A 72,089-nucleotide genomic window follows, 5' to 3' on the forward strand; every position below is an offset into this window, starting at 1 on the left:
TTCTTTATCTTTGTCACTCATTTAAAAATCTTTTGTCGCCAAGCTAGGAATTGCTCTACCTGCCAGAAAAATACTAGTGCAAATTCACCCTGCTAAATGTTTTGTTTTCTAGATTTCCAGATACTAAATTACATGTGTCACAGTAATTAATACTAAATTACATGTGCCAAATATGGGAATACTGTACATTATTGGATTGATTTAATTTCTGTAAATGTCTACATTCTAGCAATCTTTCAGTTATCTTGTTCCTTCAACTACCTGAGATTGTCCAGGAGGTAACAGAGAGAACATAGCTCATTGTTAAAAGTGATGAAAGGACTCATATGAACCATGTGCTTTAACATTTCTTCAGGTTTTCTCTCTAGACTTCAGCAATTGAAGAACATCATGTTAAAGACAGAAATAATTGCCATAAAAGGTGAGGATAAAGTATATGTATCTTGGCTTTAAAGATGTTTGAACTCCAGTGAGAACACAAAGACAGCTAAGCAAGCAACCTGAGGGCAAAGACTACAACCCCTGGACTTCTTTTTGTGCCCCTGGAATCCCTCCAGTGGTTAATACCAAAAGTCCACAGTACATATCATACAAGCTTGAGCTGGGAAGCGTACAAATACTGTAATGGAGCTACTAAAATAGATTTGACATACGGGTAGTCCTTGCTTACTGATTGCTACTTCAGCAACAGTTCAAAGTTACATCAGGACTGAAAAAAGAGATTTAGCCTTGAAGTTGTGGCCATTGCAGTTTCCCATGGTTGCATGATCACAATTTGGGTGCTTGGCAACTGGCATGCATTTATGATGGTTGCAGCATTCCACAGTCACGTGGTCACCATTTGTGACCTTCACAGCCAACTTTTGACAAGCAAAGTCAATGGAGAAGCAGGCAGGAAGTCGCAAGTCGCAGTCACATGATGTTGTGCTTAACGACTGCCAGTGATTTGTGTCATGATTGCAGCCAGAACTGAAATCGTAAGGTGGCGCATTCATGTGAGGTTTCACTTTATGACCATGCTGCTTAGTGATGGAGTTGCCAGTCCCAGTTGTGGTTGGTAAGTGAGGACTACCTGTAGTTTAAAAGCAAAGAATGTCTCCCAAATCTTCTAAAAACAGAAACTCCTTGCCTGCCCAAATGTTTTGCATGGTCATACTCACTCTGAAACATGCCATCCACTTCAACCCCTGCACCCCTCCAAATATTAAATATAACCTCCAGACATTTTATTTATTTATATATCAAATTTATACGCCTGCCCATCTCATAAAAGGTGACTCTGGATGGTGCACAACAAAGACATAAAATGATAAGTGTATCAAACTGTATTAAAAAGTTTAATAGAATAAGACATGTATGAATCCTGTAAGATTAAATAAATAAAAGGGAAGCATCTGTACTCAATTTTATACACCATCTATTGATATACATATATCATAATTAACACAGGAGAAACAAAACAAAGGAAGCTGTGTTTTTTGAGATCTCTTCATAAATAACATATACAAGATTCTTCAAAATTTGGGCCTTTGTCTAGAAACAATATAGGCGTAAAAAAAAAGCTAGAAAAAGGAAAAAGCAGGCTCAACTTGTTCTCTGATTTTTCCTGGCTTCTCATGTCCTGAAAGTGATAATTAAAACAGTTTGAATGTTCTTTTTTATAGATGTACACTTCTCACAAATCTTTCAGCAACTGGAGATATGCAGGTGATATGAAAGAATGCAGGGTGCTTCAAAAGGACCTAGTAAGAAAGTAGGGAGCTCCTGCAGAGATTTCCCCAGAATGGTTAGGCTTGTAGAATTGCCAGTGTTGTCCTTGAATTTTAGTAATAATAGTAATAATACTTTATTAAATTTATATGCCGCCTGACTCCCAGTGATTTTCTCAGCAGACTGATATATAGGAAAAAGCTAGTAAGCAAGTGAACCTCTGAGGCCAGGAAGGATCTATCAACTGTAAATGTATGACAGATTCCAAACTAGCAGTAAGAAGGCATCAATTCGAGGTTCAAGGACCACACGCTCCTCCTAAACTCTTGATGAAATCCCCAGAGATGCTCCCAAAGCTCTCTCCAAATTGTCGCTTTTGATGCATCAGAATGACAAACTATTGAATACATAGGAAGTAATCATACTAAAGTTATTTAATTATGGTGATATTATTGAAATTAAATTTACATTAAAAGCAATCAAGTTTCCCTACTCTTAGAATGCAGCCTCTGATGGACCACTCATAGGTAAGTTAAGCCTCCCCAAAGTTGTACATTCTTGCTATAAAGGGATGGGAGCAGAATCAGTTTAAAAGCAGAAATTTTGCTGGTGAAAAGAAGAAAACATATTTAGTGCTAGGTATGTTCTTGATATATCTTTTATAAACCTATTTTAAATCTCTTTCTCTCTCCCCCACCCCCTCACCCCAATGGGTGGGGTCTGTGTCTTCCTCAATCTCGGGTCCTCTACCAGAGGCCTGGGCATTTGAGGGTTCTGCGCAGTATCTGAACTGTTCCTAGCACTGCCCTCTTCTGGACAGAGAGCTCTGATGTTGTCCCTGGGATCTGTTGGAGCCACTCTCCCACTTTAGGAGTCACGGCCCCAAGTGCTCCTACCACCACCACTGGGACCACTTTGGCCTTGACTTTGCACTGGATAGCGGAGTGGTAAGAGTACCACCATTTGACGCAGGAGACGGGGTTTGAATCCCGGCTGGTACCTACCTTACCGGTAGGGATCCTTGGGCAAAGACCCCCTAACACTTCACCTGCCTACCTCAAATATGAGAGTGACACAAACTAAGAGAGTCATGCCGGTTTGGATGTTGGCCCGATTAACAAGGTCCGTGCCAGATGTTGAGGAACAGGACAATCTCTCTCTCTCTCTCTCTCTCTCTCTCTCTCTCTCTCTCTCCCCCTCACACTCTCTGTGTGTATATATTTGCAGATGAATCAAATCAAATTCTTTGGTCATTAAACTAAATCTGGCATATTTGGATAGTAGCAGGGAAGGTGCTGAGGTGGTAGTGATGGACAAATTTCACAGCACCATAGAGGAAGTGGCTTTTGTTGGATCAGCAAGTAGAAGAGACCTATGCCCAGCTGTGGCCTTGTCTGGGGGCAGAAGGGCTTGGCTACATAACTTATGACCTCATCACCATCTGATTAATGTGCTTTGACTGGGGCTGCCCTTAAAGAATATTCAAAAACTATATTGCTCCAAAATGTGATGGCCCAAATACTGATTTTGCAGACCCTGTATTGGTCACTGATTGGTTTCTGGATCCGATTTAAGGTGCTGTTTTTGATTTATAAAGAGCTTTATGGCTTCACACCCAGATACTTGCAAGACTACCAACTCCAGTCTGTATTGACACAAGTTAGAGCATTCCACAGCAAGATCTCCCAAGGAGAAACTGCTACACATTCCACATTTCTGGGAGGTTCAGAGACTGAAACAAGGAAGCACTGCTTTTCTGTAGTGGTGCTGATGCTACGGAACAGCCTCCCTGTTGAGATCAGACTAGGTCCTTCTTTGTTGGGTTTTCAAGACTGAGCTATTTCCGAGAGCCTTCCCTTGATTTGATGTTGCCATCTCTATCTTTATTTTTTGTAGGGTTTGTACTGCTATACTGTTGCATTGTTGTGTTTTTATTTTTTTACCATGAATGTTTTAAATTACAGGTAGTCCTTGGTTAACGATGGCAGTTGGGACTGGAATTGCCATTGCTAAGCAATGCAATCATAAAGCGTGATGTCATGGGACTGTGCTGCTTAGCAGTGGCAATTCTGGCAGTCCCAGTTGCCATTGTTAAGTGAGGACTGAGCAGGGTGTTAAACGAGGACCTCATGTAACTGTGACTTCTGACTTTCTGCTGGCTTCCCCATTGCCTTTGCTTATAGGAAGCCAGCAGGGCAGGTCACAAATTGTGATCATGTGACCATGGGATACGGCAACACCGGAACTCTGAGGACTGATCGTAATTACCAGTCATTCAGCACTGTCATAACTTGAACAGTTGTTGAATGAATGGTTGTTAAATGAGGACTACCTGTAAGCCACTATGGCAGCATAGAAATATGCTTAATAAGTAAATAACAAATAACAATATGCAAATTACACAATTTTTAAAGATTTTTTTTATCCTGCCTTTATTATTTTTTATAAATAACTCAAGGTGGCAAACATACCTAATATTCCTTCCTCCTCCTATTTTCCCCACAACAACAACCCTGTGGGGGTTGGGCTGAGAGAGAGTGGCTGGCCCAAAATCACCCAGCTGTTATGTTAAAGTGAATTAGAATATGGTTTGAATGCATACATATATGCATACTGTATCTGTAAAATGTTTCTCTTTGGGGATCAACAACATGCAGAAGAAAGAATAAGAAGTAGTGCACAGACGAAATTTGAGACAGGAGATATGGGAGAAGAAAAGAAAATCTAGCTAAATCGACTTTATTCCAACACAATTCGCTGTATTTCTCCATCCCTTTCTATCCTTGCAAATAATACTTGCTTCCATCACATTTATTCTTTACATTTTATTCTTTACAAGTCTCATCTCTCTATTCCTGGTAAATGATATAAAAATAATTGGAGCTTGCAGGAAATATAGCAATTACAGGAGCTGAATGTGTCCTTATGGATGTTTCTATAAGAGTAATATACAGTAAATGGATGTGCAACAAGAACAGTATAATGCAATCCAAATAATCGTGGAAGAAGGAAAGAAATTGCTGAGCTCTATTTTGCATTCTGAGCGGAATATGAAAAGCAAGCTTTATGTTTGCCTGAGATGTGCAAAATCATCCCTTGGTGATAAGTATGCCATTTACTCATATCTCTGTTCATTGATCATTGAAGGTAGGATTTTAAAAAATGCTTTTACAAAAACCATGTCCTTGGTTTTACCAGTATCCAGCTGTAAAAGTGAGATAGTACTCAAAATGAACCTTTTAACCTTATCAGTTGTTTGTTATAGGATCATTGTGTCATCTGTGTAAAGCGATGCTGCAATTGGAGGATGGCATTTTTTTTAGTTAAATACCCTACCAAGTATTGGGTCAATGTATAAATTGAATAGCATTGGGGTAAGAATGCAGTCTTGTTTCATACCTCTCCTACTAGGGATTGGTTTAGAAAGTTGGCCTGCTGGGTTGCATCGTAGCATAAAAGCTGTGTGTTCACATTTCTCAGAGATAAGGAAGCAAGGGGCAATTTTTCCCATTGGTTATCTCAGGGAATGTAGTCAAGGACTTGCTTAAAATCAGTGAAAACAAAACAGCATAAAGTACAGACTTTGGCTTATTTCGTATAGTCCTCTATCAAATAGCTCAGCTCAGTCTCTGATCTACTGTAGATCTCTCCACTCTAAAGCCTGTTCTTTGGTGACAGTATTTCCCATGACTAATCATTTTATCAGATTCTAGCATAAATGTCTTTTGTAGATCTTATTAAGAATAATGAACAGACTGATTTATTGATAACCAGCAGGCACATATTTCCTTCTTTTTTTAGAAATTGGAATGATTAATAAGAAATCCCAACATTTGGAAATTCAGGCCATACTACTGATTCATGTAAATAGTGAGGTCAAAGTGAGAGCTCACCATCTTTGTTTATTTTTAATAAATTCTTAGGATATTAAGTTTGCCCTGGTACCTTCCTGTCCAATCAGTCTGTAAACCTCAGAGACTGAGATATGGAGCAGGATCGAATTCTTCTGAAATCTCTTGGCAAGGACGTTTGACCTGGATTCCCCAGAAAATAGCTTGTGGAAGAACTCCAGCCATGCTCTAGTGCAGTGTTCCTCAACCTTAGCAACTTTAAGATATGTGGACTTCAACTCCCAGAATTCCCTAGCCAGCTCTAGTGGAATATGAGACTCCAAACAAATTAGCTTTGTATACTGAAGAGCAGATGCTAGTCTCCAGATGCACTAGAGATTGTCTGATTTTGCTACACCTAATAAATGGTTACGGATCTCCTTTTTGACTTGTTTGGGTTTTTTTTGCAAACAGCTGTTTGTACTGGGTATTTTTTGTTTTAATTTCTGGAACAGTCTGAGCAGAGGTTTGTATAAAATTAGACCTATAGGCATAATACATGTCAGCCAGGACTTTCTTTGCTTTGGTCCCAATCAAGGCTTTAACTGAAGTTAATTCAACAAGAACTGCTTCTTGATTCCCTATGATAGATGCTCTGAATTGCAAGAATTCATAGTTCTTGTCACATTAGCACTGACTTTCCCATCAAGCATGTTGATGGGAAGCCATGTTAATATCAGTAGAAGCTAGAGAATATCTGGCTTACTAGAAAGACAGCCAATGTTTTATTCTTGCTCTCCTTCATGTAACAAAGTTAAAGCCACATGTATGATTTCAGTGTCTTAAATAAAACTGAGACCAGCAAGTTGGGATCAAAATTAATCTACCTGGATGAAAACTGAAATCTTATTTTTAATTCTTAACCTGGCATACAGGCATAGACTTGGGATGCATAGACTTAATCAAGATCAATATAAATTCCTCCCCAAAACAAAACTACATTCTAGATGGGGATGTGGGGCAGGGGTGGGAGTCAACTCAGAATATAGACATATATTAATTTAATGTATCTGAACAGGGTAACAAATGTATAGGCAATATATGCAGTGATGGAAGAAAGTCTCAGGTTGTTCAGATGTGTACAGTCACAATCAAATAGTTTATTAGGTGCCATTGAGTCTTGTTGACTGCATGGACAAACATTCACCAGTTCCAGTAATCTCTGATCCATCCATCCATTTATTCAATGTCTTCCCATTCTATTTCTCTTAACCCCACCAATCATAATATTTTCTAGTCCATCATCTGCTCACATCACATCATCAAAGTATGTATATTTCTATTTGCAGAACATCTGCTCAAGGGAACATTTCAGCCTTTATTGGTCCAGGAGTAACTCATTGGGTCTTCCTGCATTCCATGTTAGTAACTATTGTTAGTAACTATTACCAAGTGTGCAATTTGACCACATCTATGCTTTTTCTCTTGTTTTGTCATATTGACCATTCACAGCTGCATAGTATCATAGGAAAGATCATTCCTTTATTATTCTGAACTTTATCATGATAGAAATATCTTTAACTTTCATGAGCTTATTTAAGTTTATCATGGTCTTCCTCCCTAGAATTAATCTCCTCTATACGCCTTCAGCACATTATCCATCTGAAGCTCCCCACCTCAGACCAAGACTACCACTTTATTTCTTCACTATCAACTGTAGGTTACTCAACCATTTTTCACATAACTGAGCATGCACTTACCGCCTTTGAAGGCTGTAGGAAGAATATTAAATATGAAAATGTCAAAAATAGCGGAAAACAACTGTCAGGGTCTTCAGTGCTATCCGTTGCTAGAGTAAACTGCTTAACTTTCAGGTGAGTATTACTCAAGTTTGGAATGAATACTGGCCAAGTCATTTCACATATTTTGTTTCTCAGTTCTCTAGACTGGTAGTCCTAGAGGGTTAGGATTATGTTAACAAGCCCCTTGAAAACTGAGATTTGCTGTTCAGAAAACACACCTTTTTGAATATTGTTTTTATATAGTTTATCTTTTCTCATACCTACAGATCTGTAAGATGTCCTAAGATCCTTTCTAACGTTGTGTGAGATGACTATTTGCATGATCTATTTTCTTACTACTACAAATGAATTGGCAGATCGTCTACAAAGCAGAAAAAGTACTACTATAAGAAAACTGAAGGGAAAACTTAAAGCGCTGTTCATAAAAATCAGTTTTATGATGTGACATAACATACTGGTGTAATCACAGCATGGTAGTTGTATCTGAAGAAATGACATATATAAACACTGCCTTTATTCTCTTTATTTAATGCAAGGTAATCTCTGGAAGTATACAATTGTTAAAGAAACAATTAGCTTTTCTAATTATTTCTTAGAAATTGTTTCTTAGAAATATTAATGTTAGTAGCTTTTCAACTACTGGGAATCATTTCAACTAAAAGTTCATCTGTATTTAAACGGTGTAGCCAACATTCCATTCCATGCCATATTCCCAACCATGCAACAGAAAGTGTGAGTGAAACTTTGCACACGCCTATCACTTTTAAAGCCAGCCCTCAGAGAGTTAAAGTATAACAATAAATATAACAAAATAACAGCAAGTTACATCAGTTAAAACAGGTTCAGTAAAAGAATAAACTAATAAATAATACCCATAAAACAAACATAAAATCCAGATCAGCCAATATGCCAAGTCCTAAAAGTACAAAATTAGGAACAGAATGCTTTCTTTTACAAATAGGTTTTTAGGTTTCTCTTAAAATCAGCCAGGGAGGGCAATGTTTATACTCTTGGTTGGAGGGAATTGCTACTGAGAAATGGTGTCACATAGTGAGAAGGCCCAGCTAATTATTTTTAGCTGGCCTCATTTCTAGGAAGAACTGGTAATATATTCACAAAGGATAAGTGGATGACAACATAGGGAAATGGATCCTTTAGGTAGGCAGGATTCAAGCTTTAGAGCAGTGTTTCGCAAGCTCAGCAACTTTAAGCTGTGTGGACTTCAATTTCCAGAATTCCCCAGCCAGCATGGCTGGCTGGGGAATTCTGGGAGTTGAAGTCCACACAGCTTAAAGTTGCTGAGCTTGAGAAACACTGCTATAGAGGGATTTGCATGTTAAAACATGCACTTTGAATTTAGCTCAGAAGGCACCAAGAAGCAGGTGCAGCTGAGCCAAGACTGGTGTCATGTGTCCTCAGTGGGGGCAACACCAGACAGAAGCCCAGGTATCTATGGCTAGAGTGTCCTTTAATTGCAATCATGGTGGATCTCTTCTTCAACATGTGTTCCAGAGTAGCCAAGGGACAAAAGCATCTGCAAGGAGGATCAAAGGAGGGTCAGTGATGAAAGCAGCATCATGCTGAAGTGATAAAAACTCCACCCCCTTTGTTCATGCCTTGAGACACTGGAAGCACCTACAAAAGGGGTGCAACTTGCACTGCAAGCTTGTGCCATCATTTTGACAAAAATTCTGTGGGAATCTTGTGGATGCCGCTGCTAAGTGTCATCCTAGCATTTTCAAACTGCAGAATGTTGTTATATTTTATGTGATTCTCCATGCCATTGGTTTTCATAAAAACAAGTTTTTCATTTTTTAAACAGACGGTTTAAAAAGTTCAGAAGGCCCAGAACTGGGCAAAAGTGCCCATTGTATAATTATATGACCCTGGTCAGGCAAGGACCAGCAAGGAAAGAGCTACATACTAAGTGCTAGATACCCTAACTTTGGTATGACTCCAGACTGTGAATATAATCGTCTCAATGCCCAATTGTAAGTAAGCCAAAATACATCCATTATATGTAACTAAAGGGATAAATATTTTCACTTCATTTTATCTCATCTCCATTTCCTTTCCATTACTGCATTTTCAAATTGGAATCCTATTTTTTTGTTTGTTTGTTAGCACAGTGTACCTGGAAGGAATACTACTGCTACTACTAATAATAATGGCAGAATTTTTTTGTACCTAGGGAGCCTTGTATACAGGAATTGCTCAACAATCCATTGTAGCATAAGTTTGCTGAGAGAACGTGGAATACACTGGAGAGAAACATGTAATTGAATCTTCACAAATAAGTAAGTGTGTGAAGAGAACATTTTTAGCTGGCTTAAGAAAAGGACAAACAAGAGGGAACTTGTTAGCAAACAAGGAGGAATGAAAACTTGTGAGTTATGCATATAGTTATGATGTGGATAAACAAGGAGTGAAAAGAAGTGTTTTGCTGTAACATTCTGGAGGACAGAAAAAAAAGAACAAACATATTTAAAATGCTATTGTAGCCCTTTATGACATTTGGTGTTTGCAGATGGTTAGCAAACAGTTGCTGAGATATTAATATACTTGTGGAGTTCTTTAGCTTGGATCAGGATAATTCCAGTTATTCTCTCCCTTCCTTTGTTCTTCTTCCTTCTTCTCTTCTTTGGTTTACATAATTTTAAGCCTGGTGTCCATTTCCAGAAGAACCAGGTCTCTCCCACACTTTGCACACTCTTACTAATGGCTCCAGGTGTGAACTTAAGTGGACCCTCCTCCCCATATAGGAATTGCCTGTTTACTTGGAAGTAAATTGTCAGCAAATGTCCAATTCAAAGATAAATGCTGTAATTTTGCTACTGTGGAAGGCAATTTGCCCTCTCTTTCAGCATGGAGCTTGGTTGCTTCTGTTCTGCAGACGCTCTTGGGTTATGCCCACACATGTTAAAGGTGCAGCCAGAGGCAAAATTCAGGGAAAACCAGCCACGGTTCTAGTTTGTCCTAGGCAAAGAGAAAAGGCTCTTTTGTACTCCTTAGAGTGGGTTTTCCATGTAGATGTATATTGATAGATAACTATGCCTGGCACAAACTAATTGCCCCTCTGAGGCTCAGATGTAAGGGGCTTTCCATTCTTGTGGGTGTACAGATTTCAGCCTGTCTGGAATATGCTCAGTACATTCTAATCCCCACCTGCCCATCCTTTATAAGGAACTGCTTCAAGGTGATCTGTATCTACTTTCTGACTTGGCCAATAAGCTGCTCCGATCATGTCTGATTCAGGGCAGTTTACAAAGCCTCCCAATAGGAATAAGATTAAAACAAAACAGGACAGCATAAAAATAGCACTGTAATAAAATAAACAATGCAATAAATAATATCCCAAGCACCAATATCACAATCTTCATACAGGAGAGACTAAGATAACTTTCTCAGCCACAAAAAATACCTGCTTAAACATTCAGGTCTTAATGGCTTTGCAAAAAGCTAAACACAGTCAGAATCTGTCTGTTATCAGGCAAAGTCTGTTCCAGAGAAGGAGGGTAGCAACAGAGAAAGCCTAACCACAGGATCCTCAAAGATGACATTTTTAAAGGGATGGGACCACCCTGTGCGGTATCAGATTGACCCACTGGAACTGTAGTGAGCACTTGTGAGGATGGGCATTGCAGACAAATAGTATAATGTCCACCAGCACTGTGGAATAGCAGTCTTTCTGTATATAGTCACTAAAGAACAGCAGTGACAGGATAACACTAAAAGGCTACAGCAGCTATGGGCAATCTTCAATGGCCAGGGATTAGTTAATATTTTTGAAGGTCTGAGAATCACAGAGTGGTTGGTGTTGGCAGGGAGTTTGGGAAGGTTTTTTTTTTTTTTTTAAATTGTGATGCACCTATTTTAGAGCTTATGCTACAAGTTTCATGTGTTTCCTACCTTAGAATGACAGGAAACAACACAAAAATAAAGCAAAAGTATGACTGGAACATTGCTGTCAGTCTTCAGCAATTATGATCAAAGGGGGCTCAAAAGGTCTCAAGGGCCACAGGTGGCTCTGGGATTGTAGGTTGCCCAAACTTGGATGAGAACATGGAAGGATTATGAAAGACTTACTTTCCTATCTCTTGGGCAACATCCAGGATCACCTAGACCAGTGTTTCCCAATCCTGGCATTGTGTAGACTTCAAAAACAAGAATATTCTAGTTTGTATGGCCTTACTGAAAATTTAGGGAGTTGAAGTCCATGACTGGGAAACACTGGCCTAGGTCAACCTATCCCAGCCTGATGTCTTACAAATGTGTTGGGACTATAACATCCAGTCAGCATCCGGTCAGCTTGGCCATGTACAAGGATGGAGAAAGCTGGCCAAAATAGCAAAAGGAAGTTCTTTGTAGTTATAAGGCTCGTTTTCCAGCTCACCCCCTATGGGGTGCCTCTTTCAATTCTTTTGCATCATTTATTTGTTTATTTATTTGGGCTTCTATGCTGATAATAAGAGGCTGGCTTTTCCCCCAGGCATACCTCAGTGAAGGTTGGAACTTGGGGATTATATAGATTGATGGATTGAAGGTGATGGGTTAGGCATGTATGTGTGTGTGTATATATAGTTTTTACTGTTTTTGACTTTGTTATGGTTGTGAGCAGCCCAGAGTTGTGTTTTACAAGATGGATGGCCATACAGTATGAATCTTTTAAATAAATAAATAATCCCCCTAACTTTCTAATTGTGCCTAGATTGATTTTTTGGGGGGGAATTATTTGTACTCCATAAAGGCATTGCAGTAAAAATGTATACCTAACGATAAAGCTGAAAATCAAGAAAATTGCCCCCATCCTCTCTCCATGTGATAAGCCTAATGATCTTTATGCAAAATACTCCCAGTAAGGTTAATAGGAACGGAAACAGCCGTGTTCTGCTGAACCTGAGTCTAGGTCCATTGGTTCAGCCAGTGACAAGCAGCAGCTTTCTAGGATTTTAGCCAGGAACGTTTCCCAGCCTGACCTGGAGAGGCCAGAGATGGAGTCATTGTGGGACCTTCTGCCTGCAGGGTGTGTGCTTTACCATAACGGCCTCTGAATTAAAGCAGCTTTTCAGTAACAAAATAAAAACAATTGTCCTGGGTATTGCAGGAATGCTGGCTCAAAGTGGAAAATGTGCAAGTGACAATTGGTTTGACCTTCTTGAGCTTTTGCTGCTGCTGCTGCTGCTGCTATTGCTATTATTATTATTATTATTATTATTATTATTATTATTACTGTTAGTACTATTAGTAGTAGTAATAATAATGCAGGGTATGAACTGAGATGTATTTCCTAGCAGAAACAGTGCTCAAGATGCCTTTTTCAACACCTGTGTAAGCAGTACTTAGTCCTGTGAAACTGCAGAATTCACATGCTGAGCGAGCCCCTTCAGCAGTAGCATACTTGCCTTCTTGGCTTCTTACTGACATCTTGTGGCCACCTTTGATTCATAAAATAGGAGAAGTTCAGTGGATTCAACCTTTTGGAGCCTCAAAAACTCTTATTTTTCTGTGTATCATTGATGCCTAGATCTTCCTGGAGGGCTATGCTGTGAGATGTAGAATTTAGTTCTTCGGTAGGGCTGTGATACCTCTGTGTTTTCTCTTTAAAAATTTTTTTGCATTAGAATTTTTGAATTCAATAAAAATAAAAAAAAGGAAAAATTAAAAAAGAGAAGAAATATAAGAAAAATATAATATAAATATAAGAAAAAAAGAAAAGAAGTACAAAAAAAGAAAAAAATATAGAATGATGACTTATGCCCTTCTTTCTATCAAGTAGTTGCCATCTTACTCTTTCCTTTCCCTCTTTAACCCTTTCTAATCCCCAAATCCATAAATCATCAATTCTTTTCTTCTTTCAACAAAAAGTCCATATAAGGCTTCCAGTCTTTCAAAAAAGTCTTTATCATTTTTTTTCCCTGACCAAACTGGTCAGCATTATCATTTCTACAAGTTCTGTCAATTTTATAATCCAATCTTCTACTATGGATATTTCATCATTCTTCCATCTTTGTGCATACAGGTACCTCTGTGTTTTCACAATATGTTTGCAATACCATCTGAGGTGACCATTAACATCTTTTGTAGATTCAGCTGGTTATCGATACAGAATTGTTTAATTGCTATGAAAATTGCTGATATCTGTGTCATTCTACTGTTTTGTAACTCTTTTGGTTTTCAAGGAAAGAAACTTGATATATAAAATCAACATTTTACTAACTGAAATGTCATTACTTTCATCCACAGTCAATGTGTGATAACAGGTATTATGGATAAAATTCATTACATTTTGTAAAACGTTGCTGCACTCAACAAATTCAAATGCATAAGTTTTGCTGCACCAACTTTCTGGAAGTATAATGTATTTTGCATGTGATCATGGATATTGTGAATAGAGAGCACTAACGAATTCATGGAAACATAAGCAGTACATTGTCAATCAATATTTTCCTTGTTTGACCTGTCTTTGTTGCTACTCCCTAAACTCTAGTGTAGACTTCCTATTAGTATTTGATTCCATTACAAAGTGATCTATTCCACTGTCTTATTCAATTCTTCATCATTTGCACACTCTCTCCAGTTGGACTGTTTATTGAGATGTCTGTTTAGGTAATGAAACATCCATGGATTCCACATCTTTCCATCAGCAAAATCACAATTAACTTTGGCTTCTGCACATGGCAGGTATACTACACCTTTATCCTCAATTAGGAAAATATTTTTACTTAGCTGTACATGCTGCAGGCTTCTAGAGTCCTTAGTCTCAGTTTCAACCAATTTCTTTAGCCATGATTATGTAAAAATTCCTGTGGCTTTAAATTTTCAATATCACTATGATTGTCTTGCACCAATCTTTGTACCATACGCTTTGATGTCTTAGCAGGGTAAAACTTAAAACTTTTAAAACTCGTATACTACTTATGTTGGTTAGACCTAGCTCCCTGGGGTGAAACCTCCCCTTTGTCCCTCTCCTTAGCTTTCCCCTTTGTTTCACTTTTCTTTCCCACTGCTCTGCTGCTCTTTCATCCGGGAGCCCAGCAGAGGGAACCTGAGCTTTGGCCTAGCTCCCAGGTGAGAAACCTTGCTCCTCCCTTCTTCTCTGTTTCTCTCTCTTTCCTTCCTTTGGTTACTGCTTTGTAAAAACACATCTACTAGTGTGTTGTCTTAGTGAGTAGGAGATTGAGTCGTGTGTACGGGCATACAATGGCAACTGCATGGCCACACATGTATGCAACTAAGAGGAAACATTTGGCCCAGTGACAGATTCTTCACTACCACTTCTTTCAAAGCAGGCAGCATTTTCCACTGTCTCTCAAAAAAAAAAAAAAAATTCTCAGATCCCGTTGTTCAGACCCTATCTGGCCACCCAAAGGACTCTGGAGAGACATGGATCAAGCCCACAAGTGGCAGAGTTCACACTACAGAGAATCCCATCCACTTCCTAAGCTTGAAAGAATCCCAGATTAAATTAAAAGGCACCACCTTGTTCACCACCAAAGGCATCAATCCACAAGAGATATGAGTGACTTTGTCCATCAAGAAACCCTCATGTCCATCCAGAATGTTTGCAGAAGCTTTGACCTGCACGTCCTTCCCCAGTGGGGTCCAGATAACCATGAAAAAAGCCACTGGGCAAGAATCTGCAGATGCAACAAATGCCAAGAAGAATTGCTATCTCACTGCTTTTATTGCTGTGTAGCCTTGAATGTGTGCTTTCACCAATGCTTTGGTTTTTTGAAACCATCACTCTAGGTGTCCTTTCAATTGCTTCATTTCCCTCAGCTCCTCAGTAAACCAAGGAGTTGCCTGGGATTGGTGACTGGAAAAAGAATCTCATCTTTACAGATCCTCCCTACAGATCATCTTTATGGAATCTACAGATCACCAGGCATGAGACAGACCTGCCAAATTGTTGGGAAACTTTCTGGATCTATTAAAAACCTGGGGTGAACTGTTTGGTCCAGGGTGTCAGGTTCACAGCTTAATGAAAAAGTGATCTGACCATGGCAAAGGACTGAGGTTGATATCTTCCATGTTCAGATAACTTTTTTCTGCTCTCAACTAAAGACCAGATCAAGCATGTACCCTCCAACATGTGTCAGAGTCAAAATGACTTGTGACAAGTCCATGGCCACTTTGGAAGCCAAGAATTCATCAGGTACATTGGATCCCTTTCCTAGGATATGGGGCTGAAGGATTCCTAGGATATGATCACTGAAGACCAAGAGTCTCAGGAACTTCAACACCACTGGGAAGATGAAACCATCAAGGAAGAAAGTGTTCTAATTTCAGGGGACAGACTGCTCCAGAGGAAAAGGGCTAGAGCAGAGAAGGTCTGTTTCCAGACCCCAGTCTTCCTCATTCCTGGATGTAAGGGACCACATCATAATGTAAAGTCATAACATAAAGTCGCTTTGTGTGAGATGGGCGACCATATAAATGTGACTAATAAAATAAATAAATAAACAAACACAAACAAACAAACTCTTGTCTGGTCCATAGCAGTCAGGCTGATTCAACTAGGAGCAGACAGTATCAGAAATATGCCAGACCCTAGTTATGTAGGGCTTTAAAGGTTGTAACCAATGCCTTTAATGCTACCTTGAAGTAAACTGGCAACTGATGTAACACTTGCAACAGAAGTGCTGCACAGGTGGGCAGTTGCATTTTGTACTAGCTGTAGCTTTTGAGTGATCTTCACAGGCAGCCCAATGAAAAGTGAATTACAGTAGTCCAAACACCATGTGAGTAGAACATAAATGCCAGTGCATCCTGGTCCAAAACGATGCATCATTTACAGTAAATTTTAAAGACTTTATGAAAGTGTCATTTACTTACATGTATCCCACTGAGACTATTTTGGTATTGTGGTACACATACCATAATTTGAGAACCAGTTCTGCATATTAATATATCGTCCCACATCGTAGATTTCTTACCATATCTATTGCTTACTGCTGGGGAATACACAGGATCAGAAGTTCAGTCCATGGAGCCTAGAATTAAAAGGATAAGGTAGCAGAGGATGGGAAGGACATCAGCCTAGATTCAAGGAAGTCATTGCCAAATTATAGCACTGAGCTAAATGGAGCAATAATCTGATTTAACATAAGGCCATCCAATGTATTGAGAGTTGTATAAGCAGATCAGGTAAATGCAAGATGCAAACAAATATTCACTGAATTCCCAAAGATCCGATGTAAGAAGGGTTGGGAGGAAGATATATGATAATAATTGCTCCTCTTAATTCAGAAAATAGATGGCAATGTATGGGTATCTCGATACTAGATGTTTCTCCACTGCAGAGCAGAAGAGCTATCCACCCATCCCTGAGTCAGTGAAAAACTATGGCAGCCTGAAAACTGCTCATCCCCATTGCCAGTTCCATTCCTGCCACTGTTGCCTCTATTCCCCATCACAGAAATCAGCCAACTTCCTTTCAAGGTAATGGGGGTAACAAAGCCTTACAGATTTTATACTCCAAAAGGTTGCCCCTGGACAGTGTAAGAACATGAAAGAAAGTTCTACGTTAACACTGGTACAGCTAAGGATAACCTAAGCCTTTCCTATTCATTCACTTATGGTCTGGGGACATTCTGGATGTGGTTCCAAAAGATTTCCATCGGGAAAAAAAGCAAATCATGCTTGGAATGGCTAGATTGGCGCATCCTGATAGAAAAACTAATGTTCTGGGGAGCACCTGAATGTTCCATGACTAAAACACAGAGTTTTGCATATTGTGGAATTATAATAAAGACAATGTGCCATGGAATAATTGCAACAATAGAGAAAATCTGGACAGATGTATCATGTCTTGCCTCTTTCCAGCAGCGTGGTGGAAAGCTACACCTGCCTTGATTTCTTCATCTTGAATGTCAGGAAGCTCAGTCTTTACCCTAGATATAAATTAGCCTAGAAAGAAAGGAAGGCTACATCATCTGATCTGGAAATTTAAATTTCTCAGTCCTAGATGAGACATGGCCACCTGGAGCATGGCTGTGATTATAAAGCAAAAGGCATTCCATTCAAAGCTGCTTTCTATAAATAAATTGTGTCTTACAGTGAAAGAAACAGTAAAATTCAGTATCAGATGATGAGACTGCAAATAATAAGATGATATTGTCTAACTGGAAGAAAAATGCAATAAAGTCAGGGAACACAAGTATATTTCTAAGCTACCACAGATGGAGGCAGCTCTATTGTCTCTCCATATTAAATTCCACTGTATCACCACCACTGAGATACTGTCTAGGGTCCATCAGTGTTCTTGATCTTTCAGACCAAGTAGGCTCCATGTTTTGCAGAGCCTTCACAGTATAATCTGGCAGGTAAAAGGGCCTTGAAGTTATGCAATCAGATTTAGAACCTGGAAAGAATTGTCACATGCTGCACAATTCCACGTGGTTTATTTAAACAGGAAAATGGTCAACCACAAGCGTGATTTATCTTAAAAGAAAAAAAAAAAAAGGCAGGATGCACTTTAAGAGGAGGTCCAGATGTCTTGTCCCCACATGCAGCCCAGGGACACCAACTCCAGCCCTACAGAGATGTGGGTAATGCAGCAGGGCTGCTACCAAACTGTAGTTTACTGCCTTTGAAGAGGTCCAACTCTTTTAGATGCAAACAATGTAATACTGTTTGATAGAATGGCATACTCCTGATGACACCTCTCCCTTCCTGGCACAATTCTTCTTGGCTTTAACAAGCTCAGAGATAAAGCCCAGTTAAGATTGAATAGGTGCTTGGAGGAATATCAGAATTCTTTGATCCTAGGGCATCCCTATTAAATATGTGTCAGCGAGTTTACAAAAATAAAATTACTGTTAATTAAACATGAGTTTACACACTAAATTAACCAGTTATACTAAAACATTGGTCTTCTGATTCTGTCAACCTCCACGAAATACAATATATCTTCTGGACAGGCCTGTTTTCCCTGTAGCACACTTGGAAGGTTATTTCAAAATGAGAGTAACTTTCCATCCCCAAAGTCAAGAACATCTGGCTGGCAAATTTTTCTTCTCTCTGCCCTCCTTATGACAGGCATTCAGTTCACCCACAGTGCTACAGGTTTGGTTCTGGCATAAATCCAGCCGCTGGGCATTGTAAATAGCGGCCCATGGCTTAATATGCTGCTTGTTCAGTTCACCTTGTTGGAAGAAACCACGGCGTTGCCCAAGGCGTTTGTCCATAGCTCAACAAAGTCAGTATTTGCAAATGTTGGTTCGCGTGAATTTCTGGGAGAGGACTTTGAAGAAACGGGCCACCAGGGGGCGCTCGATGGCTTTCGCCGGAGCTGCAGCTCCCGTTTTCCTTTGTCAGGGGCAGGCTGACTCCGGGAGCGGAAAGCGGGAGGGCGCGGGGACTTGGAAAGCTTGTTTTTAAATAGAAACTGGGACGGAAGTGCAACAAGGGAAAGTGTTTGTCTGCTAGGCTCTCATTCGCTTGGCGCGAGAGTTGCAGGCTGCTCCGTTGGACGGAATGCTGGCCTCGGTTGGACTGCTGCTGTAGATAGGGAGCTCCAGGCTGCGAAGGAGCGACTGGCGAGCAGGTCCCACCAGCACTTTCGTCGACCGGCAGTTTTCTGCTCCTACTTCCAAATACTGTACGATCTAACTGCAAATGCCAGCCCCAGTTCTATTGGGTGGGGCAGAAGAGGGGAGCAGATTCCACTCGATTTTGTTTCTTGGGCCTCTCTAAGCAACAAACTTCTCTGCCCAGATGCTTGAATCTGTTGGTTTTGCTTTCTCTAACATTGTGTGTGTGTGTGTGCGTGCGTGCGTGCGCGCGTGCCTCCAAGTCAGTTTTTGACTCCTGGTGACTGCCTGGAACTAGTCCCTGCAGTTTTCTCGGAAGTGGTTTGCCATTACCTCCTTCCTAGGGCTGAGAGAGAATGACCTGCCCAGGGTCACCCAGCTGGCGGGGCTAGAACTCCCCGTCTTCGGGTTTCTAGCCTGATGCCTTAACCACTACACCAAAGTGGGTCTCTTCCTCTAACATTACATTTCTTTAAATCTCACATTCTAGCCCACTCCAGCCTCTCTTCACTCATGACCACAGCTCAGTTTGCTCAGTGCTGAGTGGTCAAGAGAAAGTTGCCTTTTATCACCTTTTCTAACAAACTCTATAGGCCAGTGTTTCTCAACCCTGGCAACTTTAAGACGTGTGGACTTCAACTCCCAGAATTCCAGCCAGCTGGGGAATTCTGGGAGTTGAAGTCCACACGTCTTAAAGTTGCCAGGGTTGAGAAACACTGCTTAGGCTCTTTCTGAAGTGAGTGCTGATCCAGTAAGGGATTGCTGTAAGTCCCCTGCTGATCGCATGATCTTATGACTTACACATTTTGATATTTCCTGATACAGTTCTGTTGCTGTGGTCTAATTGCCAACAAAGATGTCTGTTTTCTTTATCAAATGCCACAGTGTTTCACTATCTTGAGTCCCACTGGATAGTCTTTGATGTCATCAGAGAGGATACCTGCCACATCGCTCCTCCCAACCCAGGATCTCAGCCTGCCTGCACGTTGGAAGCGGTATCAGAGCAGGCCTGCAAAAATCCAGTTGACCATTAATGGGCAGCAAAGAGATACAGAAAATTCTCTTAGCTGCTGTCCAGTGGTTGTCTGGATTTTTGCAGCCCAGATCTGATAGTCCTAGTAGTTGTGATGCCAAAATAAGAAACGTGAAAGGCAATGGCACTTTGCTGCCTGCTGATCAGTAATGCTAGCAATTCACTGGTTTTAAATGCGTGAAACATTGGGGGATAAAACTGTGTAGAGGTGAAACTGGGGGGCAGGAGGAGGCACACTTAGTGGGTAGTGACTGAGCAGTGACTGGCTGGCAGCTTTCTGTGCTCAGCTATAGGCCTGGAAGGGCAAGTGCTGATTAGGGATGAGTCCTCTGCAAGCAGTGCAGACTTGCTATTCATCAAAATAGTTCAGATTAATCCCAGCTATATAGAATTAAGTGATGGAAAGGCTGGTTTCTGAAAATGTCTTATTCTTTTGTGACTTTATATTTTATTTCAGTAGATTTAAAATACTTCCCAAGCTAAAACAAGAGATGAATCTGTAATTACACATCTTTGCTATCTGAACTCTTGTTCAAATAATAATATACTGGAGGAGCACCACCAACACCCATATAAAATCAGGCTTGGCAGCCCTCTAAAAATGGTAGTCAGGATGGTCGGATCTCCCATGCCCTGCTGTACTTCTGGAAAACAGAAGGGTTTCTTATTAATATTAGCAACTCTATAATCATGAGTCACAATTTTTCATTCCAGTCAAGTAGGAGAAACATATGGACTGTATTTGGCTTTCTGTGTCCTTTAGTGAGCATATGTTGATGAAGATTCTCAGTCATCCAGATGGAATTATCTGGAGGTTGAGTCATGGCAACTGGACTTCTTTTCTTTTAGTCTGATACGTTTCGCTGCTTGTCCAAGCAGCTTCTTCTTCTTTCTTAAACTTCTTTTAGTGAGCATGCATGTGGGTATGTGACTTAAACGATGTGTCCTTTGGGTGCCCCATGTGCTGTCTATATCAGCCTTCCCCAAGCAGCCATCCTTGTGAAAATATGTTGGGGGTTGCAGTTCCCAGCAGCTGTGCTGGTTGGGAGTCTAGGCATTACAGACAAAGCACATCTCAGAACCATTTTAATTGCCAAAGGGACTGGGGTTGTTCATAAGGGCTGAACAGAGAATGCAGATCTCACTCTTGCTGGTGAATTTAATTGAGTTAATCCCTAAAAAACAACAATGTTATCAGGAGCTAAATTCCTTAGATGTGTAGAACCTCAGAAGAATAAACATATTATTAATGAAAGTCATAGATATCTCTTAAATATGAAAGCTCTGTTGCCCTGGGCAAAGCTTCGGCCAGCTCCTTGCATATTTCTACCCCAGTGTGCCAAGAGTATTGTGGCTGACATATTTACAGATATGATTATACAGTGTCAGATATGCCTGCCAGAACTACTTTCTGAACCTATGAAGTAACAATCCTTCTGCAAATAAGCAAAATGACAGGATCATATAGGATAATTATTGCTATGTGTAAGATAAACTCAGCAGTGCCAGATTATAGTGATAACATTTTCTTGCTATCATAAAGTTTTGTATTTATTGGCTTGGATCCAGGTGACTTTATCACTTCCTCCTTCACCTGCAGCCTTCTGTGCCAGAATCCTCTAGTACAGTATGAAAGGCAATCTGAGAACTGAGGGATGCAGACATTGCCTGCTCGCAATATGACACCTGCTTTATGGATGGATATTAGATATACAGGAGGAGTGCTGTGCCAGGCTGATATAAATGCTTGTTTGCAATTTCAGATGCAGCAGAGAAACACTGCTTAGGGGGAAAAAAGCAATCTGGAAGCTTCTAATCCCAAAAGTGCACATAACTGGGAATTAAAAACAGAACACAAGTGAAGTTACAGTTCAATCTGACCAAGCTTGTATCAACATCAAGATGACCTTGACTGAGTTCACAGAGCTAGATTGGAGCTGGTTTTTAACTGGATGGAGAGCACGAGGAAATCCAAGATTGTAGGCAAGATTGGGAAGTAGAAGAAAATGTGCTAGAAGATAATAGTAAACCATTTCTGTATCATTGCCAAGATGGACAAGTCTGTGTACTCACTTGGCCAAAATGTTATTTTAATGTTCAGCAAGATGGAGGCAAACTTTGGTGTTCCACAAGATTCTTTCAAAAGCTGAATGTTCACGAGAAACAGAAAATGTACTCTACGTCATGATAGGCCTTGAACAGTGGAAATTGATCAGTTAAATTCAAGCAGACAAATTCAGATATGGCCAGCAGTTGTTGGAGTAGTCATTTGGGTGTAAACTATGTTTCAGGCTCCCCTCAAAAGGGGGATCAAAGTTCAAAGATATAATTCTACATTCCTTTGGATCATATAAGTGGTTAGGGATAAGTAACTATGTTTGGCTCAAATGAAAAGTCATATTTGTTCTCAGTTTCTTGTGCTAAATAGATGTAACATGAATGATAAAAGTCTCTGAGCCAAATTGGGAAGAGCTGGAGAACTTGGAGAATGTAGATATAACTGATAACATGGGAGTCTGGTAAAGGGGGAGATGATCAATACATTCCTGAGTTAGCTCCCCCTCTGCCCCATTTTTGGAGGCATTAAAATTGCAGATGGGAACAGTGGAACGGAATTCCCTCCACCTTTGCTGCTGCTGCTTAGCTTCCCTCCTGCTGCAGGCTGGGGGTGTAAAATCACAGTAATTGCAAAAGCAGCAGCCAAGAATGTTGGCACCAGGGTCAGAAAACAAGTCCCTACTTAGTAGTGGGAGAGGAAGAGGAGGGGTAAGACAAAGCAGAAGAAAATCAAACATTTCAGTACTTTGTTTACTTGCCTGGCTGGGCTGACGCTTCCCAAATGAGCAAACAAGGAAAACAGTAGAAGCAACAAGAAGAAAGAAAAATGTCTTAATGAAATGTCACTGTGCTCATCCAAATGTTTCAAAAGCTAGCATAATGCTGGAACTATCTGTGCCTGTGGAGATTGCACTTCCCTGCTAGGGCTGTACAAAGCGTTGAAAAGAGACGCTTTGCAGAGTGGGGAAGTACAAATGTAGCATCTCTTTTTTTTGCAAACCTCCAGTGGTTGCTTTGAAAGCAGCTTCTTGTCTTAGTGAAATGAAGCAGCTGTGTGAGACACTTTTGGAGTGTTTTGCACACTTTTCCCCCAAAGGTCGGGTGTGTGTGTGTGTGCAGATTGAGAAAAGATGAATGAACTCTAAAGGGCAGAAAGATTATTTCAAATAGATAACCTGTAGTGAGTGAACAGAGTGTAACTACTCTAAACCTAGCTTTAAGCACTGGCAGATTTGATGAATGAACACTACCTTAAGCCTAGGAAAGCTCAGGTATGCAGAATGCTAGTCTTCAGGAAAACTACTGGAGAAGATGCTGACGGAAATGAGCTCTGAGTTTTATTACCGTGACTAACCAATGCTGCCATAGAAGTGTACCATGTTTGTGGGAATCCTGAGCAAATATTTGAGTGTCTGCAAGTGACCAAAATTATTTCATTCTGTGTAAGCGTGGTTTTTTGTTTTAAATAATGCTGAGTTCCTTTTCCATTAATGCTGCATGAAAAACAGAGCTTGAAGAACCTGGAAATGGCAACCTCTTTCCACTCTGAGTCACAAGGAACACATTTTTTCTTCTCTGTGCACTCCAGTTGTGATCTGAAGTGGGATTTGGTACCATCTCCAAGGAAAGAGACAGGAACTATCCTCTTCTCAATTATCACTGAGCAGAAATAGCTGTAGTAAAGATCTCTGTGGCCTGATCTCTCATCACCCGGTCATATTCTTTATCTAGCCTCCCAGCTTAGTGTCGTCTAGATTTGCTGGAATTTCTTGCTGACATCAAGAGCACTCCTAGATGGGGGAGGTTAGATTTTAAGGTGATGGCTGAGACTTTTTATATTTCTGGCTGAAGACTGTGTATGCCTACTTTTTCTGTGGCTGCTGTGCTTGTGTTTCACATTAGAGACAAAGGATACATTATTCTCCTGAATATTTCAAATCAGTCTAAAACCTTGCAGCCCTTTCTTTTCCCTAATAACTTCTAGGTGCGATTTCATATGAGTAAACAGGCTCTCTCTTCTCATTCAAACCTTAATAAATCTTTTGACAACAGTCTTTTTGACCAGTCTTTCCTAGTTTTTATTCCTCTACTGCACTGTGTTTCTATCAATCATCCCTTGAGAAACAAATGAGAGGATATGAATACATAACAAAGATACAGTACAGTACAGTATCTCTTTGTATTGGTAGATATGTTTCAGACTTACTATGTGACTTCTTTTTCAATGTGGTAAATTAATTGATTAAATAGGTAATATGCGGACACTTCCAAAGGCATTAATCTGAATTTATTTTATATCTATTTATATTTCACCCAAAGAGTCATCCTGAGCTCAAGGTAAAAAACAAACAAACTGTATTTGAGGTTCTATCCTGTCACAGAACTATAATTTCTAGGATTCATGCAGTATGAAAATTAACATAAATTTGCAGATGTGCCTTGAGCATTTGAATCTTAGCAAAACAAATTTGATTCAGCAGAATAAAATGATCAGTGTCAACTATTCCATGTACCTGTGTCACAGTCCAATATGGATATAAGCCTTTCTAGTCAATGGCTGGGTTAACACATACCAAACCATAATGTGATTTGTTCTCTTCTGGCTTGTGGTCCTGTGTGAACTCAGACATTGTGGTTTACAAATCAATTGCAGTTTAATAAACATGGTTATATAAAGAATGACTTGATACAATGTGTAAACCCAATCACTGTATCTACCCAATGTTCAAATCTAAGAGAAGTTTCTTTTTCTTTAAAAAGAAACACGTTAGCATTAGACTGCTCATATGTCAGCAGCGTTGTAAAATCTTGGATAAATAAGACCATTAAGACCTAAATGAATGTTTACATTTATGTGATTTAACTATCTTTGTTTTGCAACTGAAGATATTTTATTATTAAGAGACTCTTCCCCAATTAAATGTAAGTAAGCAAACTCAAGAAATATTTGGATACTTTTTACGCCACTGTACATCACATAATTTGGGGTTTTAGAAGCACTACCTCCAAGGACAGAACTGGAATTTTCAGCTGAAAAACATGAATAGGGATGTGGAGAAGATATAATATTCAGAGTAATGTGTTTGTTCTGTCAGAATGTGATTCAGTTACAAATAAATCACAGAAAATGAAAGACCCAGTAAAAACAGCCACAACCAAATTTTGATAAGCACCAAATTTAACTTTTAAGACAGAAACACAGCAAAAAGCAATACAGTCACTGAGTAGCTGTGAAGCAGTAGCATTTTTAACTTTTTATTTTTAAAAAGGTGGGTGGATGAGAGAGTTACAAGATCTTAAACTTTCCATACATTTCAGTTGTTCTCTGTTCATGGTATCTTTGAGATTGTGCCCAATTAGTTACATTCAAGAACTGTCAATTTATAAATTTGTCTTTCTGAATTCTCAGGCCTCTCCCCTCCCATCCCATCCCCTGCCATTCCACTGCACTACCAAATAAAATCCAGGTTTCTTAAACTTTCATAAAGCATTTGCAACACTTGACTTTGTAAAGCCCAGTCTCTCCACACATTTTTTGGTTCACCTCCTTTTCTTGCCTTTCTTTGAAATTAGGGGATTAATAGTCTTGATTCTGTCAACTACAGAATTAAATAGTCCAAGGGGTAGAAAACTGGAACAGAAGGTTTTTTTTTAATTACTGTACTGGTGTCATCAAATTAAAAGGTCAACAGAAATGCACAATGAGTGTGTGAGCAAAGTGATCTAGTGGTATAGATTAAGCGACTATCAACTGTCTTTTTTTTAGCACCGTTAATGTATAGGTTTAGATCTATATTAGCACCTTGTCCCCGATAAAACAAAGAAAAAACACTCTTCAAACTGTTAAAAAACACGGCTTGTGGATAACAGATGAAGAAGATGCTAAATTTAGATAACAAGATCCTTGTCAATGTCCTCTGTAAAAAAGAAAGAAAGGAAGACATCAGATAAAAAGCGTTGCTATCTTATAAACACTTATGTAATTCATTAACCTTTCCTAGGATTTAGATTTGCTTTTATCTAAAGAACAGCCTTTTCCAGCTTGGTACCAACCAGATGCAATGGGTACTGCCCCCAGAATTCCTGCCCAGCATGTTCAGAGTTGTAACTGGGTATCTGGAGGATATCAGGTTGGAGAATACTGCTGTAAACCATTGACTAATAGGCTGATGTTTAGATAAAAGTCTTTAGAGCCATATTGAGGGATGAGGAGTGCTTGGCTAGTCAGAATGCTGACATGCAGAAGAATGATTTATGAAAAGATTTTGAGCCTTTAGAATTTCTATAGGCATATATGACTCTGTTTTACTATTAAAGCTAAGCAGGCTTGGCTAAGGAAGCTGCCTGATAGGGTTACAGGTAGTCCTCATTTAACAACCAGAACTGGAACCAGCAACTCGATTGTTAAGTGAAGCAGTTGCTAAGTAAAACTGTGACTGTGCTTATGATCTTACTTCAGCTTTCCTTTGCTTTACAGACCTGCAAAGGTCGTAAACATGGGGACTGGTTGCAAAGTTACTTTTTCATCACCATCATAACTGCGAACGGTCACTAAATGAGTCAGTCACTAAACAAAGACTACCTGTATAAGCCAATTATACATAAGCCATTCTGAATTTCTTGAAGGAAAATTGGGATACAAATGAAGTGAAATGGATTTTAAGAGCTTCAGCTAATTCCAATTAGCTAATTCAGCTAACTGATTATCACTAAACTCAGTGCTCATCAAGTGTATCATCACTTATGCCAGTTTACAAAGTTTCTCAGGTTGCTATTCTATATACACTTATCTAGAGTTATTTCCATAAGGCTGACAGAAGTACTGCTGAGCAAGTATGCTTAAAATTGCACAGTAGATCAGCATTTTTTGCTCGGCAGATGTTCTTCTAGAGATGTTTGGAATTAAGGCCGCCTCTCCTCTATCCCTTTTTCAGTTGTGGTTAGCACAGAAATGTGGTACTTACTCTCCTTAATGCCAAAGCAGTTGGCCCATTCCTCCAGAGCAATGTATTTGTCGTTGTCTAGATCGCATGTCTCAAAGAAGCGAGTGGTGCAGTGCTCCATAGGGATCAGGGGCGCTCTGAGTGGGGCCAGTTCAGTATGGGATAGGTATCTGAAAGGAGCATCAAAGTGGACACGATTACCACAACTCCCAGAAATCTCATAGACAAGACATTCGCTACGGTTGAATGAATCTCCACCATAATTTTCATTGCATAAAATTACCGTGCAAACAACCTGGAGCAGGAAAGACATTTGCGGAAAGAGAGACAATGATTGCACCATTCTGCTTTACGCTCCCACAACCTTATAGTCTTCTTTTTTATTGGGGAGCTAGTTCCAAAATATTTTGAGCATAAGATGTAAGGAGATGATGGAGGAGAATACACAATTGTGCTAGAGAAGGTTGGGAGAAATAGAAGAAGGGCAAGGGTAAGATCATGGATAAGATGGAGGGGCAGGTGGTTGATTGTTGCCACCAGGGGGAGGGAGCAAGGCTAAGATCTTCAACTCATGTCCCCCACTTTTCTTCCATAGGAGATTTTAAAGTTTGATATGTGCATTAAGCTTATTGGGTGGCTAGCTGATCTCTTTCCTTTTATTTCTCAGCCACTTTTTTGCCCAATTTTGCAGCCATATTTTAAAAAGAACCTGTAAAACTGAAAATAATTCAGAATTGTGGGGGGAGCTTGAATCATTCTGAATAACGAGTGGCATAAGATAAAGTGGGCACGAATACAGGAAAGGAAAGTCAGTGTGGCCTGATGCTTAAGGTGCTAAGGCACTAAGGAAACCCAGGTTCAAGTCCATTTCTGGCTACAAAAGCACACTGGGTGACTTTGGGCCAGTCATTCTCTCTCAGCACCACCAACCGCACAGGGCAATTGGGAAAAATAGAAGGAGCAAATATATATGCTGCCTTGAGCTCTTGTACAAAAGGTGGAATATAAATCAAACAAATAAATAAGACCTGCCTACGTACCCCATTATCTTGCACTTTTCTTGTTTAACATATCACCAAAGCAACTGGAATGCAGCTATTAGGAAACCTGTTCATCTCACTTAGATAACATATCATTAAGCCTTTCGTGCAGTTTCCTATTCTATGGGACTGAGAGTTTCCCATTACCTCTTTCTTCATAAAACGTCTTTGCAAAGAAGCTCCTTATGATGATAGGCATTTTATGCTTAGGATAATCCCAGCTTAAATAATAAATATTTAAAGAGCAAATGCGATCTGCACTGTATCCTTTGTAGTCTGGCGTCAGAGTGCTAGCTTTACTCTATATCTGAGATAAGATCTTTAAACATTTTTAAAATGAAATACATCCCAGGATTTGAATGAATGTTCTATTTAGTCACCCTGGAAATAAAGGCACTCATCAGTTGTAATGAATCACTTGGTATTATTCAAGAGCAGTGTCTGATTTTTTTTTTAATAGTGCTGTAGCTCACTGATTATTTTAATTTTACTTGTTACCTCTAAAATAAATTGGAAACTTGATTTCTGTATCCCAGGAAATTGTTTTAACCCCATCTTGCTAAAGGCTAACCACTGGTAACCAGTGGCTAATTTTGATCATGTCCTAATGGGACTTGTCTATGCCACAGTTTCTCATAAGCTAGGAATAACAGTGTGTACCCATCGACAGGATGCTGGTCCAGCTGTCCAAATTGCCAGTGCACAGGGAAGATGTACATGTTGTAGTTTTTCTCAAAGTCACGGGCAAGGAGTTCCACTGTGTGGTCGCCAGCTTCAAGACGCTTCTCATTCTCGTGGATCTTCTTCACCTATTCATCAAAATACAGCGGGATTTTGACTGTGTCCCTTTGTAAGAAAGGCATAATAAACTATGGGGCTCTGTGTATGTATTGCTCGTGCTCACCTTGAGTTTCTGCTTCTCATTCAGCAGGTTGTTGTTCTCATCTCGCTCATACAAGGTGACCAGTACGTTCTTCAGCCAGTCACGCATACGCAGAGGGAATTCATTCAGCTCAGTATCGAGACAGGCAGGAATGACTGAAACGCAACCAGAGCCCCATCAGTCCAGTTCAGTCATAGATAACCAAACAGCTATTGTATTTAGCAGTGGACACATTGATGCTACCTAATGAATGGCAGGAAAGTTATTAGAGACCAGCTGCAGTTTCTGTGGTAGAACAGAGCTGCTGCTGCCCTACGCCTCCAATTACATCATCATCTTCCACAGTCAATGTCATTTGTGATGCGTTGTGCAGCCCACTGCTTTTTCCCTCCTATTGCAATACTTCCTCCACCCTCTACCACCCTTCCAATTCACTGCTTCCCTCCCCTTCCCCAACACAGTTGCAAGTCTGATATCAGCTGGGTTCTTAATGGCCACTTTGGTTAATAGTTTTCTCCATATCTCTTAATGATGCTCCATAACTTCCACATTGCAAGTGTTCAGTCTGGCCCTCCACAGAGAAACCATCCTCTCAATTTTCTCCAGACATTACTCTCAGTATTCTGAGCCAGTCAAAGCTTTTGAAAGATATTTCAGAGTTGAATTTAGCCACTTACATTGTATTGACTGACCCAGTTTTTGCTTTAAAAAAAAAAGTTTTAAGATCCCTCCCCCCCCTTTAAATAAAAAGCAAGGAATAGTAGTGAATAGGAATCTAACACTCCAAATAAGAAATGTAGCATTCAAGTCCACTTAGATCTGGAAGATCCCTGGAATTCTATTCATTTGATGGGATACAGATTTACAAAGCTACCATTCCTTTTCTCCCTAGGAGAAACTGCTTCAGGGGAGGAGGAAATTCATGTTCCAATGAAAACATCCTCCTCTTAGGTTGGTTTTCACTTTGGAGAGCCTGCCTGCCATGGCCACCCAGATCCTAGTTAGTGTTTCTTTCATCCCACCTAGGGGGAAAACCCTCAATGTGATTTTATTGGCATGCAACACCCAGAACTTGTTAGATTAAAAAACTTGCTAGAATGCTGCTTTTACAGATTCCTTCTGCATTGCTGATAACCTTTGAGGCTTTTCTCTGTCTCTGTGTGTGTGTTTCAAAAAATTGACTTTCCCTTACAGCCATCCCCTATCAGAACTTTCAGAACAAATGTTTCACAAGGTATCAGACAATTGTACCTAAATACATATGAACAAAAGCATGAATTGTATGTATATGTGTGGGGAAGGGGAATGCTAGAAGCTTACTTGCTTCACTTCTAAGGGCAAGAGTTAATTCATGGAGTATTGGAAGCTCTGAGGGGAGTACATGCACTGGCCAGTTTGAAACAGAATGAGTAAGCACTGGTGAGTTGGCATTGTCTGTGTTCAGCTATTGACTAGTTGAGGCTGAGCAATCATTGGCTGAACGTGCTCTGTATGAACTCCAAACTCACAAGCATACAGACCACACTAGCTGAAAGCATTACACATCTGCAGACGTTAAAAGAACATGGAGACATTGCAGGTTAGCTTTAAAGTATATTGGGAATGATTAACAAATAGAAAGACTGGTGATGTGATTGACTTCCTTGTGTTGGCTATAGAGGCTGCTTCTTGATTTATAACAAAATCCATCTAGTGCCAAAAGTAAAAATATCCTACCAATGAACAGCATAGTGAAACCACCTTGATTGTGCATGCTCTGTTCTGACCAGATGGAACTCCACTCTTTGCCCTAAATTTTAGTTGTGAAAATAGCCACAGAGGAGGCTAAGCAAGGCCAGGAAAGCACTTAGTAACTAGCAGTACTGTCATAACAGTCCAGACCAGGCTACAGACATAGACACATAGGCAGCTATATGACACTCACTGCTGTGTACCAAATGTACAGATAGACATAGTAATATGGACAATGCATTGCATTTCTCCTTGTACTGTACAGTGGAAAAGCAGTGATTGGGTAGTGCTAGGTCCCGCTTGTCTCGAGGCAGCCCAAATCTGTACAACCTGACAATATATTAAAATGTTGAGATTGAGGAGAAGTTGAATACCATGCCTTTAGGCTGACCAGTGGAATCTGCTGCTTGAACAAAGAGGAGAAGAAAAATCTGTCTGGCAATATGCACAATGACCTTTATAAAAATGAATGAATGGTGGGAGGGGGATAAGGCTTAACCTTTAGGAACTATTGCTGAATAAAGGAGCTAAGGAAACAAGCTGTCACAATCAAAGAATAGATTAAAGTTAGACTTCAACACTGGATGATTTATCATTTTCCAACTGACAAAAAACCTGCAGGATACCCATTATCCAAGTCACTCTATACTCCATGTTAATTATATATGGCTTTCATGTAGTTCCATGCCAGTATAACTTTGCATAAGTGTCTAATTTTAGCAGATTCCTTAGACTGTATGGATGTCAAGTCCCTAGATTCTGAAAACATGGTCAAAGGGCATTCTTGATGAGTTACTTTCTAACTGGACTGTTCTGCTCTTAAGGACGATAACTCACTTTTGCAAGGTCCAATGTAATCCAGGTGAAGCTTATGTCCTTTCTTGGTACCCTCCAAAGTACATTTAGTGGCAAAGAAGTGGCAGGAGGTATCATAGGTCTTGTTGTCAGTACCACATACCTTCGTGGAAAAGGTTATTGTGTTAGAAAAAGTGTCCAAATGGAGTAAGAATCTAATGGTCTTTCCTTACTCTATGGCAACAAATCAACAACTTAGGCAAATTCAATTATCTGTTACAGTATGTTCAGATTAAACTTCAACCTGTCGGATTTCATAGACTCATAATGCAATTAGGACTTTTTCAAAGACTAAGCTCACATTCCTGAATTTAATGAAAATGGAAAGTTCACTGATGTCACTGCACTTCCAAATGATGAATGATCTTTTCAAACAGCTGCATGTAAATATTAAGAGTATGAAATTCCAGATGGATATTTGCAGTAGGCCACAAAACAAATCCCAAGTGGCAGAGTTGAAGTCCCCCCATATTGCCTTCTGCTATTTATCCAACAGAGAGAGAACCATTGCTAAGCAGTGCCTCCCATTCTCATCTGCCTTCTGCAGTCTGTAAAGATGGAGTGATGATCAAAAACTGCAGAGGTTCAGAAATGAACAGAACTGTATGCTGCCCATTTTAGATGAATACCGTCAACCAAGGCAACCAAACTGACCTCTATTCATAATCTTACCCTACATGATCCCAGACAAACCCCTTATCCTCCAGAGTCAAAGGACCATCTTGCCAATGCTTCTTCAATAAAGGCAGAATTGGCAGTAGCCTATACAGTAGTCACATCAGCTTTCATGGGGGAACCTGACATGCAAGTCATTACAACCCTGAATATGTAGTAACCATTCAACTCCATTTGAACTATAAATGAGCATCTTCCTTTTGTCTCTTAGTAGTGCTGGTGTATATTTACTCACCTTGTGTTGTATCTAAAGCCTTTGCTTACCTTCTCAAACACTTCAGTGCTGGATGGGCAGCTGGAAGGATCCTGGCATACACACATTGGAGTGTTGCTTTCATCTACTTCGCAGACTTTGCCGTGTTTGCAGTGATGGTTTTGGCAGGGGTCTAAGGAAGTTCAGAGAAGCCATTTTAGAGTCAAAAGAGGGCCAGTGCTGCTTCACAAAAACTGAAGGACTAGTAAGGACAAAACCATAACCATCACACTCAGGCTTTGCTTGGCCCGTCAGATGTAGGATAGCTGACTAAGAATGCTTATACAGTAAGCTGTAAGGTCCGATTCAGTTGTCTGCATTTGTCACTGACTGGAGCAACATAGAAACTACCAGAACTTCCTCAGTATTTGGTTGTCATGAATGGTGGCAAATTCTTCTGTGAAAGTGGAACTTTATTGTCTCCATGTATTTTCAGAAAGAATCTAATGCAGGTTTCTCAAACTAGGATCTCCTAGAGCAGGATTTCTCAAACTCGGCAAATTTAAGACGGGTGGACTTCAACTCCCAGAATTCCCCAGCCAGCCTTGCTGGGTCCACCCGTCTTAAAGTTGCCAAGTTTGAGAAACCCTGGTCTAGAGGGTCCCAACAATTTGAAGGGGATTATACTTTTTTTTTTTTTTAAAGCCTGATTAGGCACACGCAGGCAAAGCAGGAACATTGTGAAAACCCGTTCCTTGTTTTGGTCCTCCCTTTGCCTGCCGAAGCTCACAGGGGGTAGTTGTGGTTTGAGAACCTCTGGTTTAATGTATTTCAAGTATTTCTCATTTAATCAGTTAATAACATCTAAAAATGAATTAAACTGCGTAGCTGAAGAGTGGATTGGCCTAAGGAAAAAAAAAAACTCTCCTCAGAGGATAATTTCCTCCCCATGAAATTCTTCAAACTATAAGTGGGCACCCTGCATTCCTTGGCCATCATGGCTGTGGTAGCCCACTGTGAGTCCCGCCCATTCTTCCCTCTAGCTAGTATCATCAACTCCCTGGCAGGAAATGGACTACTGGGAAACCAAGTGATCTGGTAGTTTATCACCTAATTAATATGCTATGAGGGACTGGATTGCTGGTTTCCTGTTGCTAATGGGAGGAGGAGATCAGCAGTCTGTAGTGAATTACCCAGGAGGAGGAGAATACTTCATTATTTCCCCTTTGCTTTGAAGCACTAGAAAGGAGAGGGAGATGGGAGCCCCTTGCATGCCTTACTCTGATTCTCCTTGCAATTTAAATAATCTTGTGGAGTTATTTTGCTCTTAGGAGGTATAAAGAGACATACTGATTGTCCAATTTGGGAAGTGAAATACCATTTCACAGTACAAAAAGGAGACTGAGAGCCAGAAAAGGCAAGCCTGGGGGCTTATATCTTCCTAAGCATCACCTGCCTCTCTTTATACTCCAGATTTGATGCAATAAACTGCTTGCTTCTTTTCAGCCAGGTGTCTGAATGAATGAAAATTGACTTATGCCCTCCAGGCTCAAATTACTTTGGTCACATTATGCAAGGGCCTTGCTCTCTGGAGAAGGCTCCAATGCTGGGAAAGGTGGAAGGAAAGAGAGGAGGAGGACAACCAGCAGGAAGGTGGATGGACTTAGTTACAGTGGTGATGGGTGCACCATTGGAACACCAGGTTAGGGACAGATCAGCATGGAGCAAATCCTACCTGTGTGGTCCCTAAGAGTCATGTAATGTAATGAAATGAATGAATGAAAATGTATGTACTCCTGGTCCCTGCAGTTCCGAAGGGGAATGTGTGCATGGGATGACAACATAAATGCTTCTAATTGATTGACTGATGCTTATGTGCCATCAAGTCATTTTTGACTCCTAGTGACCACACAGATAGATTTGCTCCGTGATCCTTGCCATATATGAGAAGAAAGCAGGTTTCAAACACTGTGAGAAAAAAAAAATGCTTTCTTTGTCAAAGGATTCCCATTTAGTAATGCCTAATATGTACTGAATGTATCACCACTGTACAATCTGAAATGGGGCTCATGATACAAAGGAAGATCCCAAAGTATATTTCTTTCCACCCCTATGGCTTCCTTTTTGGAAATGCCAAAATATGTCTTATTTATGTTTCCTTCTTGCACTGGTTTGAGGTTTTGTCCTCTAGGGATGGGCTTACTGTACATGTCATGGTGACAGATGCCAATTTCAGTTTTCTTGATGTTTTACATATATAAAATGTATGTGCTGTTACAGATGCACAGATTGTGCATACACACAACATACTTTATATAGGCACATCTCAAGGATCTAGTACTAGTTATGCAGCCACTTACTTTCAGCCACAATCTCTTCAACGTCCACAGTAGTCTCTTCAAACTCCCCGATCTCCACCTGGACTGGGTTGATTCCGACTGGTTCCTGAATGAACAGATGGAATGAGATCAATTATAGTTGTGGTCTGGCTGATGACTGATTTCTGCAGCATGGATACAGTGCCCAAGACTCTGAAGCCATCTTTATTTATTTATTCAATGTGGATGCCACCTGACTCAGAGTGAGTCCAACATCCCTGGAAGGTGCTAGGACGGAGAAGGCTTCTAGTATATTTAAAGCACGCTAATGCGCATGCACAGAGATACTCACAAAAAGCACAGGAAGTTTAAGAGTTAAAACTTAAGAGAAGTTTAAGCCACTTCTCTGCTCCTGACATGTATTTTATATTGTAAGGTTCTAAGCATTTATATTTATACAAACAAAACAGTGCCAACCATGTGTAAGAGGGATGTGCTGATGAGCTGGAGGGTAAAAATAATTTTTTGAGAAAAAGAAAAATTGAGTGGAGGGAACATAACCTCAAAACAGCCCAGTCAAGGCTGAGCAGGTTTAGTGGTCATGGCTCTGGCATTCTGGTTGACCAGTAGGATGGATATCGGCAACTGAAGGCAGGAAGGAGAAATGAAATGAGTACACTGAAGAAGGAATGGCTGTGTTAAGTAGAACTCTGGATAGGAGCACATCACCCTACAAGAGATTGGAGTGTTTGTATCCCTCTTCTCTACAGAAATGAGTGGAATGAAGTAAAGGAGCTGCATTTAGGAAAACTGTAGCAGCAGGAGCTGAACGTTTCTACTGTTATTTATCCTGAGAATTTAGAGCTGTTTAACTCCCCATCCCATTCCTGGGGATGTTTGCACGAAAGAAGAACTCCAAAGAAGCTGGAGAAGGAGGTCGGCATTGCATTACTCTGTACCTGTGTGGCAGGGTCCTCTACTACTTCCATCTCCTCCGGCAGAGCATCCTGCTGTAAGAGGGAGAGAAAAAAAAAAAAGGAAGTAATGAACAACAACTTCTACTCAAAGCTGCTCTTTTTCAGCAGGGATTTTCTCAGCTTCATGTCAAAATCTCTACTCTTACTGTTGGGATATCTCTTATGCTTGCATATACCTCCTTGTTGACCCCCCCACAAACAATTTTGTTTTGTTTCCCTTTGCCACAGTGAGAAGCTGATGATATCATCAAAAAGAAAAGGCAAGGATTTTAAAGAAAAGGCACAATGAATTAGCATATGGATTTGGGGGAAGCAAGAATGATTTGCAAGGACAGAAAAGTAGGAAGGCGCATAGTGAATGGTGGTAGTATAAATTAGAGTTAGCTATATTTCTTTTTCTTATATCTTGCCTTCAGTGTCTTTCACTTATTATTTCTTATTCCCTTTTTTACTCTGGAAGCGAACAGCATGATGGATATGTATGTATATATGTTGGTGGCTCCTTAATCTAATCTATTTACTAAAGAGAGAATCAATATATTGCTATAATTGCTATAACTGCCCATTGTGTACTTGCTAAAAGCTTACATGTTTTGTCATGCATTTTAAATGTATTTTGGGATGAAAACCGGTGGCTATCTAAACTTTGGTGAAGTGCAACTCTAGGCGGGTCCAGCCAGTTGGGACCAATCTTAGGAGCCGTAGGTTAAGCAACATCAGAGAATCCCTACCTCTGATGGAATCAAGAATGAAATACATACAGATGTCTGCTTGATGGAGCATATGTTGATTGTCTTGAGAGCTGTTAAAAGACAGTGCCTCTGTTAGGTAGCTAGGTGGGGATTGTGCATCTGTTGGCATTGTCTGTGTTTTGCCGCTGTTTAAATAGAACCACTGGGGACTACTTGATGAAGGTATAGTCCTAATTTTGGAACAAAAGGAGTCCTTCTGATGATCCAGTGATACTGTGAGCAAGGGTTTGGTATTGCATGAAATCTCAGTATATCTGTGGACCAGGAAATTTCAAAGCACTCCCTCTCTCCAAAACAGACAGCAACAAAATAACTGCTCCAGCAGTCTGATGCACGGCATACTGGCTCATCCTTTGCTGAAGTCCAATTTTAAAAAAGAGGTAATTCCAGCTGGTTTCTGGCTAATTAACTCTGGTCAATTTCACCCCTGCTCACTTCACCTGGGTTACTGTGTTCAAGAAGAGCAGTGGAAAAAGACAAAGGAGGAATAGATCCTCTTAACAGTCAAAAGAGCACACATTAGTGTCTTTTTATGCAGAGAGGCAGAAAATGCTGATAATCTGGATGTGTTATTATTAGGAACTGAAGCAAGTCTGATTCCAGACTCTGAAGGATAAAGCGATTCCACCTCCCATGATTATTTGTATTGCTGAAGTGCCTGTAATTGGTTAGTTTAGGTGAGCGCTGCCTTATTCATGATATTCTCTCTGCAATGATTTACAAGGAATGGGACCATCTTAGAGAGTTGCAACTTGGGGCACAGCCTTGTTGTGCTTCTGTTCCTACTCTGAAGGGCAGTTTCAGAGGATAGTTTTGGGGGTATACTGTTCTGCCTCCTGGCCTTTGTCTTGTGGGTTATAGCAAGATTCCATTCTGTATTCTGTCCCCCAGAATTATTTAACATTTACATCAGTGTTTTTCATAGACAGCCAGTTCGATCTAGTGGTTAAGACTCCAGGCTAGAAACTGGGAGACCATGAGTTCTAATCCTGCCTTAGGCATGAAAACCAGCTGGGTGACTTTGGGCCAGTCACTCTCTCAGCCCATGACGTCAGGCTCGGGCAACAAGCCAGTCAGCCAATTCCTGTTGCAACCAATGGATCAACGTTTGCTTGATCAGAAAAAAAGCAGGCCCTGTACCTGCAGGAAAAATGTTAGGAAGAAAAAAAAATCAGTGTTTTTCAGACTTGGCAACTTTAAGATGTATGGACGTCAGTGTTGGCTGGGGGATTCTGAAAGTTGAAGTCCACACATCTTAAAGTTGCCAGGTTTGAAAAACACTGATCTGTATGAAGCCATTGGTAGTCAGCAGTTATGGGGCTGGGTGCCACCTTTATATAGTTGGCACCCAGGTCCATTTTTCCTTCCCTTCCTCAGGTATGTTAAGCTCCTTGACCTGTCTTGCTTAGACTATACTGTAGAGTGGGTGAGACACAACTGGTTAAAAATTAATCAGCAGAAGTTGAAGGCTTTGGTGGTTGGGTAGGAAGGCCATAGTTTGAGAGTGATCTTCAACGTTGCACTATTTCTGAGTGTTCGGGACAGTGAGGTGGTTTGGAGAGCTTACTTTCAACTGCACTGTATGGAGAGTTTCACACTTCGCCATCTATAACATTCAGAAAATAGGTTTTTAGAGTTAAAGATGATACTCACTGGGGCTGCCAGAGCCCTGCCTGCCAGGCAGAAGAAGAAAATCCAGGCCAGCATCTTTCTTTGAAACCTGAGTACACAGAGAAAAAAGAACCACAGTTTGTCTTACAAGTTGGAGGGAAGTATGTATTATGCATTATTTCCCTTATATTTCACAGTTACTAATTTTTTGAATGACAGAATCTTTTATTTTTAATATGTTTTAATACTAATTTAATATGTAGTATTCATGTCTTCCAGAGAACTCAAGGCAACATTCAGTAGGCGTCAAATAGACACCATGATGTCATATCCATAATGTCACTGCACAAATGATGGGAATTAGATAATTCACATCATTTGTGTGACAACATTATCATACACATGATGTCAGGTTTGCCCCCTGCCTCATTGTTGCCTATAATCTCCCAGTATAGTCATCATCTAATATGATTTACAGGATATTCTGAGCCACTAATTAGCCAACCCAGCATATTGTCAAACCTAGCCTTTGTGGTTGGTTCATGGTGTGATGTGTCATTGGATTCCAAAAATTCAAATTAGGAGAACTGTGAATAAGCATATCATATGAACACATGACTCCCAATCTGTGATCTGGAATGGTGAACCATACATGTATTTCAGTGGTGCTTAATATGGCCAGAAAAATGAAAATAAAAATATTTCTTTATAATAGTTAAAATCCCAGGAAATTGTTAAATTTCATACAATTTTGATGTCAGGCATTGATATCTTGGGACATTTAGCAATTGTATGAGGTAGAGGTCTTTTTTAAAAACAATAATTACATCATGTTTTATTTAGTTTTGGGGCTCCACCAATGGCATTGAGGCTTCATCTACATCTTAGCTTCTGCAGGCACCAAATCCCTGGTTTACATGATCCTTAGAAGTGTGTCACAGTGACAGAACAGTCCACATAAAAGAAAAGACTGAGAAATGCTCCACTATTACCCAACCATGGCCCTTCCAGAACCTTCCATTCCTAACTGAATTTCTGAGGAAAGTGGCAGATAATTACTAATTCAAATGGAAATCTGAAGCACACTTGCTAGCAGAAAAAAAAAATGCAGTGGAATAAAATTGCATTTGCATACTCAGTCATGCTTCTTGTTCACTGACCTACAAAGGCTGCCTTGGATTTCATAGGCAGGCAGTGGAAAATAAGGCAGGAAAAAGATAGCTGCGGTGACTCTCTTCTTCTACACATTTTAAAGGCACAAGCATTGTCCCCTGCTGGCAGCCAGCAATCCTATGTTGAGCCCTTTCATTTAACAGTAATAGCATTTTAATGCTAAGAGGGAAAAGGGTCTCGGATAGGTTTTCTTCTTCTGGTAGTACAGTACTGACAAGCATACTCTTTTTCTAGAAGTCTGCATACCCAATCACTTAAAGTTCCATTTTAGATAAAGCAAATGCAGAAATAAGGAAAACAGAAATATATGTGCTTCCTATTCTTGGCATTATGCCAAAGCCCCGCATAGCTGTTGGTGGAAACCTATATCATTACTCTTTTGGATAACAGTAAAAGGTTGCCAAAGGTTTTGTCCAAAAATCTTGAGGAAACAATCAAAGGAAATCTTAAGAGATTAAATTTTTTGCTTATCTATACGCTGGCATCCCAACTGCTGTGCTGTTTTCATCTATAGGCCACTAATACCAAGCGTGGAGAGCCTTCATGTCTTGAACCTTGATCATTCCCTGGGGAAATTGCTGGCAGACAGATTCAATTCCTCGATATGGTGCTATTTGCTCCAAATCCAATTAGCAAAATCTATTTTTTAAAATGTATATCTATTGCAGTGTAAAATGAGATAAGCTGAAAGGAAGGAAGGTCTGTTGTGTCTACCACATAAGCAAGAGTCTAAATTGTGAGTCTACAGATGAAAATTGTATGGTGAAACTGCTTTGATCATTAAAAAAACAACAAAAAACCCCCCTCTTTTACAAGACATTTATGGGTCAAGGCCCACCACGGGGCATTCTGTGCCAGACAATGTATTGTGATTCTTTTAAATGCCTCTGAAAATTGTTTAGACGATTATCTTTGATTCTGCTATCTATAGCAGGGTATTACTAATACATGCTTGTGCCACAATCTGTCTCAGTATTGATTTGCTTCACAATTTTGTGCCCACATTTAGGGCACAGTAATAACATGGCTTATAAGCATGGCTTATAAGCAGGCCCAAATGGAAACTGTACAGTGGTTGTCTCTATAACTGACAGCATGGCTAACATGCCATAGATCCAGACTTTTTACAGGCAGGGGCAATGAGTAGGTAAAGTAAAGTGTCTGTTTCTCTTTTACTTGGCTTTGGTTTAATGCATTCATTCCTCTTCTTACTCCTACCTATTTTACTCTTGTTCAGTACATGGAGTCCCTTCCTCTCTCCTTTATTTGCTCTGGAGTCTACTGAAAGCATCTTCCATTACTGCCAAGACCTGAAGCTGAGGTCACTAGCTTTTCCCTTTCCAAGGGCATTTTGGGGTGGAAAAGTACAGCTGAATCTGGCTGTTTCCCTCATCCCAGATTTATAAGGGCTTTCTTATGCTTCAGGAAGCTTGGCATATTTGCCTCGCTTTCTAGCTCCATTTACAACCAAGGCAGGAGAACTCTGTGAATGGGGTGCCAAAGGGATGGGCATTCAGAAAACAACACCCCTCAAGCCACAGTTGTCAATGTTGGGCTAAGATCTCAGCCGGGTCCCCCAGCGCCAGGGAATATCAGGTTTCAAAGCCTGGCCCTGCACTGGGATTTTGGAGACGATTGGACAACACGCCAGCCAATGCTCAGTCCTGCCACTGTTGTGATTGAAGGTAGAAAGGCTCTTTCAGCAAACAAGTCCTACGTAAACATCTGTCGCCGGAGACAGGAAACAAGTTTATTTTAAAAACAAAATATAAAGAAAAGCCTCAAGCCCAACTTATTTCTGAGAGAAATTGCATAGGTATTTTGGCTGAGAGGCTGAGCTGGTGCTTTGCTGTGAACTTGTGGAATACAATAGTGTGATTCTCCCGCTGTGAGAGCTTGTTTCACGGTCCTCATACAGGTATCCATGAATGCTGCTCTTCAGAGCTGAGCGCCTTTGTATTAATAGGGTTGCAAATGGGGAGAGGTGTTTTGAAGCAAAAGGCACTCAGGGTATGCCATTGGGGGGACATAATCCAGCTTCACAGGCAACCCTCATGCGAAACCCACCATTTCAATTTCCCACAGTTTCTCAGAGCTGCATTATATCAGGACTGTGGGAAATTAAAATGGGTGACCAACTGATGCTGCTCAAAGTACTAGGCTGGGAAAAAGAAAGAGTCAGTTATGGATTCTGCCCATTGTAAGCAGAGTACAAGTTTATTTCATAGTAATGACGATACCACCTTAACAGGTTGTTCTCTTTCTGTGGCTGCTGAAGACAATGTAGACAGATTCGATACAAGGAAACCTGTCTTTTATTAGCTGTATATCTTGTGCATCTCTTTCTGTAATAACTGTGCTCCACTTAACAGAGGCCCTATTCTCTCTTATCCCTAAGCTTAGCATTATTTGCTTCTTCTGTACTAAGTGGCTTGCCTTCTCTCTTCTTCCCTAGGGAAGAGTAAATTTCATTTTCAGGCTTTCAGTGACTAAAATCCATTTCTCTACCAACTCACGTGCTCATGTGTTATTTTTCTCCATTTCTTCTCTCAGATACATTATACCCCCCCCCTTTAAAATACAATCCGCCCTCCCCTTTTTGGATTAATTCCTAGTTTTAAGGTTGGCATAGCAACTTCAAAACCAAGCTTCAGTATACAGAAAAAGTTGTGTGAACATTTGGATTTCACATGGTGCACTGCCATAGATTGTCAGGATAGCTTTAGTTAAACCATGTACCCTTTCTGTGATTGTGTGGTCATCTAGATTTTTGTAGCTGGTTTTGCCCTGACTGAAAACAAGTGTCTTCGGAGGATTGCTTAAGGAACAAGTGTAGTGCCATAGCTAAGACCCCAAACCACCCTCCATTTTTCATAATCTTCACTTTAGTCTTTCACAGATGGCATGATAGAAATGTTTACCCAGGAGCTGCCAGTTGCATCTCCTAAGCGTTGCTGTTACTTACCTGGGGGACAATTCTGGATGAACTAGCATGCTAATATAGAATCTAGAGCCTGATGAGAATAATATTCATATAACAGCTTTGAATAATGAATGATTATAACTGGACTTTAATTATCCCATATTACAAATTAGTCGAGTATTAATGATTTTAAGTAAGGGAGTAAGGTAAGAGAATAATTTACTGGTATCTTTTGCATGCATGGTTTCAACATGTGGAAATTACCCAGGCTGTGTTGATGACAATGCTATTTCTCTATTTAACATTTATCTGTTAAATAGATAAATAGCATCTGCTAGTTGGAAAATTGTAGAAATCAGAACTGCTCCATAAACTTTGATAAAAGAAATAATTTACAATGATTGAGCTCAGGCATTGTGCTAAACTGTAATGTGGTTTGCTTGATTTTTTTTTCTTAGCTATTGTGCAAAACTAGCCAGCTATGTTGGATTCTGTTCTGACCACCATGTGAAATATGTGCTGTATTTGAAATGCTATCCGTGCTTACTAGTTGTGATTATTTATTTATTGTTATAGTTATAAATCAAATTTAGAAGGCTGCCTAACTCACCATGATTCTTGAATGGCATACAAATTAAAAACAAAACCCAATGCAATAAAACACAACAATTGGCAATAACCATGGAATGCAATAGCACTATCATTCAGAGGACACTTATCCCACCTAGCCCAGAGCCTGGGGAAAAACCAGGTCTTCAAGACCTGTTTAAAAGACAACAGGGTTGGGACTACTCAAACTTCTGAAGGATGCTATTGCAGAGAGTAGGTGCCACAACAGACAAGGCATACCTCCTGGGTCCCATCAGCTTGCACTGCTTTAAAGATGGGGCTCAGAGCATGCTTACTTTGTCAGATCTTACTGGATCAGTATAAACCATGGGTGAGAGAGAATAATCAGATAACCAGGCTCTATTCCAAGAAGTGCTTTATAGGTAACAACCAGCACCTTGAATTGCACCTGGAAGCTTAGTGGTAATCACTGCAGCTTGCATGCAGATGTTATATGGGCAAACTGAAACATGCCCATGTAACTGTCCATGCCACCATATTCTAGACCAGATGCAACTTCCAAATGGTCTTCAAGGGCAGCTGCATGTAGAATGCATTGCAGTAGTCCACGCAGACAGTAACGAAGGCATTGTATTATTACCTCAAGGATCAAAGATAATCTTTAGACTTACATACTGTATTTTGTTAACTACAGTTTGTTGAATAAGGCATAGTTGTCTAGGATCACAGACGCATTATAGTAATCCATAAACCATGGTTTAGGAACTAGTAGTCGATTCATACATTGTGTTAAGCTAAAACCTCTCCTTAGCACAATGGTGTGTCTATTAACAGGAAGCTGCTACTGGTAATCATGTCCCACTGGCCCCTGCTTGGCCACCGTTAGAAGACCCTGGTGGAGCAGAAGGAACTTGGTCTGATCCAGCTGAGTTTTTCTCATATTTAATAATTAAGCAATACAAATGATGGAAGAAATTATTTTTTTCATGCAATTAGAAGCCTAGGATTTTCACCAAGATGGGGAAAGATTAATGGTTGCCTCATTATCATACAATTGAAGTTAAACATAAAATAAGAATTGCCAAGGATTTTGCTTGTTTTCCAGGATAAGTAACTAATGCAATGGATTTCAAATGTCATCAACCGTATAATTAGAGCAGGTATGTAATATGATTTTAGGTTTAAAAATCACTCAAAATTGAAATGGACTAATTTAGATTTTAGCAAATTTATTTCACTTATAAAACTGATTTTTTTAATTACACATCTTGAACAACATATTTTGCATTTGTTCATCACCTAACTGTGTTACAGGACTCACAGTTCCCAGCTCAAATTTCCTCTTGTGCATTTCCATTTTATGAGTTTCAGAGGCAGGGGAAATGCCTAAAATCACCAGCCTTAAATAGCTTGTTATGATCATTGCCTAGAAATTTCAGCAGAATCATATGGCAGACGCCTTAACCAAGCTTCATGTAATTACCATTCATAACATTTCTATCATGGAAGAAAAGTAATTCAGCCTTTAAATTTACAGTAATGCTTGCTGTGGACCAATTTTAATTGAAGAGGGCAAATTTTAAGGTTGAGGTAAAGGGCATTATTGTTTTTGAAGCCAATGTGATTCTGCAAAACATTGATATATTCTGATTAAAAAATACTGACAAGATGGACTTGCTCTTTAATGAGGGGTAACAGATTTTACTTACTAGTTATTTCATACAGCTTTGAAGAAATCTAAAAGGAACCCAAGTTGAAGCTATATTGATATGAGCATTTTTTTTAAAGTTCAGAGTAACACTCCAAGGGTTTTTACCTTTAGCTGTATCTGTCAGTAGCTAGCAAGTACATAATTATAGTCATAGGGGTGGGCTGCAGTTCCACATATCCTCAAGAATAAGCATTGTGAATTACCTCAGGCCCTTGTGAATAAATGTGGGCTGTATTCTTAATTATGTAAAAAGGAGATGCTCTTTTCTGCTCTTCACACCAGAATTGGGAAGCTGCTATGCAATCAAATTTCATGTGAAACTGCTGACAAACATACCCAAATGTCAAAGCCAAAGTTTAATTGAAAAAAAAAATGCTTACCCATTTCCCACCCTTTACTTGATGTCTCCTGTTATCAATTAAATAAGGTAAATCCCTTGGAGCAATCCTCTTCTAAAATTCCATGTTGTTGCTGTTATTCCATGGACACTGTTCTCATGTACTTTGGATTTCTTCCTGGCATATTTAGACCAGGATTTCTTTAAAATGTTCAAATGGGTTGCATTAAAATGGACTATGTGGAACCCTATTAGCTGGCATCTTCATAAAAATAATTCATATCCCTCTTTCTCTCCAGGAGTTCATAGTGCTCTATATTGTGCCTCCCAGATGTCCCAATTTATTCTTTACAACATGAGGTAGGTTGAGCTGAATCATCCCTCATGGGTGGGTGGGGTTTGAACCTCAGTCTCATCAATCTTGGTCTAGCATTCCACCTTGAACAGCAAACTAGTCCTTGGATATGAGCAAACCCTCAGTATGATAATTCCAAGAAAGCTGATTGATAATTCTAGGTTATAGCCCAGTGGTCCTTATCTGGGAGTAAGTATCAATTCCCATGCTTGAAGATACCCTACATAAGCTGCTAAGAATGATAGACCAGGCAAAAATGTAAAAAGGGGGAATCAGCACTGGTGATCTGGCATCCTAGCAGCTGCCCACAATGCAGCTGTTGATGTCAGCTCTATCCTGACCTCTGATGGACTTGTTTTTGAGAAAATATGTTTGATGGGCATGAAGAAGCTTGATATTAAACTCCATTCCATGAGTTCTAACCATGAATACTTCAGTCCAAGATCTGGAAGGATACAAGTTGTCCACTGGTGCCAGGAATTCCTGCTGATTTCAGAAATGCCTTCAGTGGATTTCAAGAAAATTCTGCAATATCTAGGCATGTGGTACATAGAATATAAAAGTGCCCAGGCTGAGCCCCAAGCTGCATGCTGCCCCCAGAAGTCTTGAATGTGGCTTCCAGGGGCCTCATACAACTTCTTATCCAAATGTAATTTTTAGTGTGACATGATTTCTTTGGCCCCAGGACACTACTCAAAGCACAAGTTCAGTCTTTGTCACAGTAAAAGTTGTACACCACTGTCATAAAGTTTGGTTAACATACATTTTTCCACTTGCTCCTACTTCCTCTCTGCAAGTAGTGTGCCCAAATACAGCATGGCTACTTCTGGCCAAAACTATCAGAGTTTAGCTGTTACCCTTAGTTAATGTTACGGTGACCTATGTTTCACTGTGATGGCCACTGAGCAAAAAAAGGAGTTGCTTGGTCAATATTATGACAGGGATTCTGACTTTCCCATGAGATGGCCAGCTCATACTGAGTCTTCCCTGCTGTCCAGCATCAAAAAAGAAGTCACAGCCCAAGTTTCTTGCACTCCTTTTGGCCCCTTCTTTGCTGGGCAAAAGGAACAGAAAGGAGTTATTCTCCTAATGCCCCTCCCACCTGGAAGTAAGATTGTTCCAGCAGCCATCTGTGCATTATCACAGGGGCCTCTGGGGAGATGTCCTAGATCCTAGAGAGAAGGATGTTCTGGCACCACAGTGGTGTCTAAAATTTCCCTCCTATAAACTGAATGGTACAGCCCAGACAGATTCACCATTAGAGGGTGAGAAGTAAGCCTAAGACATCCAGTACTGGAAGATGGGACTTGGTTTGACTGTAGTGTTCCAACTAATTTTCATCATGTTATTTTATGGGTTCTGTAATGCCATGAAAGCAGAGCCAGCTGTTCAACAGACATACTGTCAAGTCCCAACACTGTCACATAGAAATAGGAAAGTGGTCACACATTCTGATTGGATGGCAGCCTAGACTGTCATTACCTATGAAAGTCCCTCTCTTTGCCACACACGCAGTTGGAAAAAAAGTTATTAGTTTCCTTACTGTTACGTAGAATGACCAAATTACTAAACTACCACCTGCACAATGAAATCTAAATTAAAGGCATGGTGCTTCTGCCCTTTGTTTCTTTAGCTACAAACAGATAATTATTCCAGCTATTACATTTTCTCTTTGTGTAACTACTGTTCTTTTGATATACCATTTCAAAAACAATCTAAGGGTGAAATACTAAGTATGGGATGCAGATTCAGGATCTGAGCCTTGACGATCCTTGATACAAACTAAACTTTGGGTTGAATGATATATGGAGTAAAACAATTTCTTTTAATTAACTTGAAGCATCCTACATACTATAAGACCATGATTACTATTTAACAATAATAGGCAGGACAACTATGGAAAAAATCAAGACAGTCTCCCTCAGTTTTGTTTTTTGGATTCTCTATATCAAAGTAGCAGCATTTCAGATCAAAACTTTGATCAAAATGCTCCAACTGACTGCATCCTTTCCTTTCACATCTTTGGTCACAAAGGCCAGGGCATCTCTTGAACCAGAAGACCCTGAAAGGGTTTCCATGGGAGCCGACATTCCATTGTGGAAGAGTCATACCAGAGAAGAGAAGGGATTTTTTTTCCCCTAGTAGGTGGGGCTTGGCAAAAGTGCAAAAAGTTGATATCTCTTCCCCCCTCCCCTTTCCCCACCATCTCCTGCCTCTGCCTATGTGGCACACAATTGCTTTGTCTAAACAGTTTCATGGTATTCTGCATGCATTTTCTTTAATCTCTCTGCTCCCGTATTCACACAACTCCTTTGTCCAACTTACCATGCTTCCAAAATGTTTTTTTTTTTAATCTGTTGCATTTGCTGTTTTTATGTTTTGCCTCTGGAAGGGAATAGCGTGCTTTAAACAACAGATTCTTTATGTTCCAAGAGAAGGTTCTGGTGGCCCTTCAGTTTCAAAATAACTAAATTTGACTTAATTGAATTGCCAAAAAAGCTTTTTGAGGGTGGGCAGGGGAAGGAAGCAAGGAATAAAGAACTCTTCTGGGAAGGAAAGGGGAAGCAATTTAACTCTTCTCTCTACTGTAGCACTGTCAAGGCAGGGGAATGAACTGCTGCTTTTAAAGGCAATGAAGTTGCACTCTTCCTTCACAGGATCCCAGACTGTAATAAATTCTGCTTTGCAATATTACTTTGCCTTAAACAAAACAGTAAGAAATAAGGATGGAGATGGAAGGAGAAAATTATGTTTCCCACCTCATTTTTCAAAAAGCAAACATGGCCCAAGCAAATGTCCAGAACAAGGTTTACTTGCCAAGTTCATTCCTCAGTGCCCGGGGACTGGGAATGTATTCCATGTGCCAGTCCTAATTAATTGGGAGGCAATAAATTGTGGAATCCTAGATACAGGGTAGCAACTGGCCGTAAAATAAACTTTCGTCTCCTTCGTGACTCATTTTATTCAGTGAGTAGAAAAGAGCATTGATAATTGTTACCAAACATGGATGTTATATTAAACTAATTCAGTTATTAAAAACAATTAGCAGCAAAACAGAAGTTAGACACAGCATGCAGAATTCTCAACAGTCCATAATGTCAACAAAACCCTGAATGTTCTTACACATCAACGCTACTATTTTTCTCTTGTTCGGCTATTCTTCAAATGCAGATATTAGATTTTGGCCTGATTATGACTCCTTTGCTTAATAACAGAAAAAGGAAAGAAAATGAAGAATAAATGAAAGATGAGAATGGAAAAGCAGGTTTTGATGCCATACCTGAAGGACAGGGCAGCTGAGAAAACTTCAGCCTCTCTCAAAGGTCTGAAGGAATCTAAGTGTCTTGGAAGATGGCAACAGGAAACTGTTTGGAGGGTGTCTGGGCTGGGCTTTCTTTCTCCTCCTCCTCTATTTTCCAAATTTGTTTCTTTCTCTCCCGCTACAAGTGGGCTGGCTTTCACCTTCTCTTCTCTTCTCTTCTCTTCCCTCCCCATCCCCTCCTCCTCTCAAAATATATTCTGAGGCTGCAGCCAACAGCTAAATTATAGGCCAGAGCAATCAAACAGTGTCAGAGTCTCTACAGTTGAACAGAGAATAAGAAAGAGTCTCTTGCTGTTTTTATGGCAAGTATTGCCTCATTGAGGACTCTAATGAGATTATTTTTTTCTCTTGGGTTTCCCCAAAATGTTGGCATCTTTGGGAGATGGGTGTACAATTGTTGGTACTCTAAAAATGAAAAGTTTGCAATCTAGGAAGAATTATTTGTTATACTGAGGCATACAGAGCTAGAAGATCCCTAGTTTTAGATAGATAGATAGATAGATAGATAGATAGATAGATAGATAGATAGATAGATAGATAGATAGATACTATAGAATCTTGTTGAAGGTATAGCATTTATTATGATGTCAACTCATGCAATAATAAATGTGTCAGTCTTTAAGATACTACAAGACACTCTGTGACTGTCGTTACAATAGAGTAAGAAGTTATTCAAAGAAAGTCATGGCTGTTATGATAAGCAGTTGCTAGATCAAAACAAGCAACCTGCATTTGCATATGTAGACATCTGTGTTCTATACAATGACTTTTCTTTTACTTTTGGAGTAACAAAATGCATAGTTTATTTGCTCAGAAAATCAAAGCATGACATTGTCACAAATTCAGTTTATAGACATGGCTGTGCTACACAAGTTGGTGGTGTAGGTTTTTCACGAAGAAACAAAAGAACTTTCATCTGTTCCTGAAAGTTCTTTTCCAGTATCAAAATCACTCCTTCTCACATCCCCAGGTATGTATTCATAGATGCAGCTTTAACAGTTTTTAGTTTCTATTTTCTCTCCCAGGCCTTGGGTGGAAAGACCATTTCTTCCTTCTCCTAGTGCAGGCCTTACTATTATCCCCAGTATTTGTGATAACAAGCACACAATAATATCCCCTGTGTTGTGAAGTTACTTAGGTCTTCTGACCTAAGTATGCAGCAGAGGATTACAAACTGAATTATATTAACTATATACATTCCATATTAACCATAATTAATATTATCCCCTCCTGCTTTGTGTGCTTTTACCCTTATTTTTACTTGTGATTGTTTTTTATGTATTTATTCTTTTTAATTGTTGTACGGCACCCAGAGTCACTTTTGTGTGAGATGGGCAGCTATATAAATATGATAAATAAATAAACAAAATAAATAAAACCACATGGGAAGGCCAGGGCACCCCTAATGTTCAGATTGCCCTGCATCTTGATATCATTTTGCTGCATATTTTGGAGTTCCTGTCCAGTAACCACCTATGATAGGCTCAAGTTGTGGTACCAGAACACAAAGTACCAGGGCTATAATTCGTGGCAGCAGCTCTTCGGGTCATTCAATTTCTTTCACCCTTGGAATATGAACCTTTGTATGAATCTGTCTGAAGTGTACAGATAGTAAGAGTATTAGCTACAATAGCAGCAATATGAAATACAATTTCAGCTCATTTATTGCAGCAGTCTTAAGTCCACTAATTGTATTTTGGATAGTGGCCAGGATGGGCAAGCAACTCGTCTGCTCTAACACGAACTAGAGTTCATGTGTTGTAGATTTACTTTTATATTAGTAAAATGCAATTTGGATCTTTCAACATACAACAATTACTCTGGGTTATCTGCACTCTTTCATCGTGAATACCAATGAAGGTTTTGTAATTAACAACCTGTCTCTTCTGAGCATTTCTACTTTTAGAAATACCAGGAGATTTCAGTGGGACTTTGCCTACTATGGCAGCCATATTTTAGCTTGCCTTTCCCCAAGGAGTCTTCTACGTAACATTGACTCCTGATCAAAAGTTAAGAAACAAGGAAATATTGTAGACAGAATTATCAGTATTATAATAGCTTGTTCACTGTAATTGATCTGATCTGACTACAGCAGCTGATGCAGCATAACAATATAAACTTAGATAGCAATTACTATGGTACTATCAGACTAATGGAAAGTTTTATGGCTATGGACTACCAATTCCAATTCTGATTTGTCTGCTTTTCTTGTATAATTAAGGGTAACCATATCAGGAAAAAAAATCTGGACCTGTTTCAGTTGAGGGGCGGGTACGGTACAGAGATATTGGTTACATTTCCTTATGATCTTTGGCAGAGCTGGGATGGGGTTGCTGTGTCCATCCTTATGTTCCTTGATCTCTCAGAAGTTTTTGATACCATCAGTCATGGTATCCTTCTGGACCAGCTGTGAGTTTTAGGGGTAAAAGGCACTAGGTGGTTCTCCTTCCTCTATGGTTAGTTCCAGTCAATGTTGATGAAGGGGAAAAGCTCATGTTCATCGTCTCTCCTTTGTGGGGAGCTCTAGAGTTTGATGCTTAGTTGTCAGGAGGCCTTTCAGATGACCCTCACACCTTAGTCACCTCATGAATGGATTATTGTAATGTGCTAATATGTTAAAACGTCTAGATACCGGAACAGTTTTTTCCTTGTGCCATTGCTCTGTTAAACACTACATGACACGATGTATGCTGGACAGTGGCTTCTCCCTTTGAAAAAGTTATTTTATTGTGTAGTGTTATTGTTTATTATCATTCCTTTTTCTCCTGCTATCCAAACGCACCGTTGCTCTTGCTGTTCATCACCGAAGACAAATTCCTTGTATATATTTTATACTTGGCCATTAAAGTATTCTGTATTCTGTATTCTACGTATGGTTGTCCTTGAAGACCACTTGGAAGCAAGAGGGCTGGGTGTGCTGCAGTGTGCTTATGTGCTGCCATTGCTTTGCAAGCTGCACTGGATGCCAGTTGGCTTCCAGGTGCAATTCAAGGTGCTGGTTATTACCTATAAAGATCTTCATGGCATGGGGCCTGGTTATTTGAGAACCACTTATCACCTATACTTTCTGGGTGTCCAGTAACTGGGGAGAATGGGTACACTCCTGATCCCTTTGATTAAGCCATGTCATCTCTCAGAACCTAGGAAGCATGTCTTCTCTCTTAGGGGGCCTGCCCCCTGGAATAGTATCTCCCCAGAAATCTGTATGGCTCCCATGCTGACAATATCCTAAAAGTCCTTGGAAACCTAGACATTTTCTCAGGCCTTCAGGCATGTTGGGTGTTGAGCTCCTGTTAGTTGTTTTTTGGGGTGCTATGCATTTTTTCTAGACCTATGTATACAATTTCTTTTCTCTATATTACTGTTCTTGCTTTTTAACGTGTACAGCACCCAGAGTCATTTGAAGTTCAGCAACCCCTAAATTTAAATAAATAAATAAATAAATATTGTCAAACCCTTTAAATGAGATTGAATCATAATATCTACTCCAGAGTCAAATAGACTGCTCTTGCTAATAAGTACTTTTGAAGGGCTTAGGGACTGAACAGCCACAGTGATGTCTGGATAGCTGTTTTGTTTTGCTTTGTTTAACACTGGAGTAAGCAAAGAGGAATTGATCAGGATGAGGATACTAGGATGGGAGATGATAGTTTTTAACCTAGGTAGGTAACCTAGGTAGGTAGGTTCTTGTTGCTGCCCCAATCTCGGTCAGGTCCCTGCAGATTCTTTGCACTACTCACAATTGTTTGCATTACCCGCAAACAATATGTTGTTTTAATGTATCACTTTGTGGCAATTTGAATGTCAGACTCTGTAGATCTCATTCAAATTGGAATAGCAGCAGGGGACAAAGGATTAAATTCCTTCCCATTTTCTTCCTCGGTCATAATCTAGATCAGGTTCCCTGTGCTTACTTTAGCATAGGAAAAAAACCCTCTTTAGATTGCGTCCCTGTTCTAATTCTAGAGCATGAACAAGCAAACATTTAGCTGCTGTTGCGTCTTTAAAGTAATGTGTAATTTAACTATGTGATACCAGTTGGCTCACTCATATATCCAAGTGGGATTGGATTCCTTACTTACTAGACAAATATGTCTCCTTTAGTGTCCATTTTTCTGACACATTGCTCCATAACAATGGTGGTTCATGTTCTCCACTTCCCCCAAGATTCAACATCAGCTTTAAGCAAGAGATTATATTACTTTCTAACAGTTTGTTCGTATATCTAGTCATTTCCTCAGAACCTCTGCAGCCAAAGAACTTCAAGCAAAAAGAAAAAAGAAAAGAAAAGAAAAAAGAAAAGAAAAGAAAAGAAAAGAACAAAGAAAAGAAAAGAAAATCAGAGTTCTATTTTGCAACTGTTATTGGTTTTTTTGAAAGATTCATTTTCAAGAGTAAGGTTACCTGAAGCTCTGAAAAGGATTTTCATACATTTGAAAGAACTGGAACTCAGTTTTTTTTCAGGGAAAGTATTATGATTTTAAAGAAAATGTTTACACATTCATATATTCAAATTTGATAGGTACAGAAAGACTATCATACCTGGGCTGCAAAAATCTAGACGACCCCTGGATGGCAGAAAAGTAAAGTTTTTTGTGCCTTTTTGCTGCTATCTAGTGGTTGTCTGGTAATCCAAATATGGTAGCCTTAAAACACACTGAAAAATAACATTTCAAAAACATCTGTATCTATATCTATCTACATCTATACATGCACACACACAGGTATACATATACACACACACCTTGGAAATGTGGGTTTGGTAACAACAAAACACTTCCTTAGATGGTGGGCAGATATTCATAAATTTTGGATTCAGATCAAAAAAATTGTACAGAGGATAATTGGGTAGGATTAAAGGATTAATTAGAAATTAAAATAATGTTACAGAACTTAATTAAGAGTACCTAAAATATTGTGCAGTTTATTTTAGAAGTGGGACAGCTTCACAATTTACAATATAAAAGGTAGATGAAAAAGGATGAAAAACAGCATCATTAGCTCGCTTGATTATTTTTTGTTTGTCTGTTTGCTGGATTGATATATATGGCTGCCCATCTTGCAGATGCAACTCTGGATGGCTAACAGCACTATTTTATTTATTTTATTTAATTTTTTTATAGAATTGTGTGGCTGCCCATCTTATGTGCCAAACTCTGGATAGATCAGAAAACAATAACAAGAGAGACAATAAAACCAACATCCAGAAAACAAATCCCAGCACCCTAAATAGCACTCCCCAATCCATCAATGATTACAATCACTGGCTTCCTGCCTCACTTTATCCAACGCTTGAGGGAAGGACTAGTTTTTTCTGGAAGCCTAGGAGATAGGAGTTTGCTGGATCTCAGGCAGAGGGTGTTCCACAGGGTAGGGGCTTCTATGGAAAAGGCAGGCTTCTAGGGACTTGCTAGGTGACAACATTTAAAGGAAGGGACCTGGAGTGCACGCACCTTATTTGACCTAGTGGAATGGGCAGATACCCTCAGAGAGAGGTGGTCCCACAAATAACCTGATTCTGTGCCATGCAGGGATTTAAAGATGATAACCAATACTTTGAATTGGGCCCAGAAAAGAACTGGGAACCTGTCAGCCCTCCCAGGTAACCCAGATAGGAAACACGACTAGATGAGCTAATTCTTCTTTATTATAAGACTACATTAACAGAATCTTGCAAGTCTGAAAGTACAAATCTCCTGCCCTCCCTATTTGCTCCCTGAGTATTTAGGGCAGGCAACCCTAACCCTAACCCTAACCCTTCCTAAGTTTCTTTTTATGGCCATTACTCTGCTGTGGACTCCTTTCTCTTTTATCTGATCATTCCCTAGGTGGCATCTCTTCCCCCCATCTTCCAAGGTCATGCTCACATTCCATCACAGCCAAACCAAGGGTCAACTGAAACTGCAGTGAGGTCCAAAGATGGCCTCCATTAAGGCAGGCGAAACCAACCCCTCCTGCAAAGAGGCATTAGCAACTGATTAGACCCAACCACATGCCACTTCCTGGGAGACCTTGACCAGCCAGGAGGGGCACGGGTCCAGATATAGTTGGAGAGCTCACCTAATTAAAACAATGCAAAGAACAATATCAACAAAGCATAAAATACCTACAATGTTTACTGAGAAGAAATTCAGTAAACACTCAATAGAACAATAACATCTCACAGCCATCTAACCTCCTAACCCCCATTCTCTAGTTACTCTCTAAGCCCAACTTACCATACGCAGTTGTTGTTGTGAGGATAAATGGGAGGAGGGATATATGCCACCTTGAGTTCCTGACCAAAGACAGGATATAAATCTATCATATAAATTAAGGCTGTATCTTATGTAACTGTATCTTGGTAAACATCTCACTGAAGCTTAGTGGGGCTTAGATATATAGTACGTAAGCTGGAAAAGCCTCTATGGTACAGAATTCCTCATATTGAAAACATCAAAGAAAAGCTAAACCCGAAATGCAACTCTGTTGATGGGATGAGTATTTCATGTGTCTTGAGAAGTAAATGTAAACTGCATGACTTCCTTTTCCTTCCATATGCAGATATAACAAAATAGTATTTGAACTGAGTCTTAATAAGTAGGCAACAGAAAGCAGTATTAGCTAGTCATTTAAAAATGCAGTTTGGTTAAATGAATCAGCTAAATTATCAGTTAGATGTTCTGCTAATCAAGCCTTATTTTGGGCTAGCATACTGATATGTATGTGTTAGCCTTCCCAGGTAGACCAAACAGGAAAAATGACCAGATGAGCTAAATCTACTTTATTGTAAGACTACATTAACAGAATCTTGCAAGTCTAAAAGTACAATTCTCCCACCATCACCTTTATAGCCCAATAACTTAGGGAGGGTCCCTTCTGAGCCTCTTGATCCATCCACTATGCAGCTGTGGGTTATGCTCCCTCTTATCTGACCATTCCCTAGGCAACAACTCCTCACCCAGTCTCCCAAGGTCATTCCCACATACCATTACAATATGTGAGCCAACAGCAGCAATTTCTTCCATGTTTTCTCATCTATTGTCTTGTGATACAATGACTTCTAGGTTGTGACAGCCTTACCACTGCCCTTAGAGGCAATGGAGGATGGTGTTCTATCACTATTGTTGGAGTAAGGTTCAACTGAAAGTGTGATGCACACATCCATTTGGGGAAATTGCCTAGTATAATTGGAATGTGGTGCTACAGTATGTAAATATTGAAATACATAAACATATATCTTCTGGTCACCTCTAGTGACAAAACATCTTAGGTTTTCTTGGAAGCCTACACAGCTTGTAATCCATGAAGCTGAATGTAACCCATTTACTGCGGACTAGGGTCCTCTGGTGTTTTTATGAAGCAACAACCTATGAGCACTTGGTAGGCAGCTAGTTATAACTGTGGACTGTCTTTAGTGTCATAGATGACAGGTTGTGTGGGCATGGCCTAGGCTATACAAAGCGTGAAGATTGCTGTGATATATTCTGGGTCCTAGCATTGGTGAGAATAGTCTCCAAGCAATGTAAAATATATACATATTGGGACTAGATCTGTCTAAGGACAAAGTAAATAGAAAGGCTTCACAGAACTTCCTTTGCTTTCTGCATACACCATAAGATAGGCGAAGCCATTTCCAGGAGAAAAAAAATCTCAGGATGGCAGAAGATGCCTTTCACCAGGCTTCTAGGTAGCCCACCATAGCATTAACTGATAACTTAAATTTGACATGGGATATTGATGTGCACTGTTTGTGACCTGGATGTGCTAATAAGTTTCCATGTCTGATAGGGTTGTGCAGCACTTAAGATTAGGTTCCCCAAGGTGCTTTGGTGCACAGACATATGCAAATGTCACACGTGTCTGCAACACTTTAAAACAGGCTGCTTTAAAAAACTGCAAACAGGTGCAATGTTTACATGCTGGGGAAGCTTTGGAGAGTCAAATCTAAAGAGGCCTCCCACAGCAGCACTAATCTGGGTCCAACCTAGTTCTCAAAGTGTTAAGAGTATGAGGAAATCTGATGAATCAGGAAATTTAATACAGATGCTGAGTTTTTTCCTGTTTAAACTGTGTCTTTCAGCAGTAGATAACATATAGAAACTTAAGCTTTTCCTGAGAAGGCAAAAATATGAAAAATAAACCTTTTCCCTGCTATGTTTCTGCATGCCAAGCTTTGTCTAAGGCATAGAAATAAAGACAATAAAAAAGCAAAGTAAAATAACCATTGAAGATTACGGGTGCTTCTGTACATATTATTTCCAGTCTTACATTTATATTGCTTTGCTCAACAATGCTGAATGTTTTCTACAGTGGATTAGTTTTGCCTTTTGAGTTAAGAGGCATTGAAATGAGGCAGCTGCTGCTGAGACTTGTTCTGCTAAGACAAAAACATCTGGAAAAGTTTAAAAAGTAGAACCACCTCTTAGTATACTTGCAACGTGGCAGCTGTTTAAATTTAGGTATGCTTGCCTCAAGGTTTTTAAAAAACAACCGCTTCATTCCTTAAAGAGCCCCAAATAACAGAGCCAGCAAGATAATTATAATGGGAATTTCTTAACATACGTGGCAGTTGAAGTCAGATCAGTTAACAAAAGGTTCCAGCAGCACCTTCCACTCTCTTTGCATACGGCTTACAAGGCATGAAGTTAAGCTTTAGTTCCATTTCAGCTTGAGCATTGCCTTGCTTACTTGATTCTAAATAGACAGGAATATATGTATGTATGTATGTATTCAGGTCCAGTTTATGAGGGATTTTAATAAATAAGAGTGTCTCTCCTTTAAAAAGTAGGTCACTATCTCCCAAAACATGGTTAACATGCACTTCAGGTGCAGTGTACCTATTTGAATTACATGGTTGTAACTGGTTTCATGCAATAACTGGTTTTTGACTTCTCTAAATATGCTGAATATGTGTAAGTGCACAGAATCAACTCCATAAATAGTATGTGCAGGATCTTAAGCTTGCCTCGTTGTTGACTTGAATGCCTTTATTCATAATCCATCACTAGTGATGATGATGAGTGAACTCAACACATACTCAAAGTTAATCTGTTTCCCATCACCCAAAGCCCCTGGAATGAATTTCATTGCCAAGTGCAAATGAGCCTTAGGTGCAAAATAGTACATTTTCATTTTATAGAATATGAAGTAGCATAAACTATTTTAATCTTGTTGATATTCCCCAGGTATAAAAACAATCAGAATTTTGGAGGTGGTAGCAAAGCAGTAGGTTCCATCAAAAGTATATAGAGATGTCAGATAATTTCCAATAGATGGAGTTGCAGTATGTATTGATAACCAGTACACTTAATGAAGAAAGTACTTTTAATAAATATCTTTGGAGAAAATAGACTTAAAGGTATCTAAAGCCTGTGAATTCACAAACCAACAACAGAGAAGAGTACATATTTTTGCTCTTTCTTTGCTTTATATGCAAGCAATGCAGTTGCATCAATAATAGGTTTGTCTAATTCTAGATATAGTCAGAAACAAGTAAATGCATGTCACTGAGAAAATCTTCCACCAGACTTTCAGAAGGTTGTGAGACTGGAATAGAGGAATTCAGAAATGCATGATTTGGCAATGAATCACGGTCTCTCAAGAGAAAACTTCAAATAGAGCATACTCTTGCTGCAAGATAGCTCATGGCACACAAAAGGAGGGAAAGACTTAATATAAACATTTATTTCTAGGATGTCCTCCCTTTGTCTTTCCCAGCTGGTGGGTTTGGGCTTTGTGTGTGTGTGTGTGTGTGTGAGAGAGAGAGAGAGAGAGAGAGAGAGAGAGAGAGGGCGGGCAGAACTAGGTAACCATGTGTTTTATTTTACAGAGTCTGTCTGAAGACTTTTACAAGACAGATTGTGTTACAACACTGAATTAAGCACAAGAGCAGATTAGTGTATGATCATTATGGCTCCTTCTGGTCCTTAAGAATGCCAGTTCTGTTTTCAAGTTTTGCCGATTTCCTATTGGGTGACACCACTTGTGTAAATAAGTCCCATTATAACTTTTGTGAGAAAAAGATTTTTATAAGAAAAAATACTCTGTGACTCAAGTGAAGAGCAGCATACAGGACAAGTTTGCAAGCTTTTCATAACTGCATGGGATAGGGTAGACAGAAATATGAAGAGGCCTGCTTTTCAGAGAATGAAAACTTGGAGTTTCATACATTATCTGCTAATATAGACTTCTATCACCCGTGTAGCATCTTTAAAAACATTTTTTTTTCACCTCTCTGTATGACCTCACCATGATCTTCAGTGTTTTGTGGTTTAATAAAATAATGGGGAAAAAAATCACCTGGTGCTTTAAATAAAAGTACTTATTTTGCCAGATCGATAAGTAAATGAACATACAACTGTATGTGGGGGTGAAGGAAGAAAAATGAAAAAGGATGATAATTCAGCAATGAAGTTCATTGGAATTCTTAAAAAGGTAACGCCGAAGTGCCATGGCATTTATTTTCTCATTATTAATTATCACCCTGTATTAAGTCTTTTAATAAATGCATTATTCGGCCTCGCCCAAATTCTTTAATTCAATAATAAATTGGTGGCTAAACTCTGAGTGTATGTATCTGAGTGAGCACAAAATGTAGGACATCGGCATGATTTTGGAAGGGCGTGGTGGCGCAAATGGAGCTGTGCTAGCCAAAAGATCAGCTCAGAAAGAAAGGCCACGTCCAGCTGGCATCTTTCCAGCGGAGCTCTTACAGACAGCGCCTGTTTAAGGACCTTTCCTTGCTAGCAATCTTTAGTGCAACTCACACACACACACCCCGTGCTGCAGTGACAGAAAGAGCTGCAGGCAGCATGGGGCCTTTTCATAACTCTTTTATCTCTTCTTCTGCTTGATAGTATGTAGGGTAAAACTATTAAATCATGGGCTGAGGATGAGACAATGACAGAGCTATGAAGAGAGGGTTGAAGTTAGATTGCTTGGCCCTTCTGGTGCCACTGCAAACAACTAATGAGGAAAGCCTTTGAGGCTTTGCAAAAAATTAAATTAGGCCTTTCAGCCAATAGTTTTCCAAAGGAAATTTACAAAGCAAAAGGTTGCATTTTGCTATGTATCTATGTTTGTTTTTCTTCTTGCTCAAAAATTTCACCACTTTAGTTTCTTTCTGAGGAATGGAAAATAGGTGCTATTGAGTAGACTTGGAGGGCAATGCATCTATCTTGTTGAATCAGAAGTAGCCAAGAGGTGGAATTTCTTTCTGTCAACTCACCAGGAAAAAAAAAAAAGTTGTATCTGTTCTGGCACTGTTTGAACTGTAGGGATTAGCAAATGAAGATTTTATTGCATTCCATGATAAACACCATACAAATTGTTGCTGATTAAGGGGCTGCTAAGGATGGAACAAGAGCTCCAAAAAATGTTGGCAGCTGTGGGGAGTGGACTTAAAGACCTATCCACCAGTCCTTGATCCATTAGAAATGATGCCTCCATAAATTGGCTGCACCCACTGACAATCCTGATCGTGCCACAGAACTAAGGCTGGCAAAAAATGATGTCCTTATTTAGGACGCATGGGGTAAATTAAGAACAAGGACTGGTGGATTCTCCTGACCTAGTTTCTGTCATGAATCTGCTACATGCACACACACACACACACACACACACACACACACACCTACACACGGAGGAGTCTGAGTTCCAATACAGTACAGGGACAGGGTTTTCACAAGCCGAGAGGCTATGAGCTTGCCTGACAGCAGAAGTAGTCGAGTCCAGTCTGAGGTAATGCAGGGTGCAGGATCGTAGTTAGTCCGAGTCAAGGTTCGCAGCGTAGCAATCCTCAGAGGAACACAAGTGAGACACGAGCAGGTAACCAGACGGTTGTTGTTACTGAAGACTCCCCCTCTACAGATTCTCATTTTATAATAACTGCTAGTGCTCCTCATTTCAGAGGGTGAGGTTCCCTCCTCAGGAGCAACCTCGCCAAACACCTTTGCAGAGCTCTCTTTTTGGCACGCCTAGCTTGAGCATCAGGTGGTCTCACGCTCTTTGCCTCGTTATTGGAGACTGAATCTGCCTGCTGCTCGCGATCCAACCCCACCTCTTTCGGCTGCGCAGCCTGCTCTTCATCCGGTACCTCTGCCTGGTCGCTTGTGCTTTAGAAAGTACCTGCTCCTCAGCCTCTGACTCTGAATCAGATTCAGAGCGGACCATGACAGTTTCCATCCATTCTCACCAAACATCACCAGCCAGCAGGAAACATCCCCAGTCACTCTATTTCATGTAAGTTAATGAAGAGTCGAGTTTTGTCAGATGGCTTGACTGGATGGTTTAACCACCTGTTGAAACTCACGTTGGTTTGGCAAAAAAGTGTTACATGTGTTCAAAGGCAGCTAATATTGGTTGATCTTTTTGGATATAGGTTTAGTGCTAGCAGTGCTACTTTCTAAAATAGGGTCCTTCTGAAATATCGGTGAACCTGTATTTGAAAGTAACTTTTAAACAACAGTTCCCTACCACCACTTCCACTGCTGATCAGCTTCTGAGCATTGGCTTGAAAACCTGGAGGGTACAGAGGGGGATATAAATTTGAAAAAGCTGGAATCTCCTGCTGCTGAAAGCAGAATGGTCCTGAAAGACAATGCTTAGGGATTAGAAGGGAGAGGGACATGTGTGACCAGCCTAAAGTGGCCAGTAGGGCTGGCTGATCCTGTCATCTAGGAGACATCTGACTGTGCCATCAACAGAATGGTTGGGAAGTGCATTAGGCTGTATCCATGAAAAAGCTGTTTCAGGATAAGGGGAAAACACCACTTCAACTCAGTTATAACTAAGGACAAATTATGGTGGCTTCAGCTTTGGTCTGGAGGTCAGATGAAGTCAACATTACGAGGTCATGGTAGATAAAAGAGGTTGCTGGGGCAGATTTGTGTTGCAGTTCTGTGCAAATGATGAAAGGCTCACAGATTCTCCTTTTCACCATCTTCCACTTGTGATATTAGAAACAAAGAGCTCCCAGTTTTAGAATGAAGGGCAGCATTCCAGTCAAGAATCAGATCAAATGAAGGCATGCAATTTCTTTATAAACTCATCCCTCCCTTTTTAAATGACTCTCAAATCTGGAGTCTCTTTCTGGAAAGGGGAAAGATTCATACATCTGCTTCTGATCAAGCGATAGCTTGCATTTGGAATAGAAAGCAGGTCACTCCATTTGTAAGCTGATGTGTCAGGGAGCTGGCAGGCAGCTTTTCTCTTAGGATTTTGGATTATCCAAAAATGAAAGAAAAGAGGCAGAAAGAAAGGCTATGAACATGCTGATGCTTTGTGGGCTGTACATAATTATTTGCAGTGTAATGCCACCAAATTAAATTATTTTTAACAATAAGAAAACATTAATTCACTCTCTTGCAATCACACTATATTTTTGCCACTTTTCTTAGCTATCACAAAAAAAGCTGAGTGAAGTTTGTTTGTGGATGAGAGGCCACTGAGAAATCACAGGGCTATAGGCTGGACTGGAAAGTTAAAACATATATATCTTGGAACAAGTGATGGCAAGCTACTTCCACCCAGTTATCAAGAAAACTGCATAGATGTCTGTGTAGTCTTAAACAGTGGAGCTCAGCTCAAGGAAGACATTACTTCTGAACTGCTGAGGATAGTAGGACAAATTTAAATCCAAAATTGTATGCTACTTGGCAGCGATAAAACTGGAGGTTTTTTCTCTCAAAAATGAATATATTTGCATAGTCGTATAGCTATTTAATCCCCAGCTTTCTAAGAGATTCCACTTTTGATCCTTTGTATGTTTACTTGGAAATAAGTTCCGATATTCAAAATTTGAAGTTATACTAATGATCTTCTTACACTGTACAAAATGTAAGAAAAACGTGCAAGGAGACTTTCTGCTGTTACTCATAGAAATATTTCTGAGCTTTCTATTAAGAGTTCTGGACTGATCAATTGACTAGTAGTTGTCCTTAGGAAGCATATATTGTTGGAGGTCGGTGTTCATTAAACCATACCAGCATGATAAGGGGATTTACAGTCTAAGAAAATGTTGCAGATCACAAATTCCCTGTGATTACACTGGCTACTTGCCTAACCTTGTTATATAAGTCACATTTAGCTGGATAGTCTATCACAGAAACCTATCCCAAAGCTGCAATTGTAAGCTTTTTTTCCCCCACATGGAACTCTTCTCGTGGCTGTTTATGGAAGCAAAGATCATGAGCACAAGAACAAAACCATGGGTTATAGACTATGGCTTCAAACATTTTGAGTTGTGGTTATGATGAAACTTGGAACCATTCTACAGGGTAGTCAGTTTTATTGCCTTTTAAAGGAATGTTAAATTTCTGTGTTGCTCATGTAATTGAAACACTGGGCATTTATGATGTAGTTTGCAAGTCATAAAAATAATACATTTAGAAAAAATTAGAGGGGGTGGGGAGAGAAAATCCTAGCTCATAGGGTTTGCCATTGAATGGTGCTGGTGCTGCTAATTGTTTTAAAAATAATACAGACATACATTTATTTAAAAGCTATTAATACCTTGAGCACATTATGCAAAGACCTAGCTCTCTGGAGAAGGCTTGTAATGCTGAGAAAGGTGGAAGGAAAGAGAAGAAGAGGATAACCAGCAGTAAGGTGGATGGACTCAGTTATAGTGGCAATGAGTGCACTGTTGGAAGACCCAAAAGACCAGGTTAGGGACAGATTGTCATGAAGAAAATCTGTCTATGTGGTCGCTAAGAGTCAACATCAACTTGATGGCACATAATCAATGAAAGTTGGGAAGGGATCTAGGGGATCATCTAGTCTGATCTCCTGTGTGAATCTACTACTAGTGGGAATCTACTACTACAGTGTCCCTAACAGATGGTCATCCAGCCTCCATTTAAACGCCTCCAGCAAAGGAAAGTACAGCATCTGCTGAGGCCCTTTGGTTTTTTTGCTAACCATCTTTTAACATCAGGACATTTTGACTGATGCTGAGCCAAAATCTACATCCTTGAAATTTAAACCCATTATTTCTTAATCATGTTGCCTGGAACAACTCTGAATAATTCTGTCCTTCAGATATTTGAAGTTAGTTATTGTGTCTCCCTATGGTGTTCTCTTGCCAGGCTAAATACACCCAACCCCACCATTCGTCATAAGTTTTTCCCTCCAGAGTCTTTATTATCTTGCTTGCTTTCCTTTAGATAGCCTATAGCTTGTCAGTATCCTTCTTAAAATGCAGTGCCAAGAACTGAATACAATATTCTAGGTATGATCTGACCAATGCAGAATAAAGAAGAATGGCTTCTTTTGATCTGGTTGCTTCTGTTGACCCAACCAAAATTGCATTTGACTTTTTTTTTTTTTGGTAGCTGCATCATGATCTTGGCTCAAGTTCAGTCTCCAATCCACCAACATTATTGGCATGTACTGCTGCCCAGTATGGTCTCCATTATCCTATATTCATGGCTTTGATGTCTCCCACCCAAAAATAGGACTTTGAATTTCTCTATGTTGAAATTTTCCAATTCTTCATTTAATTTGTCATTTATAAATTGGCTATATAAACTGCAGTATAGCACTTGACACTCCCCTTCCGTTTGATGCAAAGCCATTGATGTACATTTGTAAGATACAGTTATGGCAGGATAATGGATACATACCATTATGTTACCAACTAATGGAAGCATCAGCTCACATTTTGCCATCTTTTCTACTAAACTCTGATAAAAGATATTGTCAAACATTTTGCCAAAGTAAAGATACACTCTTCCAATGATCAATTAAACTAGTCATTTTATTGAAGAGACTGGATTGGCATGATTTATTCTTGATGATGCCAGTTGGCTCTTGCCAAACAATCATTTTTTTCTGATTCTCACAGATTGCTTAATATTGTGTTCTAGTGTATTGTCCTCAGTTAACATCAAGCTGGGCAGTCTGTAGTTACACAGATCTTCTTCATCCACCTTTCTGAAGATAGGAGCATGTGCTGCTCTCCTATCCTTTGGCAGTATACATGCTTTCCTTCTCAAAGATCATAGGAAGGAGTTTCAAGATGATATCTAAGAGCTCCTTCAAGACTCTTGGATATAATTAATCTAGTTTTGGAGAGTTACACTCATTCATGATAATGATACTCCCTCCCCATCTCTTCTCCTTGGATTGCCATTCCCTGCCTCTCTTTTATAGAGAAGGCTGAAGCAAAGTGGGAGTTGAGGAGTTCTGCCTTTTCCCAGTCACCTGTACTGTCCTACCATCTTCTCCTAGCAGTGGTCCCAGCTTTTCCTTATTTTTCCTTTTACTACTGACGTAGCCAAACAAGGTCTATTTGTTGCTTTTGGCTTTCTTTGCAAGACTGTGTTCCTTTGTGCTTTAGCATTTCTAAATTCTAAAAATATGACTTACTTTTCGATAGCACTTCTTGGTGATTGCACCTGTCTTCCATTTCCTATATACATCCCTTTTAAATCCTTTTAACTCTTAGCTTAGTCTAAAGTTCAATACACAACCATAATATTTTCCTAAGCTCCTCACTGGAATATTATGTTAAAGTTTTTTTCCTCACAGGAATATTATGTTAAAGTTAATTTATTTGTGCTCTGTGCTGCTGGGGTTGAGCTTTGGATAAGAAACCTACACTTTGGGTTGACTGTTGGAGAAATTTACAAATGCCAGTCTCACAATTCACACAATATTTTCCCCTCCATTTCCCTCTGTACCCTAATCCAGATGTAGGCAACAAGATGCTCTTCAGTTGTTCTGCATTACCACTATGCATAATTTTTCCCCCATGAGGTGTCTGGGGCTGATGAGAACTGTAGTCCAAACTTCTGAAGGGTGTCAGATTATCCACTTGACCAAAGCACTTCTGAAACTTTGGAAGTTTTCTTCCCATCTGATTTTTAAATCGTGTTTAAAATAATAGGTATCTTACAGCAACTCTTCCCAGGAATACAGAATATTTCATCTCTTACTCTAATCCTTTCCCTAAGAATTTAAATCAATAAGATGGGAAGGTCCCCAGAGTAAACAGCTGTGGGATATCATATGGGGAGGTCTCTGCCAAAATCCCCATTGGTGGTTCATTCCTATGAAACAATCTGAAGAAACTTTTGGCCTTTGTCTTGGCTTATATGAGAGCAAACTTGTTGGTGAAGCCAATATTTTATATAGCTCTTGTTAAATTCAAAATATGCCCCTTTTTGCTTAAACTGTCAACCTGTATGAGAGCCACTATGCTGAAATAATTAGAGGGCTGGATATAAGAAATTGTCCTTTTTTTTCTTTTTAAACATAATATATTCATACTACAAGAATAAATATAAAAGACAAATACAATCCATCCACAAATTGTCCACATTTCTTCAAAAGGAGTTAGATCCCAACTATCCTCTCTCACTCTGTTTGAAGAGGAAAGGTCTAAATCAGCAGTATTTTTAGACCAGAGATGCACATCTAGATGCACTTTTCTAAAATTACATTTTAAACAAAGGTTCAATGGCTATAATTTTCAGTGACCTGAAATACACAACCTTCTAACATCGATAAGGTAAATTTCTAAATTTCTGCCAGTTCACTGGATGCCATAGCCTATTTCACCGAGTGGATGCATGGGGAAAAGGTGAAATTGTTCCATGCCCTGCTGTTCTAGATGGTTAGAAGGAATAGTGATCAAAATATAGGTGTAGAAAAGAAAGCAATACAGTAATGAAGACATATGGCTACTTAGAGGGATCACCAACTAATTCACAAGTATTGAGTTTTTATTTGGCTATCTATGTATCCAATATTCCTTTTCTCATGACAGAAGGTTTCCCTATATCTTATAGGCAGTGGTGTGCTGGAGTCAGCTTGTACTGGTTTGTGTGAGCCAATTGATACATTTTTAGAAATTTTCTGAGCTAGTTGAAAGCAGAGCTGAGCCCCAACACCTGGTGTGCGCTCAACCATTTGTTGGCTAATGGCACAGCATGGTGATGGCAATGGAGCTGGCAGGGCCAGTTGTTAAATATTTATCAGCACACCACTGCTTATAGGGGAACTGTGCTTCCAAATTCCTTTTCTCCCTAACATATACAAGAACTGTCTGTCAACCCTATAAGGTAGACCAGACTAAGAAACCAATGCCATATAGGTCTTAAACTACTTTTATTGGAACAGCTACAATATAGTAACAGAATCTTCCAAATCTGGCTGTGCTTCCCTCCTTTATTGCTTTATCTTTGTGTGAGTTCGGGAGAGGCCTGTCTGAGAGGTTTTCTCAAAACAGTTTCTTGGCATGGACTTAAGCCATGGTTGTCTGATTGTTGCCTTGGTAGTGGCTCTTCCTCCTGTCCTTCAAGGCTATTCTCTAGGCCCATGACCCTGTAAACTGACCATCACACTATATATCTGTAGTGGTGTTAGCTAGCCCAATATGAGCAAGGAACTTTTCTGGACTCCCCAAATATAGAAACAAACATGAGGAAGAGTGTATCATCTGAATAGACTGGATTGTGAGGACTTTTATAAACACACTAATAGCAGGTATGCAAATATTTTGTTTGAAATTTTGGAGGAAGGCTATAAATGGCTCAGGAAATTTAGTCAGGACAAAGTTAAATATAAAAGACAGAGGGGTGAACTTTCAACTGTAGAGGAATCTAAAAGTACCATGAAGATCTGTCAGGCTGTTTCTCTTTGCTTCAACAATTTGTCCAAGTTGGCTGAAGGCTTTTGGCTTTGAGCTCCCACTGCAGAAAGAAAAGCCATTCAGCCTGTTTAGAGATTCAAAGAGGGTTTTCTTTTTTTCCTTTTTAATGCTCCTGAGATGATGGAAAGGTGAAAACAAGTAAAAAATGAGATGCAGAAATATAGAAGTACTTAGATTTATAGATTAGTACTAAAGATCAAGCAAAGTTTTGTGATCCTTTGGGCCAGGTTTGTAAGATCTATTTGATTCAAGAGGTTTAGCATCTTCATGTCAGAGCTGAGCAGCTGCTGCAGTGGGCATCTTAGAGGGTGCCAAGCTACTTTTATATGGGACAAAGGCCAAACTGTGGCACTAAAGTTTTGGAACTGTAGCCAGGGCATGTCAAACATCCAACTTTTAAAACTTCCAGCAAGATACTTTAGTTCCTGGGAGAAATCTCACTCAATATGTAAGTAGCTTACTGAGGGCATCCAGATTGGATTTGGCCAAATAAATAATTTCTTTATTTTGAGTTCCCAAGCTGACATTTCTTTTCACAAAGTCTTGCCTTGTTGTGCATTTATATACCAAAGCATTTTAAGTCTGGTGGGATGGAGGTTGACTGCAAAAAGTTACTTCTCCCCCCTCCCCAGTTTCTATTCCTGAAGTCAATGCTTTGCAATTTCCTTACCATCATTTTCACAGAAAGTGTAAAAGATGAAGCTGACGGGTGCTGTTACCTTTATGAAAAATCTATAAAATTGGATTATGATATTATAATACATAGACAATAGGAGCTGCAAGTAGTAAGTTTAGTGTCCTCACTACCACTGACTTAATCTCATCCAATAATGTCTAGAGGGACTTTCATGTAAGAACACTGCCAATTCAAAGCAGCTCCAGAACTCTTTCATCCATTAAATCAGATATAGTCAAAAGCTGAACTAGTTTATTTCTGGTTCATCTGTGATTTATTTGAAATGACACTAAAATTAGCCTTTAAAAAAAAAAAGTAATGCTGTGTCTTGTGGGAAATCTATTTCTCCATTTGTTGGAACTCTTGCCTCAGTATACTTCCCAATACCTGGGGTTCATATTTTTCAGGAGAAATTGTGACCTGGTGCCTTTGTACTCTGCCCCTCCAGTCCCCCTTCATAGGAATTGTTAGGATGTTTTGGCCAGACAAATAGAGACCACATGAAGTAAAGCTGTAGTTGGGGTTGAGGGGAATTTATTTTATTTCCCTCTTGTATGGAGTGGCAATTTTGCTCCTTTGCTCCTTATTCTCAGCATTTTAAGACCATCAGGTCTGAAAATGATTATGCTTCTGAAGGACTGGAGAATAGAAGCAGGAGTGGTATAGAAGTGGTAGTTCAGTCCAATAAATTACTGGAATTGGTGTTACACTGCCCCCCCTCTGCAACAGCCAACAAAGCTGGTTTCAACTGCATTCATAGCTGTTTATCCAAGAGCCATTTTTGTGGATCAGGGGGAACATTCGAATGATTCAAACACACTTCCTTGCAATGCAAGCACACTGACAGAAGGGTTGTCAGTGCCGCACAAAACATTCCCAGGATTAGATCTTGCCCGCATTTGAATTTTTCAAATGACATATCAAAAATATCTCAAGAAGCAGCTCTTTCCACATCAACCTAGTACACCAGAAGAAAAAGAAGGAAGCAGTCTTTAGTTTTCCACCTCTAAGGCTGAATGATGCTAAGTTCGGATTTCTTTAAGCAAGGGTGGCCAAGTTCATGTACATAATGCTAAGCCCTAATGAGTAGATAAATCTACTACACTAAGCCTGTGTCTGGGAGTGCTCCTTGGTCCCCGGTTAACTGGTTCTTAAGATGACAGCGATACGAAACTGCATTTGTATAACTGTCTCTGCCCTAGCTGCAACCATTCTTCAGTCACTTGGATCTGGCCTCAATTACCAAGGTAACCTAACTGTAGTTATAGTGTAGTTAGACTAGTGCAATGCAGTCTGTGTGGCACTACTTCCAAACCATGTCTGGAAGCTCCAGTTGGTGTAAAATGTTGTAGCTAGGTGGTAACTGGTGTGCAATACTAGGGCCGTAGTAAATTCATGTTCAGAGACCTGCAGTGCTTGCTACTTGTTTCCTCAGGCATACTCTAGTCAAGATGTTGGATTTAACTTTTAAACTGCTAAACCGATTGAAATGTGACCATCTGAAAAACCACCTGATTCAATGTGAACTTGTCTGCTGTTCATTAAAATTGTGGCAAGGCTAATGTCATGGATTATGTATTTGCTTTACTCTCATAGGTATGTGAAGACTCCCTTCTCAGTCCCATGGCTCAAATGGTCTGCTAGACATACAGCATCTCAAAGGCCCCAGAAAAACATAACAAAACTTTCATAGCTGGCCAGAACTTTCCTAATGTCCACCTGCTAAACTGGTGTTTTGTTTTGTGTTTTTGCCTGAAGGTTGAGTCATGGCAACTGGACTTCTAACCTAAGAAAAGAAGTCAGGTTGCCATGACTCAACCTCCAGACAATTCCACCTGGATGACTGAAAATCTTCATAAACATGTTTTGTGTGGGTTTTTTTTTTTGTGTGTGTGTGCCCTCGAATCAATTTTTGACTCCTGGTGACTGTCTGGACTAGTTCATGCAGTTTTCTTGGCAAGGTTTTTCAGAAGTGGTTTGCCATTGCCTCCTTCCTAGGGCTGAGAGACAGTGACTGGCCCAAGGTCACCCACCTGGCTTTGAGCCTCAGGTGGGACTAGAACTCACAGTCTCCCAGTTTCTAGCCTGATGTCTTAACTACTACACCAAACTGGCTCTCAAAAAACTGATGTTAGGCGATCTAAAATATTTTTGTACTGGATAAATGGTGCCATTAACTGTCTACTTTGGATACTTAGCTCATGAGAGCAAAATATAGATTCCTTGCCAGGAGCTATTATATTGAGTACTTCGTGACCCAGATGCTCAAATTCAGCTTGTTCTGTGGGGTAGGTTTATAATTCATTTAGTATGCTTACATACAGCTATCCTTTCTTCTTTTAAGCATCTGCATAAGAGCACAATGGCCTGATCAAGGTTACATAGCCTTTGGAAAACTAACTCTTCCTGTGTACATGCATGTGTAGTCAACTGTGTTGGTGTCACATGGAGTTTTAAAAATATACAAGTGTGGAGGGGGGAGGGTGAATTTTCTGACAAAAGGCTGGGAAGAAAAGGATTAAGCTTCCTTCTTTCCCCCTATGCTCAGAAAGGGAAAGTGGACTGTGCCGGTATGAACTTATTCTAATGTTAAAAACCTCAACCACAGGCAGCTAGATAATATATATCCGTTTGTTCTACTGAAACAGCTAAATCTGGGGCTTTGCTTGAGGTCTTTGCCTCTCCTTCAGCTAACCAAAGAGAAGGAAGTTCAACCTTTCAGTAAGATGACAGGGGATTATGGGAACTGAAGCCCAGCATATGGAGGGTGTCAGAATTGGGAGGTTAGAATGCTGAAGGACCATTCAGACAAGAATCCCTGAAGTTATTTCCTCCCCACAATGCATACAAAAAGGCTACAGTGGCATCAGCATTAATCTGTTTTCTCTAAAATCAAGCCAATTCTAGATCTATCACACCCCTGTAAGCAATGACTGCCTATTTATTTCTGTTGGCACACTAGGGTTTTATTTGTTTAGACATCATTTAAAAGAAATTGCCTATCTAGTATTACTTTAGTCCCTAGGGCCCCAAGCTGCCCCAAGCACCATTTCTGCAGCGCCTAGAGTCCCTTCTGATCGCAAGGGCTGGCAATTGGCAGTGTGGTTTTCTGCATTATAAGGAAGAAAAGTCATGCAACTGTAGATACAGTCTAAAATAGATTTAATTTGGTTTTATATAAACAAAGAAAGATCTCAGATCCTGACCCCCAAACCAGAAAAAATGGAACAGAAATGCTGGCTTTGATTTTTGCATCAGCAACTTACCCCCGTGGTCCTCAGGCTCCTGCCAAATATGTGGTGCGGCACTTAGACATCAAAGGTGGTTCATCACTGCTTTAATCCATGAAGAAGCAGGCTTTCTTTAGGATATGTGCCTATTTCTCAGGCAAGAATTATACTGAAGATAGTTTTTGATATGACTGAGAGGCAGATTCTTGTGCATTAATGGAGATGATAAGATCTGCTTGTCAACTGGAAACAGATGTTCATGCCCCCATTGACCTCTTGGCATATTGAGACTAGCTGCTTTCTACAGGTTTAGTTTCAAGGATAGCTCTGCGTAAGTGGCAAAGGACAGATTTTCAAGGCATTTAAGCAGTAGCAATGCTCTTACATCAGGAACATAAGCAGGTCCATCTCTTAACCAAGACCCTCTCCAGAATCCATGCTCTCTTGAATCATCTCACACCTTTTGGCCTTGTTTTCCCTTCTTCCATTTGGTGATGGAAAGAACCTTGCTGCTCCCTTTACTGGTGTTTTTAAATACTCTGGCTTTTCAGCTCCTTATAATTAACTGGGATTTCAGTTTATATAAAAAGAGAGGAAAACAGTGATGTAAAATGTAACTCCTACAACCTATAAGTGAATTTCCAAAATAAGATCAATCAGTATATCTAAAACTTTGGGTATAACAACAGAAGTTTTTTGTGCTAATTAATTAGTCCTGATAGCTATATTATGATGAAAATGATATTAACACCAAAGACATTCTGGTACTATGGCCAATCTTCTGGACAATTTGAACAAACATCTAACATTGTTAACTGGTTATCAGTTTTCTCCATTTATTTTCAAATGTCAGATTTTGTGGCAGACTAACAGATGCATTCTGACAGCTTACTAAGCTTGGGTAATGTTAATCCTCTTCTCTTCTCTTCTCTTCTCTTCTCTTCTCTTCTCTTCTCTTCTCTTCTCTTCTCTTCTCTTCTCTTCTCTTCTCTTCTCTTCTCTTCTCTTCTCTTCTCTTCTCCCCTCCCCTCCCCTCCCCTCCCCTCCCCTCCCCTCTGGCTTTATATGTGCAAATCCAGCCCATTTTGTTAGTTTATAGTTCTCATTCCCAAAGTACTTTAACTGAGTAACCAGAATTACGCATGTTATATGAATGCACCCATTTTGTGTCCAGCATGACAGATAGGTCTACTGTGGATAGCACCTATTT

General features: G+C 39.8%; 1 protein-coding gene across 2 annotated transcripts; it reads right to left on the reverse strand.

The window, feature by feature from the left end:
• Positions 1-25,209: 25,209 nt before the first annotated feature.
• Positions 25,210-48,432, reverse strand: SPARC (secreted protein acidic and cysteine rich). 2 transcript variants are annotated; one of them, XM_007425613.4, is made up of 10 exons: positions 48,295-48,432; positions 37,988-38,054; positions 35,565-35,612; positions 34,648-34,732; positions 32,359-32,480; positions 31,402-31,522; positions 28,855-28,988; positions 28,611-28,759; positions 26,932-27,080; positions 25,210-25,884 (listed from the first exon to the last, which is right to left on the reverse strand). In XM_007425613.4, exons 2-10 carry the CDS (start codon positions 38,039-38,041, stop codon positions 25,856-25,858), a joined length of 891 nt encoding a protein of 296 aa, XP_007425675.1. In that variant the 5' UTR covers positions 38,042-38,054; positions 48,295-48,432; the 3' UTR covers positions 25,210-25,855. The 2 variants fall into 2 exon arrangements, with proteins under 2 accessions (XP_007425675.1, XP_007425674.1); XM_007425612.4 differs by having other exon boundaries at positions 35,565-35,615; positions 48,295-48,431.
• Between the last annotated feature and the right edge of the window lie 23,657 nt (positions 48,433-72,089).

This window comes from Python bivittatus, unplaced genomic scaffold (assembly GCF_059951505.1).
Source record: "Python bivittatus isolate LINGU-HERP-01145 unplaced genomic scaffold, Pbiv_v1 ctg000080_np1212, whole genome shotgun sequence".
Classification (NCBI taxonomy): Eukaryota; Metazoa; Chordata; class Lepidosauria; order Squamata; family Pythonidae; genus Python; species Python bivittatus.

Excerpts from the sequence above, each read along its gene's own strand:
- SPARC (XM_007425612.4), bottom strand. The coding sequence starts at position 38,041 with ATGCTGGCCTGGATTTTCTTCTTCTGCCTGGCAGGCAGGGCTCTGGCA. Across the intron at positions 35,616-37,987 it reads GCAGGGCTCTGGCAGCCCCA|CAGGATGCTCTGCCGGAGGA; the intron begins GTGAGTATCATC and ends TCCCTCTTACAG. Across the intron at positions 34,733-35,564 it reads TAGAGGACCCTGCCACACAG|GAACCAGTCGGAATCAACCC; the intron begins GTACAGAGTAAT and ends CTGTTCATTCAG.